Source organism: Dendrobates tinctorius, unplaced genomic scaffold (genome assembly GCF_039654945.1).
Source record: "Dendrobates tinctorius isolate UK_male_01 unplaced genomic scaffold, ASM3965494v1 ptg000079l, whole genome shotgun sequence".
NCBI classification, from domain to species: domain Eukaryota; kingdom Metazoa; phylum Chordata; class Amphibia; order Anura; family Dendrobatidae; genus Dendrobates; species Dendrobates tinctorius.
Window position 1 is genome coordinate 14,452,422 of NW_027361747.1, and position 72,089 is coordinate 14,524,510.

At 45.0% G+C, this 72,089-nt stretch overlaps 1 protein-coding gene across 1 annotated transcript; it reads right to left on the reverse strand.

Annotated features, from left to right (window-relative positions):
* Positions 1 to 5,995: 5,995 nt before the first annotated feature.
* On the reverse strand, positions 5,996 to 58,361 carry CHIC2 (cysteine rich hydrophobic domain 2). Its single transcript, XM_073583548.1, has 6 exons — positions 58,030 to 58,361; positions 37,616 to 37,670; positions 37,385 to 37,540; positions 10,432 to 10,488; positions 10,206 to 10,265; positions 5,996 to 8,791 (listed from the first exon to the last, which is right to left on the reverse strand). The coding sequence occupies exons 1-6, from the start codon at positions 58,149 to 58,151 to the stop codon at positions 8,741 to 8,743; spliced, it is 501 nt and encodes a 166-aa protein (XP_073439649.1). The 5' UTR covers positions 58,152 to 58,361; the 3' UTR covers positions 5,996 to 8,740.
* Between the last annotated feature and the right edge of the window lie 13,728 nt (positions 58,362 to 72,089).

The following is a 72,089-nucleotide window of genomic DNA, read 5'->3' on the forward strand; positions in this document are numbered from 1 at the left end:
ACTTTGCATAAAACACAACCAGGTACACACCTGTGGCCTAAAGCTAAAAATAGTAAGACCATGACAAGATAGCCAACTTTGGTTGGCAAAGGTATATACTATTGGGTGTTTGGTTAGGGCACAAATCTTTCACACTGTCATCCTGCCAGTGTACTCTGCCTTGAGGTGACAAAGTATAGTGCAAAATTGTCCCTCATTACTGAAACCGTCACAGAACTTCTAGTGGTAATATTTCCAATGACAACATCCATCTTCGCCAGTAACTTGCTCTTCTCTCCAACCTGCACTTTCTTCTCTACAACCTGTCAAAGAAGGGCTGTAGGAACATGCTATATATAGTTTTCCAGTAGCCAATCCCGTTCGGAAGGCCACAAGGGTCAATTTTAAAAACCGGATCCGGCGTAATCCGTCGAAAAACGGATAGAAAAACGGATGAACCGGATGAGACGGATCCGGTTTTGTCTGTCAAGAACAAGACGGATCCGGCAGAAAACCGGATCCGGCACATCAGGTTTTACAAAACATTTTCCGGATCCGGCATTCCGGCACGACGCCGGATCGCGCCTGACGCCGAAAACCTGATGTGTGAAAGTAGCCTTACTAATGCCCCTTCAGTCTTCCAATCTTTTATGAATATTTTCCGGGACTTTGTGGATAGAGTTTTAAATCATTTATCTGGATGATATTTTGATCTTTTCCAGTGATTGGGATTCTCATGTTGAACATGTCCGGACTGTGTTCCAGATTTTGAGGGAAAATTCCCTGTATGTTAAGGGATCGAAATGCCTCTTTGGTGTACAGAGGATTTCATTTTTGGGATTTATTTTGTCTCCATCGACTATTGAAATGGACCCGGCCAAGGTACAGGCCATTTATGATTGGGTTCAGCCCACTTCTTTGAAGGCTCTCTGGAAGTTTTTGGGTTTTGCTAATTTCTATCGTAAATTTATAGGTAATTTTTTTGGTAATGTCAAACCACTGACTGATCTGACTAAAAAGGGCGCTGATGTGGTGAATTGGTCTCTAGAGGCATTCTCTGCATTTCAGGAGCTTAAGCGGAGATTCACTTCTGCTCCGGTTCTACGGCAAACTGATGTCTCACTTCTTCCATTTCAGGTGGAGGTAGATGCTTCTGAGATTGGTGCAGGAGCTGTTTTGTCCCCAAAAGATCCGGTGACTTCTAAAATGAATCCCTGTGCCTTCTTTTCTCGAAAATTCTCCCCATCTGAACGTAATTATGACGTGGGGAATCGGGAAATGTTGGCCATGAAGTGGGCATTTGAAGAGTGGAGACATTGGTTGGAGGGAACTAGACCTCAAGTTGTGGTCCAAACCGACCACAAGAATTTGATTTATCTTGAATCAGCCAAACGCTTGAATCCTAGACAGGCTAGGTGGGCCTTGTTTTTCACACGGTTTAATTTTGTGGTCTCTTTTCTTCCGGGCCCTAAGAATGTTAAGACGGACGCCCTTTCTAGGAGTTTCCTTGCAGACTCTCTTATTGTGACCGAGCCTACTGCCATTCTAGGCGAGGGGGTAGTTCTTTCCACCATCTCGCCCGATTTGAGACGTGCCCTGGAGGAATTTCAGGAGGACAAACCTGAGCATTGCCCTATGGGAAAATTGTACGTTCCTGACCAGTGGAGGAAGAGTAATGTCTGAAATTCATTGCTCCGTGTTGGCTGGTCATCCAGGTATTTTTGGTACCAGAGATTTGGCGAGTCGATCTTTTTGGTGGCCTGCCTTATCTCGTGATGTCAGGAATTTTGTGCAGTCCTGTGGGACTTGTTCTCGGTCTAAACCCTGTTCTCGTTCTAGTGGGTTGTTGATGCCCCTGCCGGTGCACAAGAGGCCATGGACCCATATCTCAATGGATTTTATTTCTGATCTTCCTGTCTCTCAGAGAATGACTTATCTGGGTGATTTGTGATGGATCATCTTAGAGAATCTATCTTGTACCACTCCCAAAGTTGCCATCTCTTCAGAGTTGGTGCCCTTGTTTTTACAACAGGTGGTTCGGTTGCATGGGATTCCCGTTGAACATTGTGTCGGACAGAGGAGTCCAGTTTGTTTCCAGATTTTGGAGAACTTTTTGTTCCAATCTGGGAATTCAGTTATCTTTCTCCTCTGCGTTTCATCCTCAGACCAGGGCAGACTGAGAAAACCAGACTTTGGAGTCCTATTTGAGATGTTTTATATCTGCTGATCAGGATGACTGGGTCTCATTTTTGCCCTTGGCCAAATTCGCGCTAAACAATAGAGCTAGTTCTGCCACTTTGATGTCACCCTTTTTCTGCAACTTTGTGTTTCATCCTCGATTTTCTTCAAGGCAAGTGGAATCTTCGACCTGCCCAAGTGTGGACACTGTGGTAGAGAGAATGCAGCAGATTTGGGACCAAGTGGTGGATAAGTTGCCCCTCTCTCAGGAAAAAGCCCAACGGTTTTCCAACTGGCATAGGACCATTGGTCCCCGGTTTAAAGTGGGTGATATGGTTTGGTTGTCTTCAAAGAATATTCCCATGAAGGTTGCGTCTCCAAAGTTCAAGCTAAGATTCATTAGACCTTATAAGATTTTGGAGATTCTTAATCCTGTTTCTTTTCGATTGGCTCTTCCAGTTACGTTTAAGATCCATAACGTGTTTCATAAATCTCTGTTGAAGAGGTTTGTGAAGCCAGTAGTTCCTATGGCGGCACCTCCTGACCCTGTATTGGTTAAAGGCAATGTGGACTATGAGGTAGAGAATATTGGATTCTCGTTTGGCTAGACGGAGACTCCAGTACTTAGTCAAATGGAAGGGTTATGGCCAGGAGGCTAATTCTTGGGTCTCTGCTTCTGACATTCATGCTGATAGATTGTTTCGTGCTTTTCACCGGGCCCATCCTGATCGGCCTGGTAGCGTGGATGAGGGTTCAGTGACCCCTCCTCAAGGGAGGTACTGTTGTGAATTCACTTTCTGGCCTACCTCTGGTTGCTGGTGAAGGTAGTGGAGATGGTTGTATTGACAGAGGGGTCGCGAGTTCTTTCTGGGCTCCCTCTGGTGGTTACAGGATGTAATGGAGCTGATCTAATTAACAGAGGCCTGCCAACTGATAATGAGGACGATTGGACATTGGGAGTTTCTGACTGGATTTAAGACAGCCGACTCCCTCTATCCCTGCTGGTGATTTTTTCCTGCTTCCTGAGGTCTGTTTCCAGCTCAGTCCCTGCATGTTCAAGCTAAGTGTTCTTTTGCTATTGTTCACATTTGATTTTGTCTATTTCAGTTTTGTGTGGTCAGCCAGCCTCACCTGGGGCTGTGCTGAATTTCCATCCGTATGTTTCTGTTTGTGCCAGTTTGTTTTTGTCCCTTATTAGATTAGTATATTCTGAAAACAGAGCAAAGAGAGGTCAGAGTGCTGATATAGTGGGCGAAGTCTAGTGACTTCAGTATTTTTTCTATCAGACGTGTTGGGCATTTTTCTTGCAGGGTTTTTCTTGCGTGGTTGCAGTGTCTTTCCTTTCCTGTCTAGTTTGGGCCTCATCGTTTGCGCAGCCTATTTTCCTACCTGCATTTGTGTTTTCATCTTGTCTCACCGACAATATATGTTTGAGGGCTATCTATTCCTTTGGGGTCCGCTCTGGGGCAGTTTAGATTTCCCCTTTCTTGCTTTAGGCTTTAGTTCTCCAGCTGTGTCGAGGCATCTAGAATCATCGTAGGTACGCTCCACAGATACTGCTAGTTGTGTGGATAGGATCAGGGGTCTACAATCCACTTAGTTACCAACCTCTCTGGTTTTCTGTGGCTTAGCTTGGTCTTGCTTTCCTCCTCGGTGACCCAATCATAACAGGCGTGACTAATAGGCTGTAAACCAGACTATACACTACCCTTATGTGAACAGTGCTCTATGCGGGCCTTTATTGTGCAAGTGTATACTGGGTAGTCACTCCCTCCAGGAATGGGTAAGTGGAGAGTGCCTGTTGATCTAGTATTTTGCACCTGTGTTGCTAACATCTTACTATATGGGCTAGCTGCACCCTGTAGTGCATTTGTTCCAAGATCTGGGCAGGTAAGCAGTGCTGCCTTTTTTCTGCTGTTTAATATTGATGAACACACCATACAGCATGTGAAGGTCACCATTTTGGAAAATCGCCAAGTAACCATTCGCCACCAAGCCCAAAATGTCAAGATTAGTGAGGGGTCCATGGAAATAAAAATCATCCAAGACCATCTTCACATGCATAAGGTATCCGCTCTCTGGGTTCCCCATTTGCTCACATCTTTCCAGAAGCAGGAATGTCAAATGCTCTTAGACTCTATTAATAATGTGCCATTGAAACCAGGAGGACTTTTTCAATAGACTAATCACACAGGATGAAAGTTGGGTCCATCACAATAATCTTGAGGCTAAATCCCAGTTGATGCAACGGAAGCATCATGACTCACCGCCTCCAAAGAAATCGAGTGCCCAACCGTCGGCAGGCAAGGTCATGCTCACAGTGTTTTAGGACGAGCACGGAGTAGTATTGATGGATTTCCTAGCAAAGGGTACAATGATCACTGGGGCATACTATGCTTCACTGCTGCAGAAATTGCAGGAGGCCATCAAAATGAAGAGAAACATGGCATGTTCACCAAAGGTGTCCACCTTCTACAAGACAATGCATCAGTACACAAGCCATAACTCACATGTTGCCAAAATGGAAGCATGCTCCAGTGGCTTTGAAATTCTACTGCATTCCCCTTACTCACCCGACCTCATACCATTGGATTTCCACCTCTTTCCAACAATGAAGTTATTTTTGAAGGGCAAGCATTTTCCAGATTAGACTGATTTCCAAAGTCACAACATGGCTTTTGGAGCACCCTGTCGAATTCTACAAGCGAGGTGTTGACAGTTGCTTAAAGAAATGGGAGAATTATGTGTCCCAAGGTGGCACCTATGTAGAGAAGGACTAACAAGTGTGCCAAGTTTCATTGCTCTCAGTCCACAGGACATCTTTAATGAACGCCCTTCATATGTACAATGTGCTATTAAAAAGCTCATCTTATGTAGGCTATTGGACACACTAAATGGCCCCCAAACCATAAGTGCAAGGTTAGGCAAAATAAAAAAAATAATTTTCCAGTCCCTCATCTGTCTTAGCGTACAGGTGTTTGATTCAAGGACAGTAGGTTGCTTTTAGAAGTATCCAGAAGTCAATATACTCTGAGAAATATTGGTCTAATTACCATTTTAAAATGATTGTTTTGGGACAAGTTTTGTGAAAGTGGAAAACCCCTCCACTTTTATACACAAAACAAAGTACTAACCCTCCCAGTGTCCAGCACTAGCACTCCACAGCTGCTCTTTCTACCTTGGCACAGCCCCTAAGCTCAGTGATTGGCTGCAGTGGTTTTGTGTGCTATATCTGTGATGTCACATCTGCAGCCAATACACAGACAGGAGCAGCCAAGGAGAGCCGACGCTGGATCGAGAAGGGTAAACCTGCAATGTATGTTAATTCATATGTATGATCATGTTAGGGACCAAGTTATTAAAGCAAAAAACCCTTGATAAGAATTTCATTGCATGAGAAGTGACACACAAGAAATAAACCTTGCAAACAATCTCAGACTTTCCATTCCTTTTCAAAATGCTTTACTAAATGACCCTTCTTAGGCTATGTGCGCACGCTGCGGTTTTTGCTGCGGTTCCCCTGCGGTTTTGGCCCTGCGGAACCGCAGCAGTTCCGCAGACACAGTACAGTACCATGTAACCCTATGGGTTTTCAAAACCGCAGTTCTCACGCTGCGTTTTTATCCCCACCCGGTTTTGCTGCGGTTTTTCCGCAGCATGTCAATTGTTTCTGCGGATTCCGCTGCGGTTTCACACCTTTAACATAGTAGAGGTGTGAAACCGCAGGGCAAAACCGCAGGTCACTTTATCTGCGGTTCTGCGGGAAAAAACCCACAGATGAAACCGCAGCGTGTGCACATAGCCTTAACAGTTTAAAAAAAAGTTAGTCACCAGCAAATAAATGCAAACCAAACAATTTAATATTCTTTATATATTTTTTTTTTCATTTCAATAGTGTACAAATGGCAAAACATAACTAAAGTAAAGCATCTTACAGCAACATACAGACATCAGATAATTTGTAGAACTGATTTTCCTTGAACATCATAGGCGGTGCATTCCGTTGCCAGCAGTGGTTATGCACAGAAAGGGAAAGAATATTAAAGATTTAATGGGTTATCCAATATTTTTATGAATGGCTACAAAGCAGGAAATGCAGTCACTTAATAAACTAACTTATATTCACCTCCTAGCGGTGAAACCACCACCACAACCACTATGGTGGTCCTGTCAGTCTTTGTCAACTGCCCTTCAGTGTTATTATTCTAACCACGCACCTAAAGTCGGGATCACACATGCGAGAAACTTGGACGAGTCTCCCATGTTAATATCCGGCACTGCCGCCGGTACTCAGGAGCGGCACGTGCAGCTGCATGCTCCGCTCCTGAGTGGCGGCGGCAGTGCCAAGTATTAACATGGGAGACTCATCTGAGTTTCTCGCATGTGTGATCCCAGCCTCACAGACAATCACAGCAAAGGTCATATGCATGTTCAGAGAGTCATTACCGCTGGACAGGTCACAAAAAACATTGAGTCGCTCTTTGCGAGGGGGGATTTACCAGGCAAGTCAAGCATATTTTAGTATTCAAATGCATTCCGGGCTTCCAAAAAAAATAATCTTGGAAAACGGCTTTAACAACTAGAACAAAAGTATAAAGGCGTGAAAAGGTTAGGAAACTTGACAGCATCATACCCACCTATGTTCTGTTAGTGCTGACTATACTTCTGTTGTAAGTGATAGTATTAAACAAAACTTTAAGAAAAAAAAAGCAAAAATAATAAGTCACAAAATGCCATGAAGATTTATCCAAGAGGGGGAGGGAGTGATCCTGACAGGTATTGTTAATAAATGTACCGCATTCCAATGTATCTGTGAATAAGGAGTTCTCATGGTGATATTTATTGAGGAATCCAAGATAAATCTCATTTTTCTTTATCATAGTGGTAATAAAAGTGTCATTTGTCGTATTAAATTGAGTATTGGTAACAACCATTTAGTTTTCATTTTACATAAAGGATCTGAAGTTAAAATGCTGTACATCATATACCACAGATATATACCGTAACTAATTTTAGAATATAAAAATGTTCAGACAACATCCAAGTAAACAAAAAGAGGTATAGTATGTCTGATAAGACTCAATTCGCATGTGTACAGAGTTCATAATGTGACTGAGCATCTTCCCTGATTCACTCAGAGCTTCCAAAGTAAACCAAAAGAATACATGTAAGCAATTAATTAGAATTTGCATGTGAGACACAGCCAACTAAAGGGTGACGCAGGACGATGAAGTGAAGTGATTAAAGGGAGTCTGTGAGCAAGAAATGACTGGTCAAACCAAGCAAAGGCACTCAATGTACCCTGGTGTGCGTGACTAGTATGGTGCACCTTCTTGTCTACTTGTTTTCAATCATCCTCCTCTGGCTCCTGTCTAGAGCTGTCAATCAAGGAAGAGTAAGATGGAGATACATGGGAAACAAGGAGGTGCTCTTTACCCACTTGACCAAGTCAAAAGATGCACAGAGTGCCGCTCATGGCTTGAACAGTCAATTTCTGCTAACAGAAAGGATACTTGGTGCAGTCAATCAAAACAGCAAATGGAAAAGTTTCCTAATCCAATATTAAAAGGTATGTCCAAGATTTTAATAAAAAAAAAATATCCAGAAAGAAGGAGTTGTGAGAAAGTAGCAAAATGGCTTATGCTACCTTAAAAAAACAAAACCACACTCCTTTGGTCCTGGCAGTCTTTGTTAGGCATCTTGCAGTGCACATGACAGCTGCAGCCAATCACTGGCCTGATTAGTCACATGACAGTCATGGTACCACTACTGATGAAGCCAGTGACTATCTGCAGTAGTTACATGCCATAGGAGGTCATGGCTGCAGGACAGAGTAAAGGCCGGCAAGAGAACTGGACTGGCGTTGGTGGATTTACCACGTAATTAAAGGTTGTTATTTCATCACATCTACTGCTATCCAGATATTTTATTTAAAAACCCTGGGCAACTGCTTTCAGAGAAGAATATGGCAAGTGTGGTCCTGAGCTCCAGCAATATGCATCATGCACATTTTCCACAGCGTATATCAGTCAACAACGCATCAGCGACAACTTTTTTCCAGGGCATCCTCATCAGAGCCAGCTGACAGGATCATCAAGATAAGCAGACAAGGATTCCTAATGGTGCAATGAAATCTTGGTTCCCAAAAGTGTGACATGGAAAGTGGCGGGTTGAGGGTGAGGAGGAAAAAAAAAAAAAAAAAAAATTACCCACACATTAGCACTGTGAAACCTACATTTAGAACAAAAATATTAAAAAAAACTATAAATATCTACAGGAAATGAAGTCTATGTAGAATGTGAGAAGATGGTCACGGAGGTTTTTCCTTTATCGGTGAAGCTGTAAAGCTCTTAAATGATAAACTGGGTGAAGTAGTGTTTTTGATGGGGGATAAATAAAAACAAACTTACATTCCTTGAAATAAGGAACAAACCAACAAGATTCTGAAGAACCTTTGCTATGTCACCACTGGGAAAATACCAAGCAAGGCACCATTGGAAATACAAGTTAAGTCGAACAAGTCCTTGTGGAGAGAGAAAAAGCACTAAAAAAGAAAGAAAAAAATGGGCAAAAAAAAAGTCTTCTAATCTGGTCGAAAAATTGGTGTCTTTGGTAAAAATTCTATCAAGATGACCTGTGAATACAAAAAAGAAAAAAAAAAGTCATCACCTTTCTACTTCATCCATCATATCAGCAGTACAAAAATGTGACATTTCTTGGCCATTTAAAAGCTATAGAACATTGAATTTCATGGAAAAAAAGGCAAGAAAAGAGGTCAAAACGAGCAAACAAAAAGTAAACTCTTTTGAGTCCCGAGTCCATTAGTTGACGCTCCACAGCGGGTGTCTTAGAGTAATAAACAACAACACTGTGAGCTATGAAAAGAAGCATACAAACATATGGTTGAGAGGTCACTAAATCTGTTAACGCAAAACCAGCTAATTATTAACCGATGATCTAAGTAATACAGTTCATCACGTTGGGATCACAAAACAAAAGGACAATTCCTTTGATAGCACCTTTACAATGAAAGTATGCCTTACTGCTAATCATGGCCTTTTTAGAACTAATTAATGGCCTAGTGTCAAGGGGTCTATTGTAGATTTCCCCTTATGAATATTGATTCACTTTAGGAGGGTAATTAATTACAACATGGAATGTAAAGGTTAATCCACTGCAACAGAGTAAAATGGAGTTCAATACAAACAAGAGAAAAGTTCAGTAGGTGATAGAGAGAAACTTTACTTTTTTTCATGATCAAATTTATTTATTAGCCTCATTTCTACCCCCCACGCCAGCAAAAAAAAAAAAAAAAAGCTGAACAGTTTGGCACAGTCATAGCAATCTACATACAATCAGGATGATTTCTAATATAGACACCAGAAGAAACCTCTATTTGTATATAATTATGACTATAAGTGGATTTTAATTAGAATTTATACTATTTTAATGGAAGAGGATCATTTAAAATATAAATAAAGATTTGAATTTATTTTACCGTCCTCAAAACAACCAACAATGTCACCAATTATTGAAACAATCGTTTATCCCAGAACAAACCAGGTACCCGGCCAGCTCATAAAAGACAAAAGACAGCAAAATACTTTGTTTCAGAAAAAATAACCATTAAAAAGGAGAAAGTCTTTATGCCTGTGATGAATTATCCTACGAGAGTGAACTTGAATATGGCTATTTAGTATAATGCTAATCAAGCCTCAGACTTGCTGTGCACCCAAAGATGTGCTTATCTTTCTTACAGAATCGAAAATTTCACACCCCATCAATGCACGCCCGAGCGGCTTTATTTTGGCAATTAATTTATTATTTTTCTCAACAGCGCAGTGAAGACTTGTCTCCGTGGCCTTCATAACTTTATAAATCAGCCCTACGCTTCACTCTGGGCAATTGTGAACCGTGGAAAATCCTTCCGCTCGGCTGATTAAGCTCTTGACACCTTTGCTGATTAATAATCAACGAAAAGAATAAGATCAGAGGCAAAATAAATGATCATTTAATAGAGAGACTCACAAAACAGCCCTTTAACTTACATATTCCATCATGTTATTGGTTTCACATTTCCTTTTGCTCAGCCTCCAGTGCAAGCACAGCTGGAAGAGAGGGATAGTAAAAGAAGAAAAATGAGCTCCGCTGGACTGCGGCACACACATTAGACCATTTATCCACCTTTCATATTTTTTGCCTAACAAAAGCATCTGTTTCCATACTGTGCAATTCAGACTTGAACACTGCGAAGCTGCTCCCCGTGGTACTCACCTTGTGGTATAACCTATTGTTTTCCCATTCCAATAACTTCTCAATCGATCTTCGTGTCTGGAAGACAAATGAGGGACAATTTTACCCTTCAGTAGCTTAAGAGATAAAGCAAAAAAAAAAAAATACATGCAGTCTGCAGCTGTTTATTGCATGAGACTGTTCATGCTATGGGACAGTGGCTGGGTTTGGGGTGGTCTATGATTTTCTGAAAGGGATCCTGTTAAATAGTAACTCACACCATAATAGATATAGTTACAAGGGCAGCAAAGGATTCACTCAAAACAACTTTATGCATCTTAATGTGCCATAAATTTGCCCCTATTTGTTCACATAATGACATTTATGGTAACCGTATATAACATAACTGCATCATTAAAATCACTTAACACTTGGTATTTGAAGAGTTACATGGCTTGGAATATTGAATGCAATCATATTTTTTTAGTCTACATAGGGAAGCATACATTTTATTTAACATATTAAAAAAAACAAACATTAACTCAATTAGAAATATTAACAAAATGCCTCTTGTGTGAGGGAAGAACTGCCAAAAGAAACCACATATGTATAGTTTTGATATGAATGTCCATATAGGCAAGCAATCAGCAATGATCCTAGGGAAGCAATTGATGCTGCACATCAGAAAGAGGTTAAAAGGCCATTACCTAACAATTTGGGAGTTTATTATTTTATAGTGAGATTAATAAATGGAAAACATTCAAAACAGTTAATCTTTCCAAGAGTGGATGTCCCAGAATGCTCACCCAAGTTCAGACTTTGCAGTGCTCAGAGAAATTACAAAAAAACGAAATACATTCCCAACTCTAAAGGACCCTGAATATTAACTGTTAAATTTTACAACAGTACAATTAGAAAAAAAAACTGAACAAATATTGCTTATTTGAAAGAGTTGCCAAAAACTGAACAAGTATTGCTTATTTGAAAGAGTTGCCAAAAACTGAACAAGTATTGCTTATTTGAAAGAGTTGCCAAGAGATTTTTTTTTCTAAAAAGACAAAGCAAGACAGCCCAACTAAAGTTAGAATAGTTGCATGTGACCAAACCACAAGCCGCTGTGAGAATCATGTGGGAATAGTGGATGAGGGCAGGTATATCTCGCCCAGATTCCTTTCCTATGTGGCCTAGTCTGGTCAGTATCGCACCTGCTTGCTAATGAATAATGGGAGGTGGATATAAAAGGATGCCAGGTGGTTGTGAGTGTCTCAGCCTGGGAACACAGAGAGCCTGTCTGTGTGAGAGACACACGTGAGTGAAAGCAGTGCCCACTGCAACTGTGGTTTGGCTGGATGGGAGAAGAGCACCAGTTGGTAGTTAGGTTGTCCATTGTCTAGTTAGTGCCGGACAGGCAAGGATTTGTTTTATGTTTTATTTCCTTTTTGCATTGCTTTCACCGTTAATAAACCTGACCCAGGGTCAGTTACACCCCAATCTCAGCTCTGCGCCTGAGTTTCATGCTGAACGCACGTGACCTTTGACCCCAGCAAAGCCGATCCCGGAGTGTTTTATCACATTGTGGTGGAGAATGCGGGCATCACGTTGCAAGCATGAGCATGGAGGACGTGGTGAAAGCGCTGGTACAGTCCACCGCCGTCCAGCAAGAAGCTAATCGGGTGATGATGGCCCAGCTGAAGGAGTTGGTGGACATGACAGCTACCGATCGTTTGCTTCTCCAGCAGGTGGCGCAGCGCCTGGCAAGCTTACCTGAGGTTAACCTGGAAGCAGAGTCGAGAGTGATTCATGTGAGTCGGTACTGGCAGAAGATGACGCCCGAAGACGACGTCGAGGCATACCTGACCACGTTTGAACGGACGGCGGTGCGAGAAAAATTGTCGAAGGCACGATGGGCCGGCCTGATTGCCCCGTTTCTTTCCGGTGAGGCCCAAAAGGCGTATTATGACTTGGAACCTGAAGCTGCGCAGGACTTTGACAAATTGAAAGCCGAGATCTTGGCCCGGCTGGGAGTGACGACCGCTGTCTGTGCACAGAGAGTGCATCAATGGACTTATCAGCCGGATAAACCACCGCGGTCACAGATGTTCGACCTGATCCACGTAACGAAGAAGTGGCTACAACCCGAGGTGTTGACAGCGCCAGAGATAATCCAGAGAGTCGTCATGGACAAGTACCTGAGAGCTCTACCGCCAGCCCTGAGGAAGTGGGTAAGCCATGGAAATCCTACGATGGCAGATCAACTGGTGGATCTGGTTGAACGTTACTCCGTGGCGGAAGGGCTCCGAGACGACGCTACCCCACCTCGTTCTTCATCATCTCCACGTGGAACCGGTAAGACTGTTCCAGGGAGTAGGGGAGATGGAAAAATCCCTAAGACAGTGGGGGAGGAAAACGGGACTGCCCGCACTGCGAGGCCGAGAGTAACGAACTATGGTCTAAGCAAGGGGCCCGTTAGGTGTTTCCGCTGCCAAGAGATGGGACATATTGCTGCGAACAGTCCGGTCACTACTGAACCCATGCAGTGCGACGTCACAGACTCTAAAAACAGCATGTCTATGGTTGCACGGGTAGTGAGTGTGAATGCCGGTCAAAAGGATGTGGAAAAACACTTGTGTGATTTAACTGTGGATGGCAAAAATGTGGTGGCATTGTTAGACTCGGGAAGTGTGGTGACTCTGGTGAAGGCCAGTCTGGTGTCAGCCCCGACTGGACCATCAGACAAATTTTCTGTAACGTGTGTGCATGGAGACACCTGTTCGTACCTCACCACGGTCATATGCATTACTACTTCCTATGGGTCTGTGCAACATAAAGTGGGACTCGTCCCGGTGTTATTGCATGATGTTATCCTGGGCCGGGATTTTCCCCACTTCTGGCAATTGTGGGAGAATCAGTTGATGCCCTCGGGTAATAGTGTACATGATTCTTCTCCCAGGGCGCGTGTGGGTCCCGAACCCCTGGAAGAGGTCTCCCTTTAAGACTCGGGGGAAGAGTCTGCGGGAAATGACCTGCAGTTCCCGTTTTCAGTCATGGCGGGTGATACGGAGGAGACCGGGGAAGAGGAGGAGGCCGACAGCCGTCCACCTCCCCGTTTGCCGGATTTAGAAGTTCAGAAAGATGACTTCCAAAGCGAGCAAGTAAAGGATCCTACCCTTTCTCAGGCTAGGACAAATGTAAAAGTGATAAATGGGGTACCCGTAGAACCTGGCTCTAGGCTGGCATATCCTTACATGGTTCTGGAGAATGATTTACTCTATCAGATAGAGAAAAAAGGGGGAAGATACGGTGCAACTATTAGTCGTGCCAAAACCCTACCGGCGGCAGGTGCTGGACCTGGCCCACGGACATGTGATGGGAGGTCACCTGGTAGTCCAGAAAACCACCGAAAGGATATTACACTGTTTTGTTTGGCCAGGCATGCATCACGATATTCGGGTATATTGTGAGTCTTGTCCTGACTGCCAAGCCTCTGCACCTAAGCTCCGGTTCTGTAGCCCTTTGGTACCACTACCCATTATTGAAGTCCCGTTTGAGAGGATTGGGATGGATTTAGTTGGGCCCCTTCCACGGTCTGCACGTGGACACCAACATATCTTGGTCATCTTGGATTATGCCACTCGTTACCCGGAGGCCATCCCTTTGCGTAACACGGCCACCAAGACGATTGCCAAGGAACTGGTGCATGTGTTTAGTCGGGTCGGTATACCAAAACAGATACTCACCGACCAGGGGACCCCCTTTATGTCCAGGGTAATGAAGGAGCTCTGCCGATTGTTACAAATCGAACCGTTACGCACATCCGTGTATCACCCTCAAACAGACGGGTTGGTCGAACGGTTCAATAAAACTCTGAAGCAGATGCTGAGAAAGGCTATAGACAAGGATGGGAAGAACTGGGACTATTTACTTCCGTATTTGCTTTTTGCCATCAGGGAAGTACCCCAGTCTTCTACGGGATTCTCGCCTTTCGAGTTATTGTACTCCCGACGTCCTCGCGGACTGTTAGACGTTGCAAAAGAAGCCTGGGAGGGTCAGGTCACTCCGTTTAAAACAGTGATAGATCACGTCACACAAATGCAGGACCGTATTGCGGCTGTTATGCCTATCGTCAAAGAACACATGATACAGGCTCAAGGAGCCCAAAAAAGAATCTATGATAGGGGCTCCAAGATCCGTACGTTTGCACCCGGAGATAGGGTGTTGATCCTGGTCTCCACGGTGGACAGTAAGTTCCTGGCAAAGTGGCAGGGCCCCTTTGAGATTAAGGAAAGAGTTGGTGAAGTAAACTACAAAGTATACCAGGCAGGTAAACGGAAACCTGAACAGATTTATCATGTAAATCTGATAAAGCCCTGGAAAGATCGGTCTGCCTTGTCAGCGGAGCTGGCCCGTCCCGTCTGCTCGCATACCGTACCGGAGGTACGGGTTGCAGAGACTCTCGGAGCGGCAAAAGACTGAGGTCAGGCAGTTTCTACTTCACAACCAAAAGTTTTTCTCAGAAAAACCCGGGCAGACTACGCTAATGAAACATGACATCATAACGGAACCTGGTGTCACAGTTCACGTAAAGCCCTACCAAATCCCGGAAGCGCGCCGTGAAGCTGTTTCCCGAGAAGTGAAGGCAATGTTAGAGTTAGGTGTCATTGAGGAATCGCACAGTGCTTGGTCCAGCCCGATTGTGCCAATTCCTAAACCGGACGGCACCATCCGGTTCTGCAATGACTTCAGGAAACTGAATGCGGTCTCAAAATTTGATGCCTACCCTATGCCCCGGGTCGACAAGTTAATAGATCGGTTAGGAAAAGCCCGGTATATTACGACCCTAGACCTAACAAAGGGGTATTGGCAGATCCCTCTGGCAGAGGCTGCCAGAGAAAAGACGGCATTTGCTACCCCAGAAGGTCTATTTCAGTATGTGTATATGCCGTTTGGACTGCACGGAGCACCGGCGACCTTCCAGAGACTGATGGATCGAGTCCTGAGGCCACATAGGCAGTACGCTTCGGCCTATTTGGACGACATTGTCATTTACAGCTTGGACTGGGAGACTCATCTCTAGAAAGTAAAAGCTGTGATTGACGTCCTGTGGGAGGCAGGTCTAACCGCAAACCCCAAGAAATGTCACATCGGGCTAGAAGAAACCCGGTATTTGGGGTATGTAATTGGGAGGGGTGTTGTTAAACCCCAGGTTGAGAAGATTCAGGCGGTTCAGGACTGGCCACAACCTGTCAACAAGAAGCAGGTGCAAGCCTTCCTGGGGATCGCCGGCTATTATCGCCGGTTCATACCCAATTTTGCAGCCATCGCTACCCCCGACAGATCTTACAAAAGGGAAAGACTCCGTCATGATTAAATGGAGTTTAGCGGCTGAAGAAGCCTTCCATAGCCTAAAACGGGCACTTTGCTCTCAGCCCGTACTGGTGACTCCGGACTTCCGCAGCGAGTTTGTGGTACATACGGATGCCTCTGATACCGGTATCGGGGCCGTACTCTCACAAGTGAGGGACGGAGTGGAACACCCAGTCCTCTATCTCAGCAGGAAGCTGAATAAACACGAGCAAAGGTATGCAGTCGTAGAAAAAGAGTGCCTCGCCATTAAGTGGGCTCTAGAGGCCCTCAAATATTACCTGGTGGGCCGAAAGTTCAGGCTGATCACTGACCATGCCCCTCTCAAGTGGATGCACTTGAACAAGGAATGGAATAGCCGGGTGACCCGGTGGTTCCTTGCCCTGCAGGCCTACACTTTTACGGTGGAGCACCGCCCAGGGGTACAGATGGGAAATGCAGATGCCCTGTCCCGAGTGCACTGTTTGGCGGGTGTCATTGCTCGACCGGAGTGGTCTGAGCAGAGGGGGGGGATATGTGAGAATCATGTGGGAATAGTGGATGAGGGCAGGTATATCTCGCCCAGATTCCTTTCCTATGTGGCCTAGTCTGGTCAGTATCGCACCTGCTTGCTAATGAATAATGGGAGGTGGATATAAAAGGATGCCAGGTGGTTGTGAGAGTCTCAGCCTGGGAACACAGAGAGCCTGTCTGTGTGAGAGACACACGTGAGTGAAAGCAGTGCCCACTGCAACTGTGGTTTGGCTGGACGGGAGAAGCCCGCCAGTTGGTAGTTAGGTTGTCCATTGTCTAGTTAGTGCCGGACAGGCAAGGATTTATTTTATGTTTTATTTCCTTTTTGCATTGCTTTCACCATTAATAAACCTGACCCAGGGTCAGTTACACCCGAATCCCAGCTCTGCTCCTGAGTTTCATGCTGAACGCACGTGACCTTTGACCCCAGCAAAGCCGATCCCGGAGTGTTTTATCACACCGCCTTTTGGAACAGTGTACTTTGGACAGACAAGAACAAAATGGAGAGGTTTGTCCATAATGTCCTGCACAACATTTGGCCAAACCAAAAAGCATAACAGACCACCCCATCAACTGTCATGCATAGTGGTGAAAGGGTGATAATTTCGGATTCTTTTGCAGCCAGAGGACCAGGGCACCCTGCAGTCATTGAATCGCCCATGAGCTCCCCTGTATAGCAAAGTATTCTAGCATCAAATGTGAGGCCATCAATCTTCAGTCCAAATGCTAAAACTTCTCCATAACTGGGTCATGTAATTCTGAATATTTTGTTGTAAGTAGTGTCCCTTTAAGATAACTGACAGCCACAGACTGACGATTTCCTCCAGCACGACCAATTACAAAAATGCTGACAAGTGTCCCTAATGGCCCCTAAACAACCCTACAACCTTGGGCAGGCCCCCCTCTCGCCCATTTGAACTAAACCAACACGGCTACATCTTTTACTAAGCAGTTACTGATTCCCACAAACTGGAAGTACCGTCCAGACTTTTGGCTAGAAAGTTGGGTCCTTTAAAGGTGGCCATCATGGATACTTTCACTTTTCTTACATAAAAAGAACAGTTACATACTGAGGATAGGCCATAGATTCCTGGGCACATCTTATCAGGATCAGATCATGGCGACTAGTGTAACTAGAGGGTAAAGCCAAACTGATAAAGGTCACAAAATCTAAAAATAAGAATGTGAAACTACCATGGTTCTGATTAGTGCTGGTAAAAATAAATCACTCTAAACACAGTGAACCAGAAAACAGGGAAAAAAAATTACACTGCAGTGAAACAAAACAAAAACAAAAGAACACCCTGCAATTTTGATATTGATTTTTGGTAAAAATGAATGGCATTACGATTCTCCTCATCAGTAAGATTACAGTGATAACTTTTTTTTTTATTTTAGTGGTGAGAAAAAAAAAAATTTGATTGTGTTGCAGTTTTCAGAAACCCTTAATGCTTTCACTTTTTGGTCAATAGAGCTGTGAGGGTTTATTTCCTGTGGGGCAAGAAAACTTCTATTGATTCCATTTTGTGATCTATATGACATTTTGATCGCTTCTTGCACCATTTTTCGCAGAATTGCAGCAACCAAAAAAAAAAAAAAAACACTGATAGATTAAACATTTCTGGATGCAGCGATACCACATTTGTATTTATCTTTTGTTTTAATAGGAGAAAAAAGGAGTAATTTGAACTTTTGTTTTTCTCTACACTTTTCACTAGATTTGTTAGGCCCCTTAGGCCATTTCAAACCTACACGGCTAAAAGGCAGGGTTTCAAAGTAGTTCCATATTGACAGGCACAGAGGTCTGCAACAGACCCCTGGTTGTCATAGCAACCCATCGGCGAACCGTGATCAAGGGCGCGCTGATAGGTGCATAGAATGACGCGCCTCTATGCCTGAGTGATGTTTTACAATGGCAATTAACAGGTGAACAGGCGCGGGCAGAACGTCACTTCACCAGAGACTTATGGGCAGGTCCTAGCTGTAACACATAGCAATTATCTGCCAGTATGGGGCAAGCTCAACTAGTGAGCCAGCTCCATGTACCAGCTACCGATTTATGCCGTACACGTACGGTGGATGTCAGTAAGCGGATAATACAGGTGAAACATGACAGATCAACATTTCAGCAGCCAATAAGTTGTCAATCATTAAGAACACTGCTGTCATTCACGTATAATTTTAGATCAATGGTTGACTGAAATGGTCAAAATCAGCCATTTAAGACAAATTATTGTGCACACCCAGCAAAATAGGGATTTTTGTGTACTCACATTAAAATCCTTTTCTCCGAGCCAATCGTTGGGGGACACAGACAGTGGGTGTTATGCCGCTGGCCACTAGGAGGACACTAAGTAAACCAGAAAAAAAAAAAAGTAAGCTCCTCCCCTGCAGTATACACCCTATCGCTGGCTGAGATATCTCCAGTTCAGTGAAAAAATCAGGAGCATGAAGTCAACAATAACCATAATTATGTCAAAACCTAAGGCTATGTGCACACGTTGCGGATTCTGCTGCGGATCCGTAGCGTTTCTGGCCCTGCGGGTCCGCAGCAGTTTCTGCTACGTTGTACAGTACCATTGTTTTCAATGGCAATACCAAAAACGCTATGCACATGCTGCAGATTTTTCCACGCGGATTTGCTGCGGGTTACAATCCGCAGCATGTCAATTCTTTGTGCGGATTCCGCTGCGGTTTCACACCTTCACCATTGTGAGGTGGCAAACCGCAGGTATTTTGACCTGCGGATTTTTCAAAATCCGCACGGAAAAATCCGCAGCACTTCCAACTACGCGTGCACATAGCCTTAGAATGCTACAGTGAGCCAACAGGCTAAACAAGGTGGGTGCTTTGTCCCCCAATAACTGGCTCGGAGAAAAGGATTTTACGGTGAGTACACAAAAATCCCTATTTCTCCCACGCCTCATTGGGGGACACAGACAGTGGGACGTCCTAAAGCAGTCCCTGGGTGGGGAGCATACGTCTGCTAATACCCCATGTACCACCGAGTCAATACTGAAGTACTGCCGATTGCAGGCTGCATCTGCCGAGAGCCGCATCCGCAGAGGCCTAAGAATGAATTTTGTAATGTCTTGTAAAAGTATGCAGACTGGACCAAATCGCAGCCTTGCAGACCTGTTCTGCCGATACCTGGTACCAAATGGCCCACGAGGCGCCCACTGAGCGGGTAGAGTGCGCCTTATTCCCTGCTGGGACAGGCGTGTTCCTGACACGGTGGGATTCCTGAATCGCCAAGCGAATCCACCTGGCTAGCATTGCTTTTGAAGCGGCTAGACCCTTCCTCTGTCCCTCTGAAAGTATGAACAGGGCCTCTGGCTTGCGAAAGGGAGCCGTCCGCAAGATGTACCGTCTCAGAGCCCTAACAACATCCAGGGTGTGGAAGGCCTTCTCAATGCGATGGACTGGCGCCAGACAAAAGGAAGGCAAAACAATTTCCTCATTGAGATGGAAAGAGGAGACGACATTGGGCAGGAAGGACGGGGACGTCCTGAGAACTACCTTGTCCTGATGAAAATTCAGGAACAGAGAACGGCAGGACAGGGCTGCCAATTCAGAAACTTGTCTGATTGACGTAATTGCCACTAGAAAGACCACCTTCCAAGAGAGGACGGTCAGTGACACGTCCTGCAGCGGTTCGAAAGGAGCCTCCTCCTGTTAGGCCCCGAGAACCAGGTTAAGGTCCCATGATTCCAATGGCCTTCTATAAGGAGGTGCCACATGGGAAACTCCCTGAATGAATGTCTTAACCTGAAGCTTGGTGGCAATTTTGCGTTGGAAAAGCACTGACAAGGCCGAAATTTATCCCTTGAACGAGCTAAGCGCGAGGCCTGATTTTAATCCGGATTGAAGGAATTCCAATATGGCCGGAATGGAAAACACCAGAGGGGACCGACCATGATCCTTGCACCACGAAAAGGTTTTCCAGGTGCGGTGATAGATGCGCATGGACACAGAACCCAGCCTGTGCTAAAATCCAGGATTCAACGGCCACGCCGTCAAAGACAGGGCCCTGGAGTTCTGGTGGTAAATCAGGCCCTGTGAGAGTAGATCCATGCGATCTGGAAGTCGCCAGGGAAGGTTGGCGACTAGTTGTATTGGTTCTGCATACTATGCTCTGCGCGTCCAATCTGGAGCGACTAGGATCACTGGTACTCCCTCCGCTCTGATCTTCTTGATGACCCTTGGAAGCAAGGGAAGAGGGGTAAAGATGTACGGGAGCCGAAACCGGTGCCATGGCAGAACTAGAGCGTCCGCTCCGATGGCGCATGGATCGCGCAATCGGGCAATGAGCCGAGGCACCTTGTTGTTTAGTCCTGAGGCCATGAGATCCACATCCGGAGTCGCCCAACGATGACAAATCTGCTGAAAAGACTTCCGGAGGAAGAGACTACTTTCCCGAGGCAATGCCTTGGCGACTGAGAAAGTCTGCCGCCCAATTTTCTACGCCCGGGATGTGGATTGCTGACATGGGCAAATGGTTGGTCTCGGCCCAATGGAGGATGTGACTCACTTCGTGCATGGTCATCCTGCTCCGGGCACCTCCCTGACGGTTGATATACGATACAGCCGTGGCGTTGTCAGATTGGATCCTGATGGGGTGACCAGCGAGGAGATGGTGGAAACTCCGTAGAGCTAATCTGATCGCTCGTATCTCCAAAATGTTGATGGGAGACATGACTCACGGGTTGACCAATGACCCTGTGTTGTGTGGTGACGAAAGACCGCACCCCAGTCGAGAAGACTTGCGTCGGTGGTTACTACCAACCATCTTACTGGGAGAAAAGATCTCCCTTGATTCAGGGAGGACCTCAGTGTCCACCACCTGAGGGCTTGCCTGACCCGCAGGGACAGAAGGATCCGACGGTACAGGGAAAACGGGTTCATGTCCCAAGCTAACAGCAACGCATGTTGTAAGGGACGGAGATGGAACTGTGCAAATGGAACTGCTTCCATCGCAGCCACCATCTTTCCGAGAACTCTCATGATGAATGGAGTGAGAAACTGGTCAGGAAAGAGCCCACGATGCCTGTTGTAAAGCTTGGGTCTTTTCTGTAGGGAGAATGACCAACCCGCGGGCAGTGTCCAAGATCATTACTAAAAAGGAAATCTGTTGAGCTGGTTTCGGGAAAGACTTTAGGAAGTTTATCTTCCACCCCAGGCGCGAAAGTGTACTAACTGTTATATCCCCAGATTCCTCGCAGGCTGGGAGAGACGGACCCTTGATGAGCAGGTCGTTCAGATACGGTAACACCACTACTCCCCGAGAGTGGAGAATGGCCATGACAGCCGCCATGACCTTGGTAAGACCCTGGGGGCGGTGGAGAGTCCGAAGGGCAAGGCAACGAACTGGAAGTGTTCCTCGTGAATTGAAAAACGCAGGAACTGCTGGTGGGACGGGCAGATCGGAATGTGAAGGTAAGCGTTCTTGATGTCGATGGATGCTAGGAGCTCTCCTTTTCCCATGGAAGCGACTACTGATCGGAGAGATTCCATTCAGAATTGCCGTACCCTGACAAACTGATTTAACAGCTTGAGATCCAGAATGGGTCGCATCGTCCAGTCCTTCTTTGGAACCACAAAAAGGTTTGAATAAAATCCTCTGAACCTTTTGTAATGAGGGACCGGAATGATGACTCCGTCCCTTAGCAGAGTCTGAACAGCCCGAAGGAAGGCTCGTCTCTTTCTTGGGGGGAGAAGAGAAAAACCGAGTTGGAGGGGGAGAAAATACTATCTTGTATCCGGAGGACACCAGCTCCCTGACCCACTTGTCGTGGACAACCGTGAGCCAGGTGTGGCTGAAGGAAAGTCGGCAACCGCCTACTTTGTCGGTGTCCGCCGGATACCACAAGTCATTGATTAGATCTATGAAATTTGGATCCCCTAGATCCAGAAGCCCTAGGCCTGGGTTTCCAAGAGCGGTTAGGTCTGTATGAGACCTGGGAGCCTCTGTCTCCGGGCGGGGACCGACCTGCTCTGGAAGAGAAGGTAGAGGAGGACCAACTGGAATTGTTGCGAAAAGATCAAAAACGCGTCAGCTGTTGGTTGCGAAACGGCCAAACAGCCTTTTGTTGAGGAAGGCATTTACTTATTCCCCTGGTAGTATCAGAAATGAGCTGGTCCAGTTTCTCTCCAAAATGACGACCCATTTGAAAGGGGAGAGAAGTCAACAATCTTTTAGATGTGGCATCTGCCCGCCAGTCGCGGAGCCCTAGGGCTCTTCTAATGGAGATCGCATTAGCGGCACCTTGAGCAGCGCAATTGGCGGCATCAAAAGAAGCGTCCACTACAAAGTCCGCTGCGTGGTTGCCTTCGGAGGAAGATTGGTGCCCTGGAAGGAAGTAATCAAGACTTCTGCCCAAGCGGCCATTGCCTTAGTGACCCAAATTGCCACAAAAGATGGAAAAAGCCCTGCTCCTGAAGCTTCAAAAACTGAACGGGCAAGGTAGTCAATTTGATGATCGGAGGGGTTTCTGATTGAGGAACCCTCAGAAACGGATAGGAGCGTTTTATAGGACGCGATACAGGAGGGTCCAACGGAGGAGAATAACCAATCCTTCATTAGGTCTGGATCAAAAGGGTATTTAGCCGGAGTAGATTTTTGCCCTGTGAACAGCTTATGTGGACGATCCCTATATTTCTGGACAATTTCCTTAAAGTCCGGATGGCTGGTAAATAACCTGCGCACACGCTTGGTTTTCTTAAATGAGATAGGATGTGCTGGAGCGAGAATATTTTCCTCATCCAACTTCAGAATCCTGTTGACTGATTCTATAAGAGAATCAAGCGACTCTTGATCAGTTGGGGGATTCTGAGGGGCTGACGTGTCAGATTCAAATTCAGAGTCGTGCTCGCTGTGAACCTCAGGAAAGGGAGAGCGAGAGACAGGAGTCGCAGATGCTGAGGCGCGAACGTGACTAGGGACACGTCATGGGTCCGCTTTCTAGAGACCTGACTATCCCTTGAACGAGTACGGCCCCTGCTGGTGGACGGTTCCCGGCCGACGCCAGAGCCCTCCTCGGGAGGTAAGGACACTTTCTGACTTAAAGAGTCCTCCCGGAGGGAGAATATAGCCTGGGTCAGAGTCTCCACCAACTGTGACAGGGACGCAGCCCACTCAGAGGTACTAAACGCAGGAGGCCCGTCAGCAGCGGCAGCGAGGGGCGTTTGAGCGCAAGTCGGGGCGCAGGCTGGGTCGCAGTCCGTGCATAACGGATTCGTCTGTGCACTGGGTAAGGCAGACTTGCAAGTGGTACACACGGTAAAAAACGCAGTGCTTCTTAGCAGCCCGTTTAGCCTCCTTAGATTGAGACATAGCGCTCCTGAAAGGGTTAACGGCAGAGTATGTCTGCAGCTGCAGGGAATGTGCCGGGAAGGGGTTAAGCTTTAATCTGAGGGCAGATGCAGCTTACCCACGGTCCTGTGCTGGGTCCCCCAGGAGGAAAAGCGGTGGCCTTGTGGTGTCACCCGGTATCCGGCTGTCCAGAGCGCTCCTGAAGGGGTTAGCGGCAGCTGAGGTAAAAAGACATGGCCCCCCCGAGATTAGAATTGCGTGTCTCGTAAGTAATGAGAGGCGCCAAGAGGAGGGGGCGGCGACATTAGCGTGGGCGGTGCTATTCAAATAATTTTTGGCCTACCCGAGCGCTGCGAGCGGGGGGGGGGGGGGCCAGGACTCAAGCCCATACCTCTACTCCAGTGCTCAGGCCTGCCGTCACTGTCCGTGCCATCCATGCAGGTCTTCTCATCCTCCTGGGCTGATGTAGCAGAACTGGAGGAGTTCTTAAAGGGATATGCTCAATCAAACCTCCCTACGGCAGTGGGATGGAGAGCTATGGGGCCATTTCAGGGCATTCAGAAGCGCTGGTCCAGTCTTCTCCATTGCACTCCATGCGCTTGCCCTCGTATCCGTGGATTACCGGGACAGTAACGATCATCGCCATCGGAATCAGTCCCAGTCGTCGCAAGAAAGTGTATGGGGAGGTATACTCCGCGTGCTTGCCTGTTGTTGGTTCGGGGGAGAGCGGGCCATAGAAAGGAATCGTCGCCCCCTTCACTCCGTTAATTAAAAATAAAAGTTTACAGAAAAATCAAAAATAAAATAAAAACGGTGGGGTCTGAAACCTATAGACACTAAGCAAGAACTGGAGATATCTCAGCCAGCGAGAGTGTGTATACTGCAGGGGAGGAGCTAACTTTTTTCTGGATTACTTAGTGTCCTCCTAGTGGCCAGCAGCATAACACCCACTGTCTGTGTCCCCCAATGAGGCGTAGGAGAAAGTAAAATTCTTAAGCAGTTCCCCGATACACATTAGATGAAAGTGGACAGAACCTGTCAACTAACATGATGTGTATGAAAGCCTCCTGACTTTCCCTCAACAGATGATGTTGGGAAGAGAATGATTTGGCATTTAGAGTTTCAGCAGCCAATCTTTTCAATTTCAAGGGAGCTTACTCGATTGTGGTTTCAGGCAGCAGTTTTCTCTGTTGAAAACACACGAATGGTCAACCAAGCACTACTGTATATGGGGAAGTTGGTACAAATGGCTGTTTGCCTAGTGAGCGTTTGGCCAACAGCCACTTCTCTGTAGGACGCCAGCTTTAGACAGACGATAAATTGCTGGTTCTTTCATACCAAAAGATCTGACAATCAAGATGGAATACTGCTCAGAAAGATTAAAAGACACTTTGGCCCCGATTCATTTTTGCTGTTTCTCCAGTTTTCTGGAGTAATTTGCTCCTTATTCTCTATACGTTTTGCTCCTCTTTTTAACACCTTCATGACCAAGTCTATTTTGACCTTAATGACCAGGCCATTTTTTGTAATTCTGACCAGTGTCCCTTTATGAGGTAATTACTCTGGAAAGCTTCAACGCATCCTAGCGATTCTGAGATTGTTTTTTCGTGACATATTTGGCTTCATGTTAGTGGTAAATTTAGGTCGCTAATTTTTGCGTTTATTTGTGAAAAAATAAATCACAAATTTGGCGAAAATTTTGAAAATTTTGCAATTTTCACATTTTTATTCTGTTAAACCAGAGAATTACGTGACATAAAATAGTTACTAAATAACATTTCCCATATTTCTACTTTACATTTGCACAATTTTGGAAACTTTTTTTGTTAGGAAGTTATAAGGGTCAAAAGTTGACCAGTGGTTTCTCATTTTTACAACAAGGTTTACAAAACCATTTTTTTTAGGGATCACATCACATTTGAAGTCACTTTGAGGGGTCTATATGGCAGAAAACACCCAAAAGTGACACCATTCTAAAAACTGCACCCCCCTCAAGCTACTCAAAACTACATTCAAGATTATTAACCCTTCAGGTGCTTCACAGGAACTAAAGCAACGTGGAAGGAAAAAATGGACATTTTAATTTTTCCAACAAAAATTTTCTTTTATGATCAATTTTTTCATTTTCACATGGGCAACAGGATAAAATGGATCCTAAAATTTGTTGGGCAATTTCTCCTGAGTACACCGATACCTCATATGTGGTCATAAACTACTGCACGGCAGGGCTTGGAAGGGAAGGAACTTTTTGAATGGAAAATATGCTGGAATATTTAGCGGTTGCCATGTCGCGTTTGGAGAGTCCCTGTATGCCTAAACAATGGAGCTCCCCACAAAGGCCCTATTTTGGAAAATAGACGCCCCAAGGAACTTATCTAGCTGTATAGTGATCACTTTAAACCCCCAGGTGCTTCACAAATTGATCGTTTAAAAAAATAAAAAACAAAAAAGAAAAAAAAGTACTTTTTTTCAAAAAAAAATTTTTAGCCTCAGTTTTTTCATTTTCACAAGGGCAACAGGATAAAATGGATCCTAAAATTTGTGGGGCAATTTCTCCTGAGTACACCGATACCTCATATGTGGTCATAAACCACTGTTTGGGCGCACAGCAGGGTCCGGAAGGGAAGGAGCGCCATTTGACTTTTTGAATGGAAAATTAGCTCCAATCGTTATCGGACACCATGTCGTGTTTGGAGAGCCCCTGTGTGCCTAAACAGTGAAAACCCCCCACAAGTGACACCATTTTGGAAACTAGACCCCTTAAGGAACTTATCTAGATGTGTAGTGAACACTTTGAACCTACAAGTGCGTCAAAAAAAAAAGTTTATAACGCAGAGCAGTGAAAATAAAAATCATTTTTCTTCCTCAAAAATGATTTTTTTAGCACGCTATTTTTTATTTTCACATTGCTAACATGAGATATTGGACCACAAAAGTTGTTGTCCAGTTTGTCCCGAGTACGCTGGTACCCCATGTGTGGGGAGGAACCACTGTTTGGGCACACGGCAGGGCTCAGAAGGGAAGGAGCGCCATTTAACTTTTTGAAAGGAAAATTAGCTCCAATCGTTGGACACCATGTCGTGTTTGGAGAGCCCCTGTGTGCCTTAACTTTGGATCTCCCCCACAAATGACCCCATTTTGGAAACTAGATCCCTTAAAGAACTTATCCAGATGCATAGTGAGCACTTTGAACCCCCAGGTGCTTCACAGAAGTTTAGAAAGCAGAGCCGTGAAAATAAAAAAAATTTTTTAGTCCGCAATTTTCTATTTTCACAAGGGTAACAGGATAAATCGGACCCCTAAAGTTATTGTCCAGTTAATGCTGAGTACGCTGGTACCCCATATGTGTGTGTGTGTGTGGGGGGGGGGGGGACCACGTCGGGGCTCAGAAGGGAAGGGAAGTAGTGACACTTTGAAATGCTGACTTTGATGGAATGGTCTGCGGGCATCATGTTACATTTGCAGAGCCCCTGATGTACCTAAACTGTGGAAACCCCCCACAAGTGATCCCATTTTGGAAACTAGACCCCCTAAGGAACTTATCTAGATGCATAGTGAGCACTTTGAACCCCCAGGTGCTTCACATAAGTTTATAAAGCAGAGCCGTGAAAATAAAAAAAAATTTTTTCCTCAAATTTTTTTAGTCCGCAATGTTTTATTTTCACAAGGGTAACAGGGTAAATTGGACCCCAAAGATTGTTGTCCAGTTTGTCCCGAGTACGCTGGTACCCCATATGTGGGGGAGGACCACTGTTTGGGCACACGTCGGGGCTTGGAAGGGAAGTAGTGAGGTTTTGAAATGCCGACTTGATGGAATGGTCTGCAGGCGTCATGTTGCCTTTGCAGAGCCCCTGATGTACCTAAACTGTGGAAAACCCCACAAGTGACCCCATTTTGGAAACTAGACCCCCCCGAGGAACTTATCTAGATGTGTGGTGAGCACTTTGAACTCCTAAGTGCTTCACAGAAGTTTATAACGCAAAGCTGTGAAAATAAAAAATCATTTTTTTTTCTTCAAAAAATGATTTTTTTAGCTCGCAATTTTTTATTTTCGTAACGGTAAGAGAAGAAATTGGACACCAAAAGTTGTTGTCCAGTTTGTCCTGAGTACGCTGGTACCCCATATGTGCAGGGAACCATTGTTTGGGCACACGTCAGGGCTCGGAATGGAAGTAGTGACATTTTGAAATGCAGACTTTGATGGAATGGTCTGCGGTCGTTGTTACATTTGCAGAGCCCCTGATGTGCCTAAACAGTAGAAACCCCCAACAAGTGACCCCATTTTGGAAACTAGACCTTCCAAGGAACTTATGTAGATGTCTGGTGAGCACTTTGAACCCCCAAATGCTTCACAGAAGTTTATAACGCAGAGACGTGAAAATAAAAAAAAATTTTAGCCCCCAATTTTTTTTATTTTCCCAAGGGTAACAGGAGAAATTAGACCCTCAAAGTTGTTGTGCAATTTGTCCTGAGTACGCTGATACCACATATGTTGGGGTAAACCACTGTTTGGGCACACTTCGGGACTTGGAAGGGAGGGAGCACCGTTTGACTTTTTGAATGCAAAATTGGCTGGAATCAATGGTGGCACTATATCGCGTTTGGAGACCCCCTAATGTGCCTAAACAGTGGAAACCCCTCAATTCTAACCCCAACACACCCCTAACCACAAGCCTAACACCAACAAACGCCTAACCCTAATCCCAACCCTAACTATAAAACTAACCACAAGCCTAACCCCAACCCCAACCCCAACCCTAAACCTAATTCCAACCCTAAACCTAATTCCAACCCTAAACCTAATTCCAACCCTAAACCTAATTCCAACCCTAAACCTAATTCCAACCCTAAACCTAATTCCAACCCCAAACCTAATTCCAACCCCAAACCTAATTCCAACCCCAAACCTAATTCCAACCCCAAACCTAATTCCAACCCCAAACCTAATTCCAACCCTAAACCTAATTCCAACCCCAACCCCAACCCCCAACCCCAACCCCCAACCCCCAACCCCCAACCCCAACCCCCAACTCCAACCCCCAACTCCAACCCCCAACTCCAACCCCCAACTCCAACCCCCAACTCCAACCCCCAACTCCAACCCCCAACTCCAACCCCCAACTCCAACCCTAACCCTAATTCCAACCCTAACCCTAATTCCAACCCTAACCCCAACTCCAACCCTAACCCTAACCCTAACCATAGCCCTAGCCCTAATGGAAAAATAAAAATAAATATTTTCTTTATTTTAAATATATGTGCCTACCTGGGGGTGATAGTAGGGGGGGGGGGGTTATTTTTATTTTATTTCATTATGATCACTGTGAGAGTTTATCACAGTGATCAAAATGAATGAATCGAATCTGCAGCCGGCAGATTCGGGCGGGCGCACTGCGCATGCTCCCGCCATTTTCCAACATGGCGGCGCCCATGATCCGGGACCGCGGGACACCGGGAGCGATAGCAGCACTCGGTAAGCACCAGGGTTGGGGGGGGTGGCTTTGGAGACCAGATGATGACACCGCTGTCATTCAGTGGCGGGGGCCGATGTGGGTGTGGGTGTGTGTGTGGTCGGGTAACTTTATCCAGCCATGTCCGATGCTACTGCAGGTCGGCGCTCACAGCAATGCAGTAATTCTGCTACATAGAGGCGATCTGAGCATCGCCCATATGTAGCAGAGGCGATCGAGCTATGGCAGTTTCTAGCCTCCCATGGAGGCTATTGAAGCATGTAAAAAGTTAAAGAAAAAAAAAATGTTTAAAAATATTTAAAAAAATAAAACAAAAAAGTTCAAATCACCTCCCTTTCACTTCATTAAAAAAAATTAAAAAAAACAAACAAAACAAACCAAAAAATAAAAATCACATACTTGGTATCGCCGCTTTCTGAATAGCCCAATCAATTAAAAAAAATTAACCTGATCGCTAAACGGCGTAGCGAGAAAAGAAATCAAAAACCCAGAATCATGTTTTTTTGGTCGCCGCGAAATTGCATTAAGACGCAATAACAGGCAATAAAAAGTACGTATCTGCACAAAAGTGGTATCATTAAAAACGTCAGCTGAGCACGCAAAAAATAAGCCCTCACCCAACCAGAGAACACTAAAAACGGAGACGCTACGGGTCTCGGAAAATGGCACAAATTTTTTAGCAAACTTTGGAATTTTTTTTCACCACTTAGATATAAAAGAAACTAGACATATTTGGTGTCTATGAACTCAATGACCTGGAGAATCATAATGGCAGGTCAGTTTTAGCATTTAGCGAACCTAGCAAAAAGCAAAACAAAAAACAAGTGTGGGATTGCACTTTTTTTGCAATTTCACCACACTTGGAATTTTTTTTCCCGTTTTCTGTTACACGACATGTTAACCAATGGTGTTGTTCCAAATTACAAATCGTCCTGCAAAAAATAAGCCCTCTCATGGCCATATTGATGGAAAAATAAAAAAAGCTATGGCTCTGGAAAGAAGGGGGAGCGAAAAAAGAAAAAAAGCTCCGTCATTAAGGGGTTAAAAGTCACAAGTAAAACCCCGCTTTATTTTGTACAAAATTCATGAAGTGCACCATTTTGAAAACTTTGATGCAGAACAAAAAGTCAGCATATAAGTAAAAATAAAAGGCGATTTCAAGAAATTGCAAAATGATGATTTGGGCTCTTAAAGTGGGCTAGCAAAAAGTATCAAAAAACAAATAACCGCATCAACTATTTTAACCAGATTAGTCTGCAGTGGGCCATACAAATCGCGGGTAAATTCCAAACAAAGGTCAGACGAAATAGTTACCGTATACTGTGTAAGCCAACTGTAATAGTGGCGTTTTCAGAAACACCATTTACACTTATTCTACACACCGAGGCAAAGCTTCAGTATCTGTTCAGTCTTCTACGCTGTCATTTTCTTTATAACCATTAATCCATACAGCACAGTTTTCAGATAAAGAAGGATTTCATAAACTAAGTCCGTTTTCTTTCCATCCTTGCAAGGAGCATAGCCCACAATGGCTTGTTTAGATGCGGGAGCATCACAGGAGACTAAGACCAGAGAGGATAAATCATGATGCCAGGTGTTGAAAGCGAGCAAAAGCTGCAGGTGCAAAGTGACAGCTCAGCCGTGGGTGCAGCTGCGGTGTGGGATGAGAAAGGACGACACCGTACTGCACCACACTGATGGCAGCAACAAACAAGTCTCGTGTAAAGCTGCATCACTGCCTCTAACCCTGAAGGGGTTTCCTCACATTACCAAATCAGCAAGCAACTTTTCATATTTTTCTGCCCGACGTTAATATGCAGTTAAGTCCACTAAATAAATACAGTTCACTTGCAATAAAAACATAATCAGCGCGATTACCAATTAGAGCTCATTTGAACTGAATAGCTAATGGGACTCCTGGGCTCTTGAGAGAGAGTTTGTTCGAGTGGGAACCTAAGAGTTTACTTTGGACAGGAGTGTCACTTTTTAAATTTATTACATTCATTATGTGAGCATTTCTAGAAAGTGAAACCGTGCCCCGAGCTGACAAAGATCAGCAGACCCTGCTTGTTTTTTTGTAAAGATCGTCTTTTAGAGGCTGTTCCCCTTTTTAATGAAAATGGGGCTGCAGCTATGGTCACACTTTGTGTTAATTTAGTTGCCAGTCAGCTTCAAATCAAAAGAAAATAAGGCTGTGGAGTGTAATTAACATTCAGTTCAGTCGTTTTGTCCCTTGTCTAGCCCCAAGCTTTGTTCCAATTGCCATCTGAATGCTGAAGGCTGTAGGGAAATCGATTTGATTCTAATCGCACCATGAAAAGAACATGATCTAACTGCTTTCAGCCCTCCGTAAATCTGTACTGGATCTTTAGCACAATGAAACTTCCAATTTAGAAAGCACTGAATGTCTCGTCAATGACTTTGTGAAGGGGTAAGACTAGGAAAAAAAAAAAAAATAGTTGGGGTGGGGGCAAGAGGGGTGGAGAGGGAAGGGGAAAAAAAAAAAAAAAAGTGAAAAAAAAAAAAAGAACAAGGAGCAGACATAAAAATTCCAGTAGTTGTTTAAGCATTACAGTTCATTTGCATCACAGCAAACCTGAAAAGGGCTGACCCCTTAAACCGCCTCTCAAGTCTATGAAGTTGTAGCGTTGACAAGCTTATATTGACAGAAGCTCATTGACTCTGAAAGGCTACTCTATCAATGGTGCAAAATGGCAATAGGTTCTAGGCTGAGCAGGCATCTGCCTGCCCTCCTGCTGCTAAATCAGTGGCACGGGATTACTACATTAAAAATCTAAATGTCACTTTAGCACTACCTGCTTATAAAGTATTAGGATTCCACCTTTACATAGTCATTTTTAATTTTTCTACTTAGTTTTAAGGATCCCACGTGACAACAAAGAAATGCCTTGGGAACACTTAAAAACACTCAATGTCTTTCACTTCGTGATGGATTGCAAAGAGGGGGATCCTAATGGTACCATTATAAATGTCTACGGTCATTGTGAAACTCCTGCATTTGCCATTATTTCTATTCTATTCCAATGAATCATAGACCAATGCCTTTCTGTACACTAGTTTCTCAGAAGCATTACTCCAGACCCACTAGTGCTCTCCGATATGTAAAAGACAGCGTCGGCAACGCTGAAGTATTCTTTACTGGAAAGAATACACGGAAACATGACTTCATAATTCCAGGCTGTGAGCTGGAGAGCAGACCGCAGAGCACATCATTACGCATTTTCATTTTTCTCAGCTGTGACAGGTGAAAGTATAAAGCTCCTGCACGTGCAGCCCAATTAATCTCTGCACTTGACACGTCACTGGTTCCCAGCAAAAGGCAGGTGACAGCACACAAAAACATAAAAGGGGCACTTGATTGGAGAGTAATATTTTTAGCTCACAACAATGGCACATTTATAGTCACAAAGACAATGGAGGAAAGTCCGGCATGAAAGAATAGTGTAGCCAGAGAAGCTTGTGTAAGAACAAGATTAACAGAAATTACAAAAAAAAAAAAAAGTTAGAATAAGTCTAGACTCAAAACATAAAAGAGGAAAGAGCAAGTCATAAAAACAGCCATAACAGAAGGTGAAAGGATAAATAATTTGTTTGATCTAAATACATTTAAGTGATCACAAATTCTCTATACGAGGGACGTGACGAGATGACGTTTCTAATGATACCATTTTGGTGCATATACAATCTTTTGATTGCCCATTATTGCATTTTAATGCAATGTTGCAGCGACCAAAAAAAAAAAAAAAAAATACTGACTTTGATTTCTTTTCTTGCTACAGATCAGATTAATTCTTTTTATAAATTGATAGATCAGGCGAGTGAACGCGACGACACCAAATGTGTATATTTGATTTTTTTTTTTCTTCATTGTTTTATATTGAATGGGGCGAATAAGGGGTTATTTGAGCTTTTATAACTTTTTATTTTTAACACTTTTTACTTGCTTCAAAATTCCCCATGGGAGAGTATAAGCTGCAATCATCCGATCGCAGGTGCTACATACAGCAGGGCTGCAGCACTGCTCTATGCAGGAGAAATGCTCACTTGCTTGCAATGAGTGCCGTCCATTGGGCAGCGCTCAGCTATCCGGCTAGGACAACCACAGGGGTTTCCTGCAAACCCTGGGTTGTCATGGCAACCCATTGGTGACCCGCGGTCATGTGACAAGGGCGCCAATGGGAGGAGGTAATTACTTGCTTCCTGCACGTGCAAGTTAAATGCCGCCGTCAGACTGACCGGCATTTAACATGTTAACAGCTGCGGGTAAATCATGATTCCAACCGCGGCTGTTCCGGGCACATGTCAGCTGATCAGATCAGATGTGCCAGAAAAGGTGTGGGCTCATCGCTGGAGCCCGCACCAAAGAGGGAGAGGCCTCCAATGACGGATTGTCCATCATTGGACGTTAAGGGGTTAAAAGCAACATACTACCCCACAGAAAGAATCAGTTGCGATCCCATGCAGTCCTGTCTGTATATGCTCTTGTTTCCATTCAGCCAAGAGCACCGGCATAAATGGTAGGTACAAATAAATTGCAAATAAGATTAAAGGGAATCTGTCACCCATTTTTTTGGCTTGCAGCTGCCGGCATAGACATCGGGAGCTTATCTACAGCATTCTGTAATGCTGTAGATAAGCCTCCGATGTAACCTGGAAGATAAGAAAAACGAGTTAGATTATGCTCACTGGGGTGGGTGGTCCGGTGGGTTTTGCGGTCCGGTCCGACGCCTCCCTTCTTCATGCGATCACGTCCTCTTCTCCCGTCCTGTAATGGCTGCGGCGCAAGCGCACTGCTCTGCCCTGTTGAGGGCAGAGCAGAATTCTGCAGTGCGCCAGCCCTCTCCCGACGCCTGCGCACTGCTCTGCCCTCAACAGGGCAGAGCAGTGCGCCTGCGCCGCAGCCATTACAGGACGGGAGAAGAGGACGTCATCACATGAAGAAGGGAGGCGTCGGACCGGACCGCAACACCCACCGGACCGCCCACTCCGGTGAGTTTAATATAACGTGTTTTTCTTATCTTTCAGGTTACATCGGAGGCTTATCTACAGCATTAAAGAAAGCTGTAGATAAGCCCCCGATGTCTATGCAGGCAGCTGCAAGCCAAAAAAAAGGGTGACAGATTCCCTTTAAATTCCTTCATTGAAAAGGACATTATTGCCCTGATGCTGGTTCAGCAAAGATCTAATCTTGGCCTTATAACCCTTCAGAACATGGCTATCAATAATTTCAATGCTGTCATCAAATAGGAATGTGGCTGCTGCTCCCCAGACATCAAGGAATATCAGACATCAAATCAGCTTAGTCACCAACAGTTAGGCTAATTTCACACGTGGTACAGCGAGGGAAAAAAAAAAAAAAAATTGCATTTTAAATTCACGGGATTTTCCCATGGAAAACCTAGCAATTTCCAAGCATAATTAGCTTGCAGAATGCTAGCGTTTTCCAAGTGATCTGGAGCATCGCTTGGAGAACTGATTGTTTGACTAGTGTGACCAACTTTTTACTATTGATGCTGCCTATGCAGCATCAGTAGTAAAAGGATGTAAAAAATAAAAAAAATACTGTTACTCTCACCTTCCGGTGCCCCGCGCAGCCTTCCCGCCTCTCTCCACGCTCCCGGCATCTTCCGGTCCCAGTAATCCTTTTCGCGAATGACCGCGAGATGTCGCGCTCCCGCGACGTCATCGCGGTCATTCTCGCAAAGGATTACTGGGACCGGAAGATGCCGGGAGCGTGGAGAGAGGCGGGAAGAAGATCGCCGGCCGTTGGAAGGTGAGAACAATATTTTTTATTTGAATTCTATTTTTTTACAGGGATATGGTACCCACAGCCCGGAGGACAGTCTCCTCTCCTCTGGACCGTGTGTACCATCCACAAATGTTCTGCTTACTTTTCGCATGGTGGGCACAGCCACATGCGGAAAGTAAGCAGAACAATGCATTCCTATGTGGGCGGAATCGCCGCGATTCCGCAAAATTAATGAGCATGCTGCAGATTTTACCGCAATGCGATTCCGCCGCGGGAAAATGCACAGCATTAGCACAGCATTGCGGAATCCCATAGGATTGCATGGGATGCTGTTTTTTTGCGTTTTCACGGCAAAATAGCTGCGAAAATGCAAAAAAAAAAAAAAAAGTTAACCCAGCCTTAAACACAGTTTTCAAAAAAGACAAAAAGGATAAAATAACAGAAATATAAACAAAAAGATCAGCTCCAACATTCTACTCTTTATATGGCACATAGAAGCAACAAGCCCTAAATACTTCTATCGTGATCTTGGTTTTGACACATAGCTAATTGTTCTAGCTGTTTACTGGGTTTATTTTTTTAATTCACAGGAGCCTGCTCTAGCTAAAATAAGAAAATATGAACCCTGCTTTTGCCCCTGGTCTTTATTGACTGTGCTGCAGTGGTGACATCACTATTACAGAATTCGACCACTGCAGCTAATCACTGGGCTCAATAGCCACATGCTGACTACCATCATAGGCAAATGTTTTGGTTTGCATAAAATTTGCTGATTCAAGCATTTTTAGATCTTTAAGTCAGATGTTTGATAGTAACTGAAGTACTATTATAAGCATTTAATACGTTTTTACACTTACTGAAAAATACATCAAGTTTATGAAAAGACTCAATATTGAATCTTATTGTTCAAGACTCGGGCTCTTCATCTGCCAACTGGATAAGCACCATACGCTTATCGGCTTCTAGCCCAAGTCCCGACTGATGACAGCCCATTCTTGCCTAATCAGTGCTTGGAGCTGTGTTTTTGTTTGTCCACACGCTTTGAGGACTTACCACAGATTCTCAATGGGATTATAATCTGGGGAGCTTTCTAGCCATGGACTCAATGTTTCATTCACCGAGTCAATTATCACTTTTGCATTGTGACACGATGCTCCATCATGATGGGAAAAACAATGTTCATCAAATTGTTCCTAAATTTCTAGATGAAGTTGATCTTGGCGAATGTTTAGGTCAGTGGTTTTTTTTTAGCAAAACTGAGTAAGCACGCTCCAGTGCATGAAAGGCAACCCCAAGACTCAAGGTAGTGCTCACCTTTTTCATGACTCGTTCTCATGTGTCAAACTCCCCAACAGTCTGAAGGGCCTTTATCAGAGAAAAATAACTTTACCACAGTCCTCTGCATTTCCTGCAAAATTATTTTCAGACTGTTTGGTACACCAGAAAAAAAATTGTTGTCCGGAAAAGAAAAAGCGAGTACTACCACAAATCCTGTATCGTGCCTACAGTAAAGCATCTTGAGACCCTTCAAGTCTGAGGTTGTTTTTCATGCATTGAAATTTCCATCAGCCAGGATTTGATCCAGAAGCTGATATCCAGCATGTCAGGGTGAATCAAAGAAAAATGAGGGTCAACACCACTACTGTCATGTCATTGCATAAACTTGATGCATTTGTCAATAAAAGTTTTAAAAATAATGCAATGCTTATAATTGTACCTCAATAGTCATAGAAACAGCTGAGTAAAAGATGTAAACACTGAAGCAGCAAACTTCGGTTCAGTCTCAAACCCTTTGGCCAGGAGGGTACATTTGATAAGCATCGAGTTGGGTTACTCGCTGCAATGGTCACGTGCTGTAGTCATGTTTGTCACCTTTGCGGCGCTGACAAAATTAGGGCCAACAGCACAGAACCAGCACTGAGTAAGGTTCATATTGCTATAGGATGACTGGATTAAAAAATAATTTAAAAATCATTTTGAAATGCAATTTCTTACTTTAGATGGTTGTGGTGTTATATCAGGAATACCAACTGGGGACTTAGAACAACTGAGGATAACGTTAAGATATTTCATAATTCATTGAAATTATTTCCTAATCGTTACACAGGCCTACAAATCTCTCAGGTGCCAAGGATTTTTAAATGGATTGAGAGCATTTTGAGGGTGCCAAACACAAAAACCCAATTACTTTTCCTGAATTGGTTCTAGTTTTTGAGAGAATTCATCCATGAAAATAATGCATTACCCCAATTCAACTTGTGTGTGATAACTTTTGGTCTTTTGATGCTTTACCGTGTCTTGTGTAATTAAACATCCCGTATAATTATTTTGTATTTTAAATTATAGGCTTACGGTGCCGTAAGTGACTTTTAAGTCAGAATTCTGCTGCAAGTATCTAAGACACTAAACCCAATCCGGCAAAACCAAAGTCATATGCTTAATCAGCACCCTAAACTTTATATAAAACCATTCAGACACCGTTGGCACCAAAAATCACTGTATACCAGTGTTATAAATACATCTTTGCAGCATAGAAAAATAAGAGACCAGAGAATCATTACAACTTACTCTTTTACTGAGACATACGACTGGCCACATACTACATCCCAGCGTGCAGCAGCAACACAGACACCCACATAGCAGCCATCGAACGTTTATTGGAAGATTCTTTTTAAGACAACTATTGACTCGGTTAATACTAGACTTAAATTCTTCAGGTGCTACCTGGAAGTATAGATAAAATAAATTAGATTACGAAATCATTAAAACGTCACATATTTGTCAGGAATGAACACTTACTTTTCCAGTTAGGGATGATGGGAATTCGGCTTCAAACTTGTTGCTAAGACCAAACCTACAAATAAATAAAAGTAAGCCAATGTTTTCTTGTCAGAAAGCCTTGCAGCAACACTGAATACTGAAGATCACAACATTAAGCCTGTGGGCGATTAGGTTAAACAGACTACACAGAAAAATAGCCCAAGGTTTTATTACTGGAAAGAATAAATTGTCCTGGGTTGCAATGTTGTGCCAGTGATGTTAACCTCGGTGGGCACATCCATCACATCTTTTTAGAAAGCAGTTTTGGACGTGCAGATGTGGTCCCTCTTGACCAGTATGGTACATGGTTAGGTGTCTTCAACAAGTGGCATCACTATGCGGGTAGAACATCTAATGGATTCCCAAAGCTATTGTATATGCAAAACAAGCTGCGGCAGGAATACAGGAGTTTTCAGAAAGCAGAAAACCCCTTTAAGATATCGATGCATCAGTAACCGGTTTTTGCATCCTTATATGCAATCAATAATATTATTTCCTTATTGAAATGTCCCAAATTTAAGTGCAACGCCAAGTTTTCTGACTTTCTGGAGGACTTTACATAAGTTCCAGCAAGCACCGCCAAAGTGGGAGGATATGGGGCGAAGCCTGCCTGTCTAATTCATCATAATTTGCACCACAAAAGTGCCATAAACGATGCAATCTTTCATCTCTTACATTTCTGGCAGAGGCACAAGGCAGCTGTAAGTTGAAAGGTGCACCAAATTACAAGGCGTGCAACTCTTAACCCCTTCATGACCCAGGCTATTTTGACCTTAATGACCTGGCCATTTTTTGCAATTCTGACCAGTGTCCCTTTATGAAGTAATAACTCTGGAACGCTTCAACGCATCATAGAGATTCTGAGATTGTTTTTTCGTGACATATTGAGCTTCATGTTAGTGGTAAATTTAGGTCAATAATTTGAGTTTGTGAAACGCAAATTTTGCAAAAATTTTGCAATTTTCAAATTTTTATTCTGTTAAACCAAGAGTTATGTGACACAAAATAGTCAATAAATAACATTTCCCACATGTCTACTTTACATCAGCACAATTTTGGAAACAAATTTTTTTTTTTGTTATAAGTGTTAAAATGTGACCAGCGATTTCTCATTTTTACTACAAAATTTACAAAACCATTTTTTTTTTTTTTTTTTTTTTTAGGGATCACCTCACATTTGAAGTCACTTTGAGGGGTCTATATGGCAAAAAATATGCAAAAGTGACAATTCTAAAAACTGCACCCCTCAACTGCTCAAAACTACATTCAAGAAGATTATTAACCCTTCAGGTGCTTCACAGGAACTAAAACAAAGTGGAAGGAAAAAATGGACATTTTAATTTTTCCAACAAAAATTTTCTTTTAGCCTGTTTTTTCATTTTCACATGGGCAACAGGATAAAATGGATCCTAAAATTTGTTCGGCAATTTCTCCTGAGCACACCAATACCTCATATGTGGTCATAAACCACTGTTTGGGCGCACGGGAGGGCTCAGAAGGGAAGTGGCGTCATTTGACTTTTTGAATGGAAAATTAGCTCCAATCGTTAGCGGACACCATGTCGTGTTTGGAGGCCCCCTGTGTGCCTAAACTTTGGAGCTCCCCCACAAATGACCCCATTTGGGAAACTAGACCCCCTAAGGAACTTATCTAGATGCATAGTGAGCACTTTGAACTCCCAGGTGCTTCACAGAAGTTTATAACGCAGAGCCGTGAAAATAAAAACATTTTTTTTCCTCAAAAAATGATTTTTTTAACCCGCTATTTTTTATTTTCACAATGGTAACAGGATAAATTGGACCCCTAAAGTTGTTGTGCAGTTTGTCCTGAGTACGCTGGTACCCCATATGTGGGGGGACCACTGTTTGAGCACATGTTGGGGCTCGGAATGGAAGTAGTGACGTTTTGAAATGCTGACTTGATGGAATGGTCTGCGGGCGTCATGTTACGTTTGCAGAGCCCCTGATGTGCCTAAACAGTGGAAACCCCCCACAAGTGACCACATTTTGGAAACTATACCACCCAAGGAACTAATTTTTTTTTTATTTTGATCACTGTGAAAGTGATCAAAATAAATGAATGAATCTGCAGCGTTGCTGCAGATTCGAGCGGGCGCACTGCGCATGCGCCCGCCATTTTCCAAGATGGCGACGCCCATGATCCGGGATGGCGGGACACCGGGACGGCCAGAGGGACTAAGGAGGCACCGTGCAGGGTGAGATCGGAGGGACCAGATTATGACAGTGGCTGCCGATCGGCACTGTCAGTTGGTGGCGGCGGCCGATCGGCGCTGTGAGTCGGTGGGGGGGGGGGGGGGGGTTGGTTCAGTGTCTCCAGCCATGCCCGATGCTATTTCAGCATTGGCCATGGCTGGATTGTAATATTTCACCAAATTTCATTGGTGAAATATTACAATCGTTCTGGCTAAGCCATGCCCCCTGGGGTTAACTATCAAGTGTCCTGTGTGCGCGGGTTGGGCGACCTTTCCATGACCCCGGTCACCCGACCCGCAGGAGGACAATTAATTCATGATGCCACATAGGCGTCATAGGTCGTATTGGCACGACTTTTCATGATGCCTATGTGACTTCAAAGGTCGGGAAGGGTTTAATAAGTTTGGGGCACTGTACTCCAGCGCATCTTTCATTAAGGCCAGGTTCAAACTTGCGTTTGGCTGGTCTGCGTACTTCTCTTAAGCTCCGCCTACTTCCACGTGTCCTGCGTATTTATCTTTAACATTGGGTACACAAGGGACATGCGTTGTATGCGGATGCGTTCGCTGTTTTGACGTGCCCGCCGAACGCAACATGTTGAATTTTTGTGCATTCGGCGGGTACGTCAAAATGACGCACGGGGACGCATCCGCATACAACACATGTCCCTTGCGTACCCAATGTCAAAGATAGGAACGCAGGACGTATGCAGAAGTAGGCAAAGCTTAATGGAAGAAGTACACAGCCCTACACAGACCAACCAAACGCAAGTGTGAACCCGGCCTAAGACTTGAGTGCAAAACATCAATCTTAAAATCAGGACCAGTGTTAGAGCTCATAAAGTCTGCAACATGCTTAACAAGTATTATCTTGCTTTAAATAAAGCAAGCATCTGGCATTTCTATTTTTCTCAAATGCAGAAGTACAGTGGGTACGGAAAGTATTCAGACCCCTTTAAACTTTCATTGCAGCCATTTGGCAAATGCAAAAAAAAAAGTTAATCTTTTTTCTCATTAATGTACACACTAAACTCCATCTTGACGGAAAAAAAAAAAAGGTAGAAATTTTGGCAAATTTATTAAAAAAAGAAAAACCGAAATATTACATGGTCATAAGTATTCAGACCCTTTGCTCAGTATTGAGTAGAAGCATCCTTTTGAGCTAGTACAGCCATGAGTCTTCTTGGGAATGATGCAATAAGTTTTCCACACCTGGATGTGGGAATCCTCTGTCATTCTTACTTGCAGATCCTCTCCAGTTCCATCAGGTTGGATGGTGAACGTTGGTGGACAACCATTTTCAGGTTTCTCCAGAGATGCACAATTGGGTTTAGGTCAGGGCTCTGGCTGGGCCAGTCAAAAATAGTCTCAGAGTTGTTCTGAAGCCACTCCTTTGTTATTTTAGGGTCATTGTCTGGTAAGGTGAACCTTCGGCCAAGTCTGAAGTCTATGGCCACTTTGCCATAAAGGCCCGACTGGTGGAGGGCTGCAGTGATAACTGACTTTGTGGAACTTTCTCCCATCTCCCTACTGCATCTGTGGAGCTCAGCCACAGTGATCTTGGGGTTCTTCTTTAAACTCTCTCACCAAGGCTCTTCTGTTATGAATGGGGCACCAAGGAGGATATCAGGCCCAGGCTAAGCCACTGAAAACCAGAGGTTGGTAACTAAGCGGATTGCAGTCCCCTGATCCTATCCACACAACTAGCAGTAGCCGAGGAGCATACCTACAATGATCCTAGATGCCTCGGCACAGCCGGAGAGCTAACTAAGCCTAAAGCAAGAAAGGGGAAATCTAAACAGTCCCGGAGCAGACCCCAAAGGAATAGATAGCCCCCAAACATATTGTCTGTGAGACAAGATGAAAACACAAACGCAGGCAGGAAAATAGACTGAGCAAACGATGGGGCCCACACTGACTAGACAGGACAGGAAAGGAAAGACACTGTCTGCAATCACGCAAAAAACCCTGCAAAAAGTCCAACACGTCTGATGCACAAAAAACACTGAAGTCGCACGACTTCGCCCCCACTATATCAGCACTCTGGTATATTCTGAAAGCAAAGAGAGACCAATATAACAGGTGAAGAAAACAAACTGGCACAAGCAGTAACATATGGGCGGTGATTCAGCACAGCCCCAGCTGAAGCTGGCTGACCCGCACAAAGCAGAGATAGACAAAACCAGATCAAATGCAAACAGAATAGCAAATGAACCACTTAGCTGAACCATGCAGGGACAGAGCAGGAGACATCAGACCTCAGAAGGCACAGGAAGAAAATCACCAGCAGGGATAGAGGGAGTCCGCTGTCTTAAATCCCAATCTGAAACTCCAGATCTCCAATCGTTATCCTCATTATCAGGTGACCAGCCTCTGTCAATCAGATCAGCTCCACTACCTCCAGTAACCACCACAGGGAGCCCAGAAAGAGAACTCGCAACCGTTCTGTCAATCTGACCAGCTCCACTACCTTCAGTAATAACCAGAGGGAGGCCAGAAAGAGAATTCACAACACTCTTCTCCCACGATTGCTCAGTTTGGCTGGATGTCCAGGTCTAGGAAGACTTCTGGTGGTCCCAAACTTCTTCCATTTAAGTGTTATGGAGGCCACTGTGCTCTTAGGAACCTTGAGTACTGCAGACAATATTTTGTTATCTTGGCCAGAATTGTGGCAAGGCACAGATCTGTCTCTGCGCTACTTGGCCAGTTCCTTTGACGTCATGATTCTCATTTCGTCTGACATGCAGTGTGAGCTCTTATATAGACAGGTGTGTGCCTTTACAAATCAAGTCCTATCAGTTTAAACACAGCTGGACTCCAATGAAGGAGTAGAACCATCTCAAGGAGGATCACAAGGAAATGGACAGCATGCGAGTTAAATATGATTGTCTGAGCAAAGGGTCTGAATAATTATGACCATGTGAAATTTCAGTTTTGCTTTAAATAAATTTGCAAAAATGTCCACATTTGTTTTTTTCCCCAGTCAAGATGAGTTGCAGAGCGTACATTAACCCCTTACGCTCCAGCGGTGAGCCCGCATCAAAGTAGGACATGTCAGCTGTTTTTAACAGCTAACAGGTGCCTGCAATAGGCGTGGGTGGAATCGCGATCCACCCGCGCCGATTAACTAGTCAAATGCTGTTGTCAAACTGACAGCGGCATTTAACGCGCAGTTCCGACCAGCGGCATTTAACGCGCAGTTCCGACCAGCGGCATTTAACGCGCAGTTCCGACCAGCGGCATTTAACGCGCAGTTCCGACCAGCGGCATTTAACGCGCAGTTCCGACCAGCGGCATTTAACGCGCAGTTCCGACCAGCGGCATTTAACGCGCAGTTCCGACCAGCGGCATTTAACGCGCAGTTCCGACCAGCGGCATTTAACGCGCAGTTCCGACCAGCGGCATTTAACGCGCAGTTCCGACCAGCGGCATTTAACGCGCAGTTCCGACAGCGGCATTTAACGCGCAGTTCCGACAGCGGCATTTAACGCGCAGTTCCGACAGTGGCGCTGGAAATACGAGCACCTCTGGCCGTCATGTGGTCGGGGATCATCGGTTCGCCGGCATAACAACCAGAGGTCTCCTTGAGACCTCTATGGGTGTTGATGCCAGATTGCTATGAGCGCCACTCTGTGGTCGGCGCTCATAGCAATGCAATAAGTCTGCTCCATAGAGGCGATCTGAGCATCCCTCTATGTAGCAGAGCCGATCAAGCTATGGCAGCTTCTAGCCTCCCACGGAGACTATTGAAGCATGCCAAAAGTTTAATTTTATTTTTTTTTTTAAAAATATTAAAATAAAAAAAAAAATAAAAAAAAAAAAGTTAAAATCATTCCCCTTTCTCCCCACTCAAAATAAAAAAAACAAAAAAAAAAAACAAACATACATACACATTTGTTATTGCCACGTTCAGAATCGCTGATCAAAAAAAGGATTAACCTGACCGCTAAACGGCGTAGCGAAGAAAGAATTAGAAACACCAGAATTACTTTTTTTGGTCGCCGCAACACTGCATTAAAAAATGCAACAACAGGTGATCAAAAGAACGTATCTGCACAAATGTGGTTTCATTATTATCATTAAAAACATCAGCTCAGACTGCAAAAAATAAGACATCACTCAACCCGAGATCACGAAATATGGAGATGCTACAAGTATCAGAAAATTGCGCAATTTTTTATTATTAAGCAAACTTTTTTTTTTTTTTTATCTAAGTGGTGAAAAAAATTAAAGAACCTAGACATGTTTGGTGTCTATGAACTCGTAATGACCTGGAGAATCATAATGGAGGGTCAGTTTTAAAATTTAGTGAACCTAGCAAAAAATGCCAAACAAAAAACAAGTGTGAGATGGCAGTTTTTCCCCCAATTTCATTGCATTTTGAATTTTTTTGCCCATTTTCAAGTACACGACATGGTAAAACCAAAGATGTCTTTCAAAAGTACAACTCGTCCCGCAAAAAATAAGCCCTCACATGGCCACGTTGACGGAAAAATAAAAAAAAGTTAAGGCTCTGGAAATGTTGTTCCTATCTTCAAAAAGGGGAAGAAGGTGGACCCAGGTAACTATAGGCCGGTGAGTCTGACTTCTATACCAGGAAAGATCTTTGAACAAATTATTAAACAACATGTATGTCAATACCTGGATAAGAATGAAGTGATTAAACAGAGTCAGCATGGGTTTGTAACTAATAAGTCATGTCAGACTAACTTAATTTCCTTCTATGACGGTATCACTGATTGGGTGGATCAAGGAAATGCTGTAGATATAGTATATCTTGACTTCAGCAAAGCATTTGACAAAGTCTCTCATACAATCCTTATTGAAAAAATGATTAAGTATGGAATGGACAAGGCAACTGTTAGGTGGATTCATAACTGGCTTAGTGATCGGACCCAAAGAGTGGTCGTAAATGGCTGCACATCCAGTTGGAAGAATGTCTCAAGTGGGGTACCACAGGGCTCTGTCCTGGGCCCTGTATTGTTCAACATCTTTATCAACGATTTAGATGAAGGAATTGAGGGTAAACTGATTAAATTTGCTGATGACACAAAGCTAGGAGGGATAGCTAATACTAGAGAAGAGAGAGAGAGGATTCAAAAAGATTTAAATAAACTGGAGAAGTGGGCAGCAACTAACAGAATGGTTTTTAATAGGGAGAAATGCAAAGTACTACATCTGGGCAATAAAAATGAAAAAAGCATATATAGAGTGGGAGGAATAGGGCTAAGCAACAGTACATGTGAAAAAGACTTGGGTATACTAATAGATCACAGACTGAATATGAGTCAACAGTGTGATGCAGCAGCAAAAAAGGCAAATGCAATTCTAGGATGTATTAACAGAAGCATACAGTCTAGATCACGTGAAGTCATTATTTCCCTCTACTCCTCTTTGGTCAGACCTCATCTGGAATATTGTGTCCAGTTTTGGGCACCACATTTTAAAAAAGACATCAACAAACTGGAGCAAGTTCAGAAAAGAGCGACCAGAATGGTGACAGGTCTGCAAACCCTGTCTTATGAGGAAAGGTTGCAGGATTTGGGAATGTTTAGTTTGCAAAAGAGAAGACTGAGAGGAGACTTAATAGCTGTCTACAAATATCTAAAGGGCTGTCACATTGTAGAAGGATCAACTTTATTCTCATTTGCACAAGGAAAGACTAGAAGCAATGGGATGAAACTGAATGGGAGGAGACACAGATTAGATATTAGAAAAAACTTTTTGACAGTTAGAGTGATCAATGAGTGGAACAGGCTGCCACGAGAAGTGGTGAGTTCTCCTTCAATGGAAGTCTTCAAACAGAGGCTGGACAGACATCTGACTGGGATGATTTAGCGAATCCTGCTTTGAGCAGGGGGTTGGACCAGATGGCCCAGGAGGTCCCTTCCAACTCTACGATTCTATGATTCTAAGAAAGGTAGCGAAACACGGAAACGCAAAACCAAAAAAGCTCCGGTCATTAAGGGGTTAATGAGAAACCCCTGAACTTTTTTGAATTTACCAAATGGCTGCAATGAAACAGTGAAAATTTTAAAGGGGTCCGAATACTTTCCGTACCCACTTTATGTAACATATGGACTATACAGGAGTTTCTTATAAGGCAGATTGACCAATTGATTTATATGATATGATATACTGTGTAGACCATATGGATATTTGTATGGCTCCTCTATAAACACTAAGTGAATTATTTTGCTTTAACATTATTTTAAAAAGGTGCAGTTTTTATCGTGCTTCGGTATCTGTTCAATAATACATTTTGCAGTGTGCAGTGACCTATATAGGTTTACTGTTTTTATTGTATTGATGTATTTTGTAAATACGGCAATACATTTTGGTATTTTTTTAGATTGCTTCTTGTACGCCATAGGTTCCACTAAAAGAAACTCAACCTAAGCTCAGACGAAACGTCATCCATATTGCCATCTATGTGACAGTTTTCATACAATTAGAAAGAAAATTAAAGTCCAAATACCAATTTCTGTGTTATTATTCACAATGGATCCACATAAATCGGATAGGGCACCCATTTTTTGTGCATTCACTAAGTTTAACTGGCAACTTTAATCCTGATAAAAAAACCGGATCAAGATAGCACATACACGAAGACCATCAGTGTCTGTTTACTATCAATTTTGCATACGGACAACACAAGGACGTATGATATGCTCATCAACAGGAGCCATGACACAGGGCTGGAACAGGGAAGTCAAAAGTAGGTATGTCTTCTATGGTATCATCCATTTATAACAGATCACGATAGACAGAGTATATCGGTCGAATCAGATCAGTAAAACAAATCAGAACAACATATGTAAAGAGTCACACAGATTGGAAACATGGATCGATTTTAAAACATGTGTACGGATCAATGTGACTAGACACATGGACATGTATAACGGATGTGTGCAAGTTGCTTAAGTCACAGATCAAGGCAGAAATGGATCAGCGATTTATCAAGTTGTTGTACAGGATAATTTGCCCAGATTTACTGGGAATGACAAGCTGCTTAGAAAGCGGCAGTCTCAAAAATAAAATCATAGCCAAAATTAGGCACAGTTCTCATTTTGTGACATAATTGTTTCACTTGGCAAAAAGCAAAAATAGCACATACAAGGTGGACATGTATAATTGAATTTTCACTAATCTCCACATCGATAATGTAATTCAGAGAGGAGAGTCACTACAAAGGACAGCCCTCAGCAAAATCCAGCACATCCACACATTATAGAACGGTATGTTATCTGGTGACATGTAATGCTTCATCTCTCCTATAACAATCATGGTTGTTTTTCTGTAATGCAACTGCAATTTGGTTTTTCATAGAAACAGCTCTAACAAGTGCTTTCTTTTACAATAAAATAAACCTATGTGGCCCCTGCGAGTTAAAGTCCACCTCTACACCCTTGCCCTACGCTTTGAAAGAAACAGAACCTAGACAGATATATTACTAAACTTTCTGCTAACGGCTTTGCAAAATTATTATTATTCATCTTGTACATTTATGGCACATCCACAGGATATGCCGCCAGGAATGGAAAATTGGCCATTACGCTCCATTTACATACCGCAACATCGTAATTGCAACACAAAGAAGAAAAAGTCATGGAATTACGAAAATGACAAGATTAATAAACATGAATGTACTCTGACAAATCATCAAGATCGGATGCTGGCAGCTACCTTTGTAATTGGCGACCAATGGTGTTCCGGACAGAACTGTGGAGTCGGAGTAGTGGAGTGCTCCCTGGCTACCATACAGGTTCGTCCGATGGGTGTCGCAGGTCCGGTGCCTCCCATCTTCATGCGATGACGTCCTCTTCCTTGCTTCTGCCTTGGCTCCTGCACTGGCGTACTGATCTGCCCTGTTAAGGGCAGAGTAAAGTACTGCAGTGCACAGGCGCTGGGCCTCTCTGACCTTTCCCGACGCCTGCGCACCACAGTACTTTGCTCTGCCCTCAACAGGGCAGAGAATTACACCTGTGCAGGAGCCGCTACAGAAGCAAGGAAGAGGACGTCATCGCATGAAGATGGGAGGCGCTGGACCCGGACCTGCGACACCCATCGGGCCAGACCACCCCCGGGTGAGTATAATAAAACTTGCTTTTCTTAACTTTCAGGTTACATCGGGGGGCTTATTTACAGCATTATAGAAGGCTGTAGATAAGCCCCTAATGGCGGTGGCCGAAGCTTATATGCGAAAAATGAGGTGACAGATTCCCTTTAATTTGTTTCCCCTCTTGCATTACCACTTAGCCTTGCATGTGTCATTTTTACAAGGTTGTGCTCCCCTTTCTTTTTGCTAAACTGCCATCATCTTGGTCATTTTCTGATTGAGCCCTTGCGTCTTATGTTTTTGACCATCAAGCACTGGTGCACCACCAGTGATTTCTGGATACACATTCAATGGCTTTTTTTCTGCACAGCAGTGTTATTGATTTGCGGATAAATAGGAAATCTAAATTCTAAGGACACCATGCACATGCTGCATGAATTCATTGTATGTATTTCTCATCCCTGTACATGCTGCATTATTTGTGTATTGCCGTCATGTTTTCATAGCTTATTATTATTTTTTATATAGCACCATTGATTCCATGGTCCTGTACATGAGAAGGGGTTACATACAAAGTTATAGATATCACTACAGTAGGCAAACTAACAATGACAGCCTGATACAGAGGGGAGAGGACCCTGCCCTTGCGGGTGTACATCCTATGAAGCACTATCTTTGGATCTATGACTATAAAAGTAGGAATAATTGTCCACTGTACACCCATTCAATTTAGTCTGAGCCTTGTGAACATGACTCAATGATTCTGACCATGATCCTTAACAGAGACTACTACCTGTACCATTAACTTTGCACTTGAGGGCAAATGTATGGTTTTAGCTTATGTCTGATATTCTCTTTTTATTATGTAATTTTTATTAATGTTTGTGCATATTTATGTAGTAAAGAAATCTTTTTAAAGAATTCTTTGCTAAATACTCATATGTATATAGGTTTTTCAATGGAATACCTGTAAGCTAGCTGTCTGGCTGTGTAGATACGAACGCCTTAGGTTTTGTATGTAATGGCCAATTTCACTTGGATTACAGAATGGGTCACAACACAGCATCCTTCAAATTCAACAAGACCACATAAGCAATGTCATTACTAAGCCTTCAAAAGGAAACATCACACGAGCCCCACCAGGGTGGGGTGGTACTATAAGTAGCCCCACAGTAGCCAAACCCCCTCTTCATTTCAGGTACACCAACACCTTGGTGTTATATTAAGTTGGTTGTGGAACCAGTGAAAAGAACTTCTCACCAAAGTGTCCAGACACAACAGGCTGTGTGTTACTCGCAGGGCTGTGGAGTCGGTAAGCCAAACCTGCGACTCCGACTCCTCAATTTCCCTTACACCGACTCCGACTCCCACACATATTGCTTATATTTAAGTGAAAAATTTATTGTAGTACAATGTGAACATCAGACATTTAATCATTTTTATGATCCAATAATCAAGATATTTAGATAGAACAGAATATATATTGGTGTACTACCCGGTTTTCATTCTTTTTGGTACAGATACGATATGGATAGACAGATATGGATAAATGGATAGATAGAGCAGATTTCTAATCTGCTTTTGCTATTGAAAACATTATCTATGAGCTCAAAAACCTTTCAGGTGATGCAGTTTTTTAAAAAGATGATCAACTTTTGCAGCTGAAAAACGTATCCTCAAAAAACACAGGAAAAACGCTGTGTGTGAATGTAGCCTTAGATCAGGAATATAACAGCCATTTATAGGACATTTCATAACTTTCCCAAACTCCTATGAAAAAATATTCAGCACATCCTGCATTGAATTACTGTACCCAATTTTTTATATATTTTAGGAGTCGGTCCATTTTATACCGACTCCAACTCCGACTCCACCAAAATGAGCACCGACTCCGACTCCACAGCCCTGGTTACTCGGGCTATTATGAGAAGCCAATGTGGCCCAAATGGAAAAAACAGTAAAAGTACTCATCAGCCCTCCCGAAGTGTAGCCCTTGGATCTTTCAATCAAGGTAGGGGATGCACGGAAGGAGAAAATCCCAGCTGCATGATGGGTGAGGCACAAGAGCAGTAGGAAAAATCCAGCAGTCCCAAAAGAAAAAAAAAAACATTGAAATTAAAACTATACATTTAATGAAACAAAAAAAAAATTCAAAGGGAAAAGGGACATAATTAGAGAAAGGATGACATGTTTCGAACAATCATGGTTCTTACTCGTATCCCTTTTCCCATTGAATATGTTTTAAATTGCGTTTCATTAAACGTGAAGTTATAAATACAATGTTTTTTTCTTTTGAGATTTAGAGTTTTTCCTATTGCTCGTGTCCTGAATGCGCTATCATGACCTGCAGTGCCTCTGGATTTGTCTCATATTGAGCATGTTTGGGACATCATTGGTCAGCAACTGCAAAAGTTGCAAATTTTGCGGACTTGCCCAGGTGCATTTTGCATGGCAGAACATTCCTCAAACAACCACTAATAACCTCACTGATGGCAATCAAGGCAAGTAAATGCTTGTACTTCAGCATGTGGCACTCATATGCATACTGAATAAATAGACATTTCGAAAATGTTGTTTACAGGTTTTATATTGTCTATTTAACATTTACATGTCTATCCATCAAGTGGTTTCCAAGGCTTTACGACTTTTCCTTCTTGGTGTTACAATTTCAATGTTGAGTGTATTAGTAAGGAAGTTCTGAAGGACTCTGATGGCCAAAACCAAGGCAGTGGAGTCAGTGAGCCATGGATCAGACACAGGTTCCCCCACATATGCCGGTTCCTTCATAAATGGCCAATAGTAAATTTACTTATAGTAAAAATAGTAGCATCACTATATCACTGAGCTTTATAGCCAAAATTGTATTTTTTTTCTGCCAATGAAAGTTTGCTATTTTGCTGGATGTGATGTAGGTTTTACAGGTACCACTTTGGGTTTATAAAATTTACTAAATCATTGTCATAAATTTATAAGGAATCTACGACATAAGTCATGCTGCCCAAACTTGGGGAAGAAAGAATCAGAGACTGGCTCCCTCATTATTAGGCTGGAGTCACACTAGCAATTTTAAAATCGGTCTGATTTTGATGCAGGAGAGGTGGACGAGTGTAATGCAAATGTCATGCGTTTTTTATGAGAGTACAATCAGATTTTTCCCACCTAGCATCTGATTTACATCTAAATGCAGTGCGATTGCCATCATCAGACTGCAGTGCGATTTTAACATGAGCTTTTACATAGAGAAATTCTCCAAGTCATATACACATCATTTTCAAAGGAAATATTCCTCAAAACAAAATGATAGAATAGAAGCTGGCAATTCATGTGCTGCGCACAGTTAAATCAGAGGGACAGGTTAGAATAAATATATACACACAGAAGCTGGCTCTTCAGGACCTGAATGAAACACAGCAACCACTTAGGCTAAGTGCACACGTACCGGAACTCTCGCGGAAATTACCGCGAGAATTCCAGAATTCCAGTCCGCGGGAAAAATCGCATTTTAAATTCCCGCGGTTTTCCCGCGGAAAAACTAGCATTTTGCAAGCGTAATTAGCTTGCAGAATGCTAGCGTTCTCCAAGCGATCTGTAGCATCGCTTGGAGAACTGATTGACAGGTTGGTCACACTCGTCAAACACAGTGTTTGACGAGTGTCACCAACTTTTTACTACTGAGGCCGCCTATGCAGCATCAGTAGTAAAATATAGAATGTAAAACAAAAAAAAAAACGGTGTTATTCTCACCCTCCGACGTCCCGCGCATCCGTTCCCAGTAATCCTTTGCGAAAATGCCCGCGATGACGTCAGTTCTCGCGGGATCGCGACGTCTCGCGGTAATTCGCGATGACGTCGCGCGAATGACCGCGAGACTTCGCGATCCCGCAAGAACGGACGTCATCGCGAGCATTTTCGCAAAGGACTACTGGGACCGGAGCGTGAAGAGAAGCGGGAAGGCTGCGCGGGACGTCGGAGGGTGAGAATAACAATATTTTTTATTTTAAATTCTATTTTTTACAGGGATATGGTACCCAAAGCCCGGAGGACAGTCTCCTCTCCTCCGGACCATGGGTACCATCCGCAATTGTTCTGCTTACTTTCCGCATGGTGTGCACAGCCACATGCGGGAAATAAGCGGAACAATGCATTCCTATGGGTGCGGGATCGCCGCGATTCCGCAAATTAATGAGCATGCTGCGGTTTTTACCGCAAAGCGATTCCGCCGCGGTAAAAACCCCAGCATTAGCACAGCATTGCGGAATCCCATAGGAATGCATGGGATGCTTATCTTTCGCGGCAAAATCGCGCGGTTAAAACCGCCGCGGAAACGCGAAAAAAACGCCACGTGTGAACTCAGCCTTAGAGAAAGAACCAGTCACCATTACAGAAGCAGACATCCAACAGCGGGTCAGGAACATGAACAGCTGGACAGCACCTGGCCCAGACATGATCCACACCTACTGCCTAAAGAAATTAATAGCAGTACATGAACAAATGGCAAAGCAGATGAACCAACTGCTAGATGCAGGCTAACACAAGGAAGAACAGTGCTGATCATGAAGGACCCCGAGGCTGGTTTCACACTAGCGTTTCTGTGCGCAGCATAGGCCTGCATACTTCTTTCCTTAAGATCCACATAGATCCACATGTGTCTTGCGTACCTATATTTAACACTGGGTATGCAGAGACACGCGTTGTATGCGGATGCATCCCGATGCGTCGTTTTGACGTGCCCGCCAAACGCAACATGCTGTTTTCACACGTACTGGAGACACTTACTAAGGTCTGTGCAAGTCAGTGTGTTTCCAGCAAAGTCCCATCAACCACCACCTGCTCTAGCAGTTATCAGTTGAATACAACTCTCAACATTGTCCCCTGCTAGCGCTGGTCTCAGCACGAGTAGGGGAGAACGATGAGAGCCGTCTTCAGCAATTGGCGCCGGGGAACAGCGCTAACTGTACCACTGCTTCCCAGGCACCATTACATGTGGTACTGATGCGGCACACATTTACCAATCGTGTACCACAAGTATTAAACACACCGACACGGATATCACCAGTACTGGAAATATGAGGACGTGTGAAATCGGCCTAAGACAGCACCCTGCATTCAGCAACCCCCATAGGTAAACAATCTACACATTGCATGGAGCAGTACTTATGGCATCTGGAGAGCAATCTATACATTTGTCACATACATGATGACCCATGTGCCTCACACTTGCCATGGGAAAACCTTTATGTGGAAGCACCACTTCAGTTGTTTTATTTAGGCTATGTACCCATGAATGCAGAAAAAAACAGACTCCTTCCCAGGAAAAGCGCGCTTTTTTTGCACTTTATGCATTTTTTACAGGAGCATCCTCCTGCTCATAGAACATAGTTGGAAATGCGGATTTTTCCGCGAAATTAATGAGCATGCTGCATTTTTTACCGTGATGCGTTTTTTTTCGCTGAAAAAAACAAAACACATCAATATGTACAGAAAGTGCGGAATTCATTAAAATGAATGGGATGCTTCTTGTAAGCGTTTTTGCAGGTAGAAACGATTAAAAAAAAAAAAAAACGCTTACGTAGGTACACAGCCTAACTGCAGCGCTGGAGTGGTATAATTAATCTCAGTTTCCTGCCCCTAGTATTGCACCTACCAGCTGCCATCTTTATCTGTCATTAATGCCGCTCCGATCGTCTTCAGCAAGTTATGACCTGCAGGATCTCTCCAGTGTTTGCTCAGTGTAACGCAATGTAAGTTTATGAGAGCCTTGTTCTGATTACACTCCGACCAATGTTAATCTATGAGTTACCTGTTATGAGTCAACTGTGATTTTTTTTTTTCTTCAGCTAAAATCAGTGCTGTCCCGATTTTTACACACCAGTGCAATTTGATAACTGTGTAAATAAAGAATTGCTCTATGTAAAAGCGCATGATAAAATTGCATCGCAATTGGATGTAGGTGTGAAAAATCAATTGTACTCGCATGAAAATCACACGACCCTACTTTTCTGGAATGAAATCGGAACCTTTTTTTCACGGTGATGAGTACAAGCCCTTATATTGAAAGCTTGTGACTTATCTCTGACATCTGGTCATTCAGAAGTTGCAGTCACAAGATGGCAGATTGGGACAGTAGCGGTGCCAGGAAAAGCTGAAGACGGTGGCTGGTAAGTATAAGGGTCCCGTCACATTTAGCGATGCACCAGAGATCCCGACCACGATACGACCCAGTCAAGATCGCTGGTGCATCGCTAAATGGTCGCTAGTGAGCTGCCAAACAGGCAGATCTCAGCAGCAACGCAGCAGCGGTCGTTACTTACCTGTCAGACGCGGCGATGAAGACGCTCTCCCGCCTGCGTCCACGCGTTGCCGCCAGCAGGAAGCGGCCGACGAGAAACGGCGCAGGACGTTCTCACACGATCAGCGATAGCCAGCGGGGGAGCCGGTCGGAGGCAAGTATCACATTTAGCGATATCGCTAGCAATATCGCTGCTGCGTCACAAAATCGGTGACGCTTTAGCGATATTGCTGGCGATATCGCTATGTGTGAAGCCCCCTTAAGACTAGGGGGAAGGAACTTACATTAGTTGCACCACTCCAGGTCTGAAATTTAAAAAAAAAAAAATTTAAAAAAAATAAATAAATAATCGCTGCTTGAACTGAGCTGGGGTGTGCAACAAAGAGATACCAGTGTGCAAACAGAGGTAACAATACAATCGGACAATCACCACATTATCATTTCCTTCCAGCTTCACCACTGCTGCATCTGAGCAGGAGGCCCCCAATCTCACATATATCTGCCTTGAAGACGTGTACGTAAAGTGATATTAAAATGTGGGGTGCAGCATGTGTTTATTCATATACACATAGAAACACAAGAGAAAATGCAGCTCATCATAGGCTGGAAAGAAACATGTCTGATTTCTTGAAGCCTGTGACAGGTGGGCGTGCGATGTGCCATGTGCGAGCGTCTCATATGCAAGACGTGTATGTGTTACATTTGTTATGATTGGGTCACCGAGGAGGAAAGCAAGACCAAGCTAAGCCATAGTTACCAACCTCTCTGGTTTTCTAAGCGGATGCAGACCCCTGATCCTATCCACACAACTAGCAGTAGCCGTGGAGCGTACCTGCGATGATCCTAGACGCCTCGACACAGCCGGAGAACTAAATAAGCCTAAAGCAAGAAAGGGGAAATCTAAACTGCCCCGGAGCAGACCCCAAAGGAATAGATAGCCCCCAAAGATATATTGTCGGTGAGACAAGATGAAAACACAAACGCAGGTAGGAAAATAGACTGAGCAAACGATGGGGCCCACACTAACTAGACAGGACAGGAAAGACACTGTCTGCAATCACGCAAAAAACCCTGCAAAAAAGTCCAACACGTCTGATAGAACAATACTGAAGTCACACGACTTCGCCCACTATATCAGCACTCTGGTATATTCTGAAAGCAGAGGAAAAAGAGGCCAATCTAATAAGGGACAAAAACAAACTGGCACAAGCAGTAACATATGGATGGAGATTCAGCACAGCCCCAGCCGAAGCTGGTTGACCACACAACTGAAATAGACAAAACTAGATCAAATGTGAACAGAATAGCAAAAGAACACTTAGCTGAGCATGCAGGGACTGGGCTGGAAACTAAGGGTACCGTTACACCTAGCGATGCACCAGCGATCACGACCAGCGATATGACGCGGTCAGGATCGCTGGTGCATCGCTAGGTGGTCGCTAGTGAGCTGCCACACAGGCATATCTCACCAGCAACATCGCTGGGGACGGGGATCGCTACTTACCTGTCAGACGCGGCGATCCTGCGTCCTCCCGCCCGGCTCCTCGCGTCGCTAGTCGGCGCCGCAGGAAGTGGCCGACGAGGAATGGTCAAGGAGCTTCTCGCGCGATCAGTGATAACCAGCGGGGGAGCCGGTCGGAGGTAAGTATCACATGCAGCGATATCGCTAGCAATATCGCTGCAACATCACAAAATCGGTGACTTTACAGCGATATTGCTAGCGATATCGCAGTGTGTAATGGGGGCTTAAGACCTCAGGAGGCAGGAAAAAATCACCAGCAGGGATAGAGGGAGTCGGCTGTCTTAAATCCAGTCAGAAACTCCAGATCTCCAGTCATCCTCCTCATTATCAGGTGGCAGGCCTCTGTTAATTAGATCAGCTCCATTACCTCCAGTAACCACCAGAGGGATCCCGGGAAGAGAACTCGCAACCCCTCTGTCAATACAACCAGCGGTAGGCCAGAAAGCGAATTCACAACATACATGTGTATAACGTGTGCCTCCTTACGGCTGGTGATGATGTACTAAGGAGGGAGCAGAGGTGACCATGGCTACCTTCAGGCTTTTGCAGGGTGAACATTCCTGCCTGCCCCCTGTGCCGGGCTAACCTCTCCCCGCCGGCCTAACCTCTTCTGCCTGCATTGTGCCGTCACAGCTCACACCACACTCTCTCCCCCTGTGCGGCGCTCTTCTCTCCTGCATTGTGCCGACACAGCTCACACCACACTCTCTCCCCCTGTACAGCGCTCTCCTCTTCTGCATTGTGCCGGCACAGCTCACACCACACTTTATCCCCCTGTGCGGCGCTCTCCTCTCCTGCCTGCATTGGCACAGCTCACACCACACTCTCTCCCCCTGCCCCAGTGCCGACACAGCTCACACCACACTTTCTCCCCCTGTGCGGCGCTCCCCTCTCTCTTTCCCCTGCCCCAGTACCGACACAGCTCACACCACACTCTCTCCCCCTGTTCGGCGCTCTCCTCTCCTGCCTGCATTGGCACAGCTCACACCACACTCTCTCCCCCTGCCCCAGTGCCGACACAGCTCACACCACACTTTCTCCCCCTGTGCGGCGCTCCCCTCTCTCTTTCCCCTGCCCCAGTGCCGACACAGCTCACACCACACTCTCTCCCCCTGTACAGCGCTCTCCTCCCTGCTCGGCGCTCTCCACTTCTGCATTGTGCCGGCACAGCTCACACCACACTTTCTCCCCCTGTGCGGCGCTCCCCTCTCTCTTTCCCCTGCCCCAGTACCGACACAGCTCACACCACACTCTCTCCCCCTGTTCGGCGCTCTCCTCTCCTGCCTGCATTGGCACAGCTCACACCACACTCTCTCCCCCTGCCCCAGTGCCGACACAGCTCACACCACACTTTCTCCCCCTGTGCGGCGCTCCCCTCTCTCTTTCCCCTGCCCCAGTGCCGACACAGCTCACACCACACTCTCTCCCCCTGTACAGCGCTCTCCTCCCTGCTCGGCGCTCTCCTCTTCTGCATTGTGCCGGCACAGCTCACACCACACTTTCTCCCCCTGTGCGGCGCTCCCCTCTCTCTTTCCCCTGCCCCAGTGCCGACACAGCTCACACCACACTCTCTCCCCCTGTACAGCGCTCTCCTCCCTGCTCGGCGCTCTCCTCTTCTGCATTGTGCCGGCACAGCTCACACCACACTTTCTCCCCCTGTGCGGCGCTCCCCTCTCTCTTTCCCCTGCCCCAGTACCGACACAGCTCACACCACACTCTCTCCCCCTGTTCGGCGCTCTCCTCTCCTGCCTGCATTGGCACAGCTCACACCACACTCTCTCCCCCTGCCCCAGTGCCGACACAGCTCACACCACACTCTCTCCCCCTGTTCGGCGCTCTCCTCTCCTGCCTGCATTGGCACAGCTCACACCACACTCTCTCCCCCTGCCCCAGTGCCGACACAGCTCACACCACTTTCTCCCCCTGTGCGGCGCTCCCCTCTCTCTTTCCCCTGCCCCAGTGCCGACACAGCTCACACCACACTCTCTCCCCCTGTACAGCGCTCTCCTCCCTGCTCGGCACTCTCCTCTTCTGCATTGTGCCGGCACAGCTCACACCACACTTTCTCCCCCTGTGCGGCGCTCCCCTCTCTCTTTCCCCTGCCCCAGTACCGACACAGCTCACACCACACTCTCTCCCCCTGTTCGGCGCTCTCCTCTCCTGCCTGCATTGGCACAGTTCACACCACACTCTCTCCCCCTGCCCCAGTGCCGACACAGCTCACACCACACTTCCCCCGGCTCCTGACTGCTCGGTACCGGCGGTGAGCGGCATCCACCCGTCCCACCCCCAGTGCCCTCTCCAGCCTTACACTGTGACGTGCCCACATCCCCGCACGACCACCGGGTCCGGGGCGTATTTCAGCAGCTGCTCCTCCAGTGCTCGCTCCTCGTCTTCTTCTTCCTCTTCGTAAATCTCATCAAAATCCGCCATCCTCCACAGCCGGGCGGGGGAGACGCCGCAGCTCTCTTCCACCTCGTCCCCGGTGCCGTTACCAGGAAACTAAGGCCGCCATACCCGCCTGCTGCTGCGTCGACGTCAGCACGTTCTGAACGTCACTAGAGTCATGTGACCATGCAGTGCTCCGCATCAGTCACTTTCTTTCAGCCTTTTTTCTAACTTTATTGTTCTGTTCGAGTTTCCAAAACATGAATGTCCTGAAAGTGCGCATGTGCGAGTGTAAGTGTGCTGTTATTTATCATTGAGTCACGATCACCTCACAGACTTTTTAGCCCCTTCCCAGAAAGGCCGCTGTACGCCTTTGCTCTCTCACCCATCTCCTTTCCTTTTTCCAAGAGCCATAACCTTATTTTTCTTGTTTTTTTTTGGCAGGACAAGTTGCATTCCATGGCTCCATTTTACCAAACAATGTACTGGAGACGGGGAAAAAAGAATGCAATTCCCATGTTTTTCAGGTTTTGATTTTATGGTGTTCACTGTGTGGTACAGATGATCATCAGATTCACCAGCTCGGTGCGATTACTGCGATCCCAAACTTGTATAGTTATATATTTTTATATGTTTTTGTGGTTAAAAATAATTCTGAACTTTGGTAAATGATATTGGTTTGTTTCATCGCTTTCTGACACCGTAACGTTCCCATCGGTGAAGCTGTGTGAGGGGCTGGTGTTTGTGTCATGAGCTAATTTCGTATTAATACCAATTTGAAGCCCATACGACTTGTCTATGGCTTTTTATGCTACTTTTTGTAACAGGTGTGATGACCATCTCCCAGAGAGAGTCGTCAAATTATGCAAATGCACCAATCATAATGTGATCCGATTCCCTCATATCAGTAGAAGATGGAGAAAAAATGTCAGTCCATGGAAATCACACTGCACTCAGATGTCATCCGAGTGCAGTCTGATGTTTTCCACGGACTGATTGACTAGCATGGCCGAGTGCCATCTGAATATCAAATCACACTCAGGCATGCAGCAATTTTTTTCCACAGGTAGTCTCTGTCCGAGGAAAATATCGGACATTTCCACGGCACCATAAACTAACATATGTCCGAGTGTGATCCGATGTGTCTGATCGCACTCGGACAGCAAATACACTCATCTGCTTGAGCCCTAAAAATTATGTCCCTTTGATTTTATTTTTCGCTTTACATCCAGGGCTGTGGAGTCGGTAAGCCAAACCTCCGACTCCTCAATTTCCATGACACCGACTCCACGACTCAGACTCCCTCATACCAGGGCTGTGGGGTCGGTAAGCCAAACCTCCGACTCCAACTCCTCAATTTCCATGACACCGACTCCCTCATACCAGGGCTGTGGGGTCGGTAAGCCAAACATCCGACTCCAACTCCTCAATTTCCATGACACCACAAAAATGGGCTCTGACTCCAACTCCACTGCCCTGTTTACATCTTTTGCCAAATATGATTATTATTATTTCTTTAGTTTTAAACTGAGAAAGGGGAATTTAAACTTTTAGATTTATGTTTTCATTTTTTTCATATACTTTTATATACTTTTTTTTATATACTTTTATATACTTAAAAAAAATATATATAGATATATAATTTACCAAAAAAATATATATAGATATATAATTTACCAACTTAGGGATTTAAACCTGTGGTTGATTCTTAGTACTGTATACTGCAGTACAGTACTACAATAATGGCAACCATTTTCCCGGAATCCACCACATAGGAAACCATGGAACTGCAGGGGCTCTGGCCTTTCACAAAATATCAGAGCCCCCGCAGCGCCGGAGAAACACGCAGCGGCGCGCCGCACATCTGAACGCCCCCCTCATCCCAGCCTGCCTCCAGCAGCGACCCCGGGACCCTGCTCCACTGCGGCCAGTAAGGTATATCCGCATTATAAGATGCACCCCCATTTTCCCGCCAAATTTTGGGGAAAAAGGTGTGTCTTATAATCCGAAAAATACGATAGGGTTTAAAACAAGAAAAGGACGTTGACTACCAAATACATAAAATATAGATGTGAAGTACTAAATAATAGACTACCGTCCAAAAGATGAATGGCAAACCATTCGGGACTAAACAGGCAGGGTTGCAGAATTCACACAGTGGTTTTTGGCACAGTACTATCACAGACATGCTTGCATAAAAGTGGAAAAATATGTTTAGAAGCATATCATTCCCACCAAAACAGTTGAAGATTATACAAACTTTTGGTTATGAACAGTGCTATCACAGACATGGGTGCAGAGTACACACAGATAGGTTTTGCATGTGCGCAGTTTTCCAAAAACAAATACTGTCCCTCACTACACCTGCATCCTGTCCCTACGCTAAGCAGAGCAGAAATAAAAAGTAATAATCTTGAACCAGGAGGAACAGATCCAAGTAGAGGAGGAGGTAGACATGGCAGTATAGGAGAAAGAGGCAGGGCAGTATGGTGGCTCGGTGGTTAGCACAGTAGCTTTGCAGTGATTGGGGTTTTGTGTTCAAACCAAACTAAGCACAACGTCTGCAAGGAGCATGTGTCTTCTCACCGTCTTTGCGTTGTCTCCAGTTTCCTCCCACACTCCAAAGATATACTGAAAGGGAAATTAGATTGTGAGCCCCAATGGGGACAGTGCCAATAATGTCTGTAAAGCACTGTGGAATTAATGTTGATATATAACTGAGTAAATAAAATAAATAGAGTCAAGCGTAATATTTTCAATAGTCGAGAGGTATTTTTTTTCTTTTTTTCATTTTTATGGAACTGACATAAAACAACCTAGAATTTACAAAATTAAAACTAGCAATCTATAACTAGGAGGAAGAAGTGGACTTGGCTGTGTGGGTGGAAGAGGCAAAGAAGGAGTAATCCAACTTTTTTTGCATTTTTGCACTTTAGTTTCCTTTTTTTATTTTTTGGAGGTTTTTTTTATATTTTTTATTGAACTGACTTCAAACAACTTAGATTGAAGAAAACTAAAACTAGTTATCTAGAATCACGAGGCGTAGGTTCAAGGTAGACATGGCGGTATAGCTGGAAGAGGCAAAAGAGTAGGTAGCCAACACAGTTGTTGGGTTTTTTATTTCGAGAGGAGGCACCCAAATGAAACAAATGGCAAACAGAGTTGAATACTGGCAGGGTGTTCCTGGTATAGTCTAGTCATCCTAAGGTACGGATAAGTCCTGTAGGATCCACACCTGGTTCATTTTAAGGAATGATAGGTTCCCCCAATGGATGTGGACAGGCGGATGTGCCTGTCTGTGACCAAAAACTCTGCCATGCAAAACACACGTTCCAAGTAAAGTCACAGTACATAGACGAAATAGGGCTATGCCAGGCTCCCGATTCCACACCTCCCTGAAGGGTACCACCCAGTGGACTCCAAGGCACCAACTGATCACCGAGGCACACATAGGCGGGACATCAGGACACAGGCTGGACATCAGGGTCACCCACAGGACATCAGAGTCACCGGCAGACATCAGACAGGAGTCATTCGGTTCTGGACATCCGACACGACCTACAGGCACCACTGCAGTCATCAGGCTCCAGGCAGCGGTCATCGGGTTCCAGACTGCGGTCATCAGGCTCCGGGAATCTGACCTAGGAAGGAACTCAAGCGTGATGGTGGTAAAACGACAGGATTGCTGGGCCTGCATGGAGCTAGCACCGCATGGTAGTCAGACCACAAGGTAGTAGATGCTCAGTAAGAACACAGGTTATAAGAGACTCAGTCACTGGGTGGAAGGCTCCAAACACAGAGGGATTCCAGAATGGTCATGCGCACGTCAGTGCAAAAAACGCATGTGGTTTTTGTAACAACCATGCGCAAAAAAAACAAGAAAATGCATAAAAAAAGCATGAGTTTTTTATGCGCGTTTGCGCTGCGCATGCAGCGCAAAAAAACGCAAGTGTGAAAGTAGCCTTAGGCTGTGTGCACACGTAGCGATTTTTAAGCGTTTTTGATGCTATTTTCGGCGCGAAAACGCTTAAAAATCGTGTACAGAACGCCCCCATGCATTCCTATGGCATTCCGCACATGCTGTGCTAATGCTGCGCTTTTTTCCGCGGCGGAATCGCATCGCGGAAAAAATCGCAGCATGCTCATTCTTTGTGCGGAATCGCAAAGAATTGCCGCGATTCCGCACCCATAGGAATGCATGAGAATCGCTTACTTCCCGCATGTGGCTATGCCCACCATGCGGGAAGTTAAGCGTCTCATGTGCGGTTGGTACCCACGGTGTGGAGGAGAGGAGACTGTCCTCCAGGCCCTGGGTACCATACCCCTGTAAAAAAAAAAAAAAAAATCGGTGTATATTTACCTTCCGGCGTCCCGCGATGCATTCCCGGCCTCAGCGTTCCCAGTAATGCCTTGCGACCAACCTTGTGACCAACCTGTCAATCACTTTCCAAGCAATGCTTCAAATCGCTTGGAAAGTGCTTGAATATCGCACGTGAAAATCGCGGCAAAATCGCGATCATAATCGCGGTAAAAACGCGCGATTTCTGGGAAGGAGTCCGGTTTTTAGTAAGCGTTTTAAAACGCTACGTGTGCACATAGCCTTACAGTAAAGTATCCGCGTCTGTGAGTATGCCTAAACCTTCTTTCCTCCAGACGTAGAGGATGCCCCCTTGTCCCCGTCACAGGTCTAAGTGTAAAAAGATCATTAGAAAGGTCTTTGTACTGTCCCCGCATATATTTATACATTGTAATAAGATCACCCCTAAGGCCTGTTTCACACCAGTTTTCTGGCGTCAGTCAAAATCCGTCGTTAGCAGAAAAAAACGGATCCAACGGATTTGCCTGGCGGATCAGTCTTTTCCCCATAGACTTGTATTAGCGACGGATTGTGACGGATGACCTTCCATTTCATCCGTCGTGCAACGGATCCGTTAGAAAATAGGTGTCCGTCGGCCGGAAAAAACGTTCATAGGAATGTTTTTTGTGTCCATCGAACGACAGTGACGGATCCTTCGCCGTCCATCGTCTGCTAGAATGGACGCCTATAGACGATGGATCATATGACGGAATCCAGTGACGGATTCCGTTTTTTTCAACTGAGCATGCCCAGAAGAATTTCCATTCCTTTCATTTAACCCCAAAAGCCGTTCTGGCACTGAAAGGTCACTGTTGTGAATTCTCTTACTTCTGAGTCGGGGCTCCCTCTGGTGGTTACTGTGGATAGTGGAGCTGGCCGGATTGACAGAGGTCTGCCATCTGATGATGATTGGAAATCTGAGGTTACTGATTGGGAGTATTTAAGTGAGCAGGCTTCACTCAATTGTTACTGGTGATTAGTTCTGCCTGTGCAACTTGAGTTCTGCTGTCTCCTATCTGATCCTGCATTTTTCAGTTGTTCATTTGCTAATCCTTTGCTTCTGATCTGGTTTTGCCTCTTTCTGCTTTGCTGTGTGGGTTCAGCGTTCTCCCTGCTGGGCCTGTGCTAGACCCCGCTCCATATGTTACAGCTTGTGTCAGTTTGTCAGTCCTCTCTTATATTAGTCTCTTTTGCTTTGCTGCCAGTTTACACCAGAATGCTGATATAGCGGGGGAGAGGTCGCGAGACCTCAGTGTTTTTTGTACATCAGACGTGTTGGATTTTTTAGGGTTTTTGCGTGATTGCAGACAGTGTCTTTCCTTTCCTATCCTATTTAGACAGTTTGGGCCCCATCATTTGCTCAGTCTATTTTCTGCCTGTGTTTGTCCCTCATCTGGTCTCACCGACAATATATGTTTGGGGGCTATCTATTTCTATGGGGTTCTACTCCGGGGCAGTTTAGATTTCACCTTTCTTGCTTTAGGCCTAGTTAGCTCTCTGGCTGTGTCGAGGCGTCTAGGGAATCGTAGGTACGATCCACGGCTACTGTTAGTTGTGTTGTTAGGATTGGGGGTCTGCAACTCGCTAAATGACCAACCTTTCTGGGTTCCTGGTGGCCTAGCCTATTCCTGCCATCCTCCTCGGTGACCTGTTCATAACAGAATCACCAGCCATACTGTAGACTCTAGGGTACTCTAAAGAAGGAAAGAATTGTTAAAAAAAAAAAAAGTGTCATAATTCTTTTTATATATTTTTTCCTCTTTTTCTCTGGGGCCGTAGGAGGATTTTTTTCTCTAATGGAGACTAAGCAATTGTCCGATCGTGTTGAACAGCTCGCTGCTGAAGTGCGGGGAATTTCTGCCTATCTCGCTCAATCATCTGCTGTAGAACCAAAGATCCCTATTCCTGATGTGTTTTCTGGGGATCGGTCTAAATTTTTGAATTTTAAGAATAATTGTAAACTATTTTTTGCTTTGAAACCTAATTCATCGGGGAGCTCTATGCAGCAGGTTAAAATTGTAATCTCCCTGCTGCGCGGCGATCCCCAGGGTTGGGCTTTTCCTTTGACACCCGGAGATCCTATTCTGGCTAATGTGGATGCGTTTTTTCAACCCTTGGGGTTGTTGTATGATGAACCTAATGCTATTGATCAAGCTGAGAAAACCTTATTGGCATTGAACCAGGGTCAGGATTCTGCAGAGTTATATTGTCAAAAATTCCAAAAGTGGGCAGTCCTTACTAAATGGAATGATGATGCCCTAGCAGCTCTCTTTCGGAGGGGTCTGGCAGAAATCGTAAAAAATGTTATGGTGGGATTTCCAGTCCCCTCTGGTCTTGACGACTCTATGTCATTGGCCATTCAAATTGATTGATGTTTACGTGAACGTAAAACTACTCGAGAGACGGTGCCGCCTTTTGAACGAACTTCTGAACCCATGCAATGTGATAGGGTTTTGTCTAGGGCACAACATCAAGAGTTTAGAAAGCATAATAAGGCTAGTTTCACAATTGCGTTCTTGGGCGCAGGGAATGGCCGCCGCTAAGCCCCGCCCCCCAGCCGAGCCCCCTCTGGTCAGTTCCTCCTCTGGTCGCATAAGGCTGCATGCGATCAGCGTATCCTATATTTAGCATTGGATACGCTGATCGTGTGCTGACCGTGTGCTGGTCTAATTTTGCTGGTGCTGCGCCCTTTTGGCGCGGCGCCCAGAGCACAAGAATGCAACACAGTGCGTTTTTGTGCGCTGGGCGCAGCTCCAAAAGGGCGCAGCGCCAGCAAAATCAGACCAGCGCAGGTCAGCACACGATCAGCGTATCCAACGCTAAATATAGGATACGCTGATCGCATGTAGCCTCATGCGATCAGAGGAGGAACTGACCGGAGGGGGTGGGGCTTAGCGACGGCCATGCACTGCGCCCAAGAACACTAGTGTGAAACTAGCCTAAGATGTGTTTTTTTTGTGGGGACTCCTCTCATGCTATTTCTGTCTGCCCTAAACGAGAAAAGCGTTTTGCTCACGCATTTGCGGTGGGCAGTGTACAGCATAAGTTCCTTTTGGCGGTTACCTTGATCTGCTCCTTGTCTACATTTTCCGCTAAGGCTTTTGTTGATTCAGGAGCAGCTTTGAATCTGATGGATTTTGACTTTGCCAAACGTTGTGGTTTTCCCATGGTACCCCTGCGGACTCCTATCCCTTTGAGGGGTATTGATGCTACTCCTTTGGCGGAGACTAAACCCCAGTTTTGGACCCAGGTGATAATGCGGGTCGCCCCAAACCACCAAGAGAATTGTAAATTTTTGGTGTTGCACAATTTGCATGATATTATTGTACTGGGTTTTCCTTTGTTGCAAACCCATAATTCTGTTTTGGATTGGAAATCTGTGTCAATGGTGAGTTGGGGTTGTCAATTGTGTTCTTAGTGACACTCCTGTTTTCTCCTCCTCTCCCCAGTCTCATGATGTTCCTGACTATTTGGTTGATTTTTCTGATGTATTTAGTGAGAGTAAGTCTGCGTCTTTGCCTCCTCATAGGAGTTATGACTGTGCAATTTAGTTAATGCCTGGTTGTAAATTTCCCAAGGGTCGGCTTTTCAACTTATCGGTACCTGAACATGATGCTATGCGATCTTATATCAAGGAGTCGTTGGAAAAGGGTCATATCAGACCATCCTCTTCACCTTTAGGTGCTGGGTTTTTTTTTGTGGCAAAGAAAGATGGCTCATTAAGGCCATGTATTGACTATCATTCCCTTAACAAAATCACTGTTAAATATCAGTACCCGTTACCCCTGATTTCTGATTTATTTTCAAGAGTTAAAAGTGCTTGTTGGTTTACCAAACTTGACCTCAGGGGGAAGTATAATCTTATTCGCATCAAGCACGGGGATGAATGTAAGACGGAGTTTAATACCCTGGAGGGACATTTTGAGTACCTGGTGATGCCTTTTGGGCTCACTAATGTCCCTTCCGTCTTATGAATGATATTTTCAGCGACTTTGTGGATAAGTTTTTGATCATTTATCGGGATGATATGTTGATCTTTTCCAGTGATTGGGATTCTCATGTGGAACATGTCCGCACTGTGTTCCGGATTTTGAGGGAAAATACTCTGCATGTTAAGGGATTGAAATGTCTCTTTTTTGTACAGAGGATTTCGTTTTTGGGATTCATTTTGTCCCCGTCTGCTATTGAAATGGACCAGGCCAAGGTACAGGCCATTTATGATTGGGTTCAGCCCACTTCTCTGAAGGCTCTCCAGAAGTTTTTGGGTTTTGCTAATTTCAACCGTAAATTTATAAGTAATTTTTCTGGTATTGTCAAACCACTGATGGATTTGACCAAAAAGGGCAATGATGTGGTGAATTGGTCTCCAGAGGCAGTCTCGGCATTTCAGGAGCTTAATCGGAGATTCGCTTCTGCTCCAGTTCTACGGCAACCTGATGTTTCACTCCCATTTCAGTTGGAGATAGATGCTTCTGAGATTGGTGCAGGAACCGTTTTGTCCCAAAGAGATCATGTAACCTCTAAGATGAATCCCTGTGCCTTCTTTTCTCGAAAATTTTCCCCATCTGAACGCAACTATGACGTGGGGAATTGTTGGCCATGAAGTGGGCATTTGAAGAGTGGAGACATTGGTTGGTGGGAGCTAGACATCAAGTTGTGGTCCTCACTGACCACAAGAATTTGATTTATCTTGAATCAGTCAAGCGCTTGAATCCTAGACAGGCTAGGTGGGCCTTGTTTTTCATGCGTTTTAATTTTGTGGTCTCCTTCCGGGCACTAAGAATGTTAAGGGGGACGCTCTTTCTAGGAGTTTCTTTGCGGATTCTCTTGATGTGACCAAGCCTACTACCATTCTAAATGAGGGTGTAGTTCTTTCCGCCATCTCACCCGATTTGAGGCATGCCCTGGAGGAATTTCGGGAGGACAAACCTGAACGATGCCCTATGGGAAAATTGTATGTCCCTGACCAGTGGAGAAGAGTAATGACCGAAATTCATTTTTTCCGCGTTAGCTGGTCATCCAGGTATTTTTGGTACCAGAGATTTGGTGAGTCGGTCTTTTTGGTGGCCTGCCTTATCTCGTGCTGTAAGGAATTTTGTGCAGTCCTGTGGGACTTGTTCTCGGTACAAGCCCTGTTCTCGTTCTAGTGGTTTGTTGATGCCCCTGCCGGTGCCCAGGAGGCCATGGACCCACATCTCAGTGGATTTATTTCTGATCTCCCTGTCTCTCAGAGAATGACTGTTATCTGGGTGATCTGTGATAGATTTTCTAAGATGGTCCATCTTGTACCAGTCCCAAAGTTGCCATCTTCTTCTGAGTTGGTGCCCTTGTTTTTACAACAGGTGGTTCGTTTGCACAGGATTTCTGAGAACATTGTGTCGGACAGAGGAGTCCAGTTTGTTTCCAGATTTTGGAGAGCTTTTTGTTCCAAGCTAGGAATTCAATTATCTTTCTCCTCTGCATTTCATCCTCAGACCAATGGGCAGACTGAGAGAACAAACCAGACTTTGGAATCCTATTTGAGATATTTCATATCTGCTGATCAAGATGACTGGGTCTCATTTTTGCCCTTGGCCGAATTCACGCTAAACAATAGGGCTAGTTCTGCCACTTTGATGTCACCTTTTTTCTGTAACTTTGGGTTTCAGCCTCAATTTTCTTCGGGGCAGGTGGAAGCTTCGGCCTGCCCAAGTGTGGATTCTGCGGTAGAGAGAATGCAGCAGATTTGAGACCAAGTAGTGGATAAGTTATCCCACTCTCAGAAAAAGCCCCAACGGTTTTCCACCCAGCATAGGACCATTGGTCCCCGGTTTAAAGTGGGTGATATAGTTTGGTTGTCTTCAAAAAATATTCCTATGAAGGTTGCGTCTCCAAAATTCAAGCCAAGGTTCATTGGACCTTATAAGATTTTGGAAATCCTTAACCTCATTTCTTTCCGTTTGGCTCTTCCAGTTACATTTAAGATTCATAACATTTTTCATAAATCTTTGTTGAAAAGGTTTGTGGAGCCAGTAGTTCCCATGGCGACGCCCCCTGACCCTGTATTGGTTAAGGGTAATTTGGAGTATGAGGTAGAGAAGATATTGGATTCTTGTCTGGCTAGACGGAGACTCCAGTACTTGGTCAAGTGGAAAGGTTATGGCCAGGAGGATAATTCTTGGGTCTCTGCTTCTGACATTCATGCTGAGAGATTGGTTCGTGCTCTTCACCGGGCCCATCCTGATCGGCCTGGTGGCGTGGATGAGGGTTCGGTGTCCCCTCCTCGGGGGGGGGGGGTACTGTTGTGAATTCTCTTACTTCTGAGTCGGTGCTCCATCTGGTGGTTACTGTTGGTAGTGGAGCTGACTGGATTGACAGAGGTCTGCCACCTGACGATGATGATTGGAAATCTGGAGTTACTTATTGGGAGTATTTAAGTGAGCAGGCTTCCCTCAGTTGTTGCTGGTGATTAGTTCTTCCTGTGCAACTTGAAGTCTGCTGTCTCCTGCCTGATTCTGCATTTTTCAGCTAAGTTGTTTATTTGCTTGTCCTTGCTTCTGATCTGATTTTGCCTCTTTCTGCTTTGCTGTGCGGGTTCAGCGTGCTCCCTGCTGGGTCTGTGCTGGACCCCGCTCCATATGTTACAGCTTGTGTGAGTTTGTTCAGTCCCCTGTTTTATTAGCCTATTTTGCTTTGCTGCCAGTTTACACCAGAATGCTGATACAGTGGGGGAGAGGTCATGAGACCTCAGTGTTTTTTGTACATCAGACGTGTTGGATTTTTTAGGGTTTTTGTGTGATTGCAGGCAATGTCTTTCCTTTCCTATCCTATCTAGACAGTTTGGGCCCCATTATTTGCTCAGTCTATTTTCTGTCTTTTTGTCCCACATCTGGTCTCACCGACAATATATGTTTGGGGGCTATCTATTTCTATGGGGTTCTACTCCGGGGCAGTTTAGATTTCACCTTTCTTGCTTTAGGCCTGGATAGTTCTCCGGCTGTGTTGAGGCGTCTAGGGCATCGTAGGTACGCTCCACGGCTATTGTTAGTTGTGTTGTTAGGATTAGGGGTCTGCAATTCGCTAAGTGACAAACCTTTCTGGTTTCTTGGTGACCTAGCCTATTCCTGCCATCCTCCTCGGTGACCTGTTCATAACAGGTCTCTCTCTCTCTCTCTCGAATTCTATTCCTTTAAATTTCCTGCAGTGGCTGCTGCGATGGATCCGTCAAAAAAACGGATCCAGTGCATCAGCTTTTTACAATCTGCACTGGATCCGTTTTTTCACACTTTGACGGATTGTGACTGATGGCAAAAAGACTGCTGTGTGAAACAGGCCTTACAGGTTGACCCTTAGCACCCCAATCCGTCACTGACCGGCAGAGCTGTGTCCTTTTAACCTCACAATTGCTGGATCACAGCTTGAAATCAAACTGGAGGGAGGGAAGCTAATTATTTTCTGCTGCACTCTCCATACCCTCCCTGGCAACTTCTAGCAGCTCTGGGATCAGGCTGATAGGAGATAAAACACTTGGGGTAAGTGTACAATGTCCAATAGTGGAGTGCCCCCTGAACCTCACTACATGCAGCCTGGAAATCTCACATTCTGTGTGCACCCCCTCCCTCTATCCTCCAGTAGTGAAATATGATTCCAAATTTCTCTTCTTTTTGTGTGCCCCAAGTACTCTGGTCTGTGTGCATCTGTGTCTGTCCGTGCATGTCTGTGTGTGTGCCCCATGTACTCTTGTAGCTGGTCTGTGCGTGCGTGTCTGCGTGCATGTCTGTGTGTGTGCCCCATGTACTCTGGTGGCTGGTCTGTGTGCATGCGTGTCTGTCCGTGCATGTCTGTGTGTGTGCCCCCCGTACTCTGGTGGCTGGTCTGTGCGTGCGTATCTGTGTGCATGTCTGTGTGTGTGCCCCGTGTACTCTGGTGGCTGGTCTGTGCGTGCGTGTCTGCGTGCATGTCTGTGTGTGTGCCCCATGTACTCTGGTGGCTGGTCTGTGTGCATGCGTGTCTGTCCGTGCATGTCTGTGTGTGTGCCCCATGTACTCTGGTGGCTGGTCTGTGCGTGCGTGTCTGCGTGCATGTCTGTGTGTGTGCCCCATGTACTCTGGTGGCTGGTCTGTGTGCATGCGTGTCTGTCCGTGCATGTCTGTGTGTGTGCCCCCCATACTCTGGTGGCTGGTCTGTACGTGCGTATCTGTGTGCATGTCTGTGTGTGTGCCCCGTGTACTCTGGTGGCTGGTCTGTGCGTGCATGTCTGTGTGTGCCCCATGTACTCTGGTGGCTGGTCTGTGCGTGCGTGTCTGCGTGCATGTCTGTGTGTGTGCCCCATGTACTCTGGTGGCTGGTCTGTGTGCATGCGTGTCTGTCCGTGCATGTCTGTGTGTGTGCCCCGCGTACTCTGGTGGCTGGTCTGTGTGCATGCGTGTCTGTCCGTGTATTATTATTATTATTATTATTATTATTATTATTATTTATTATAGCCCCATTTATTCTATGGCACTTTACATGTAAGGAGGGGTATTCATAATAAAAACAAGTACAATAATGTTAAACAATACAAGTCATAACTGGTACAGGAGGAGAGAGGACCCTGCCCGCGAAGGCTCACAATCTACAAGGGATGGGTGAGAATACAGTAGGCGAGGGTAGAGCTGGTCATGCAGCGGTTTGGTCGATCGGTGGTTACTGCAGGTTATAGGCTTGTCGGAAGAGGTGGGTCTTCAGGCTCTTTTTGAAGGTTTCGATGGTAGGTGAGAGTCTGATATGTTGTGGTAGAGAGTTCCAGAGGAGGGTTGATGCGCGAGAGAAATCTTGTATGCGATTGTGGGAAGAGGAGATAAGAGGGGAGTAGAGAAGGAGATCTTGTGAGGATCGGAGGTTGCGTGCAGGAAAGTACCGGGAGACGAGGTCACAGATGTACGGAGGAGACATGTTGTGGATGGCTTTGTATGTCATGGTTAGGGTTTTGTACTGGAGTCTCTGGGCAATGGGGAGCCAGTGAAGGGATTGACAGAGGGGAGAAGCTAGGGAATAGCGGGGGGACAGGTGGATTAGTCGGGCAGCAGAGTTTAGAATAGATTGGAGTGGTGCGAGAGTGTTCGAGGGGAGGCCACAGAGCAGGAGGTTGCAGTAGTCAAGGCGAGAGATGATGAGGGCATGGACTAGGGTTTTTGCAGATTTTTGGTTGAGGAATGAACGGATTCGTGAAATATTTTTGAGTTGAAGTCGGCAGGAAGTGGAAAGGGCTTGGATATGTGGTTTGAAGGAGAGATCAGCGTCAAGGATTACCCCAAGGCAGCGCGCTTGTGGGACTGGGGAGAGTGGGCAGCCATTTACTGTGATGGATAAGTTCGTTGGGGGGGTCACGTGAGATGGGGGAAAGATGATGAATTCTGTTTTGTCCATGTTAAGTTTCAGAAATCTAGCGGAGAAGAAGGATGAAATAGTGGACAGACATTGAGGGATTCTGGTTAGTTGGGAGGTGATATCTGGTCCAGAGATGTGGATCTGTGTGTCATCAGCATAGAGATGATACTGAAAGCCATGATAGTCTATGAGCTGTCCCAGGCCAAAGGTGTAAATGGAGAAGAGCAGGGGTCCTAGGACTGAACCTTGTGAGACTCCGACAGATAGGGGGCGAGGTG

What these genes read in the sequence shown, in the direction of transcription:
- CHIC2 (XM_073583548.1), bottom strand. Translation starts at nt 58,151, where the DNA reads ATGGCGGATTTTGATGAGATTTACGAAGAGGAAGAAGAAGACGAGGAG. An exon ending in ACAATAGGTTATACCACAAG is followed by an intron (nt 10,266 to 10,431) that starts GTGAGTACCACG and finishes CCTCTCTTCCAG; the next exon opens with CTGTGCTTGCACTGGAGGCT. An exon ending in CCAATAACATGATGGAATAT is followed by an intron (nt 8,792 to 10,205) that starts GTAAGTTAAAGG and finishes TTGTATTCACAG; the next exon opens with GTCATCTTGATAGAATTTTT.